General features: G+C 38.7%; 1 protein-coding gene and 2 pseudogenes across 2 annotated transcripts; 1 reads left to right on the plus strand and 2 right to left on the minus strand.

Annotated features, from left to right (window-relative positions):
• Positions 1-6,208: 6,208 nt before the first annotated feature.
• DR1 (down-regulator of transcription 1) lies at positions 6,209-24,233 on the plus strand. Of its 2 annotated transcripts, none has more exons than XM_045064879.1 (3): positions 6,209-7,157; positions 15,878-16,041; positions 16,534-17,112. In XM_045064879.1, the coding sequence occupies exons 1-3, from the start codon at positions 6,938-6,940 to the stop codon at positions 16,588-16,590; spliced, it is 441 nt and encodes a 146-aa protein (XP_044920814.1). In that variant the 5' UTR covers positions 6,209-6,937; the 3' UTR covers positions 16,591-17,112. The 2 variants fall into 2 exon arrangements, with proteins under 2 accessions (XP_044920814.1, XP_004752637.1); XM_004752580.2 differs by lacking the exon at positions 16,534-17,112 and adding an exon at positions 22,195-24,233 and having other exon boundaries at positions 6,216-7,157.
• Positions 24,234-25,256: 1,023 nt separating this feature from the next.
• Positions 25,257-42,430, minus strand: LOC101672014 (annotated as a pseudogene).
• Positions 42,431-42,948: 518 nt separating this feature from the next.
• LOC101671727 lies at positions 42,949-45,363 on the minus strand (annotated as a pseudogene).
• Positions 45,364-69,183: the final 23,820 nt, after the last annotated feature.

Here is a 69,183-nt window from a genome sequence, read left to right on the forward strand (position 1 = left end):
GTCTTCTAGCCTTTGCAATTCTTCCTTGACCTTGCTTCTCTCTCAATCATCCCATTGCCCTCTTTCAATTTACTTACGAATTTAGAAGGTGTGCTCTATGCTCCTTGGCTCCAGTTCTTCCCCAGTCCTCTCTTTTAATTGTTTACATGTTGACATCTGCTCTCTCCTATTGGCCATTTCTGTCGGTGACAGATCTCCTTCCAAAAACGCCTCTCTGTGGCATTTCACACTCTTGGAACTCTTCCATGGTTTCTTTAAAAAACATTTTTTTTTAAATTTATTAATTTATTTTTTAGAGAGAGAGAGAGAGTGAGGGGAGGGGCAGAGGGAGAGGAAGAGAAACAGAATCTTAAGCAGGCTCCATATCCAGCGCCCAGCCCAACGCTGGGCTCACAATCTAGGGATAATGATTTGAGATGAAATCAAGAGTCAGACACTTAACTGACTTAGCCATCCAGGCGCTCCCTTCATAGTTTCTTTTATACTATGCTTTTTTATTTCAATCAAGAATTTCCTGAGATATTGTCTTCTTTCTGCTTTTTATTTTTGGACTTCTATTTTACTCTACCATTGTTAAAAGTCTTTATTTACTTCTAGAGTTAACAAATATTTATTAAGTCTCTAACATGTACTGGGAACTATGCTGGCCCTGGGGATGCAGAAATGAACAAATCAGACACTCAATGACTGTACTATTTAATTCTCCTTCCTCACTGCAGATGCAATCCTATAAATTCTGTTTCCAAATCCCTCTGATCTATTTTCTCTCTCTTATTACCGCTGAATCTCTTGTTCAGGTCTACATGATTATTAGCTTGTTTTTGAAATAGGGTAGTAACTAGTGTCCTGTCTCTCTCCATTTCTAGTCCATCTGACATGATATCCCAAACTAATCTTTTTAAACATTTATGTTACTCCCCTTCTCAAAAATGCTCACTGGCTCTTCCCACTGTCTATAGAAGAAACTCCAGGCTCCTTAAAAGGATGTTGGAAAGACCTTAGGCTTTGGAGTCAGAAAACTTGGGTTGCATTCCCAATCTGCCTTTACTCATTCTGTGACCTTGAATAAACTTGCTGAGCTTGATTTTTCCCATCTGTAAGATGCGATTAATGAGTGGTGATGAAAAACAAATACATATGAAAGTGCTTTATATTTTTTAAGTGTTAGAGTGAATATAGGGTTTTTTTTTCCTTTTTAATTGGTAAGTTACCATACTGAAAATGGCCTAAGCTTCAGAGTTAAATAACAGCCTGTTTTTAAATTCCAGCTCCATTACTTATTATCTGTGAGATTTAGAACAAATTAGCAAATCTCTCTAAAACTATTTTGTATCTGTCAAAACACCTTGTTGTATGGATATCTGAAAATTACATGAAGCAGGGAATACGAAAACTTCTGGCAGTGCATTAATTCATAAAAGGCACTGATTTGTTATCTTTTGGGCCCAACCTCCTTTTCCTGCAGCATATTCCACTCTGCCTCCTTACAAACCCTATTAAACAGAGGCTACTTGAATTTTCCCAATTTAGATAGTGTACTGCATGATAAATGGATCAATGAATAGTTTCTGCTCCATCATGAGGACATGCTCATTTCTTCAAGGTTTAGTTAAAATGTTGAGACCACTCTTAAATCCTACCCTAATTCCTAATTTGTTTCTGAGGTTAAAAATCATACAATTGTATTTGACTAATTTGTTCTTTTGACTATCTAGGAATCAAATTATCAGGTTCTCCCAGCTCTTTCTGTGAAATAGTTCTTGGAATCACTTTTCTTTTCAATCCTGTTTTGCCATTCCTTCAGTGTAATGATTGTTTTTAACAACTGTGACTATTTATGAGCATTGTAGTTCTGGGATAAAGACTTTGTATACATTCTGCCATTTGATCTTTAAAACACCCTGTGAAGCAGCTATTCTTATCCTTATTTTATAGATCAGGAAAATCAAGATACAGCTTAGATACACTGCCTAAGTTACAGTTAGTTGAGTGGCAGAGTGGGCACCAAACCCAGATTTGAAGCCAAAGCCTTCAAATGAGTGGGGATTTTTCAGTTGAGTAGAACAAAAGTTAAGTAGAAAAAATAAGGTTTTTTAGAAGAATACTATAAATATATACAGAAAAATAAAGAACCACAGGAAACTGTTTCATGAAGGTCTACTGTCTATTTTGAAAGCAGACTACACTAACATTCTAGCAATCCAGTTATTTTGTTGGGCTCTCTGACATGAGTGTTTGAGGCCCTAAAGCTTTTCTCCTTATTTCTCTTGCACTTATTTCCTAACTACTTCTTCCTTATGTGTTTGGCTCTCTCACTTCTCTCTTACTAATATATAACACAAATGCTTTACTCCAATTAAGGCGATCCCCTCACTGTTCCAAAACAATTTGTCTCTACAACTTTGTTGAACACACATACTTCCTCCCTTTCTCTCTATCTTTCAAGACTTCTTCTCAATAGCTCCAGTGGATCCTTGAGTGATTACTATGTGTTAAAACCTTTTGCTGACTCATGATGAACCCACAACATGAGTAAGAAATAAATCTTTTGAGATTTATCAAAAAATCTTATCTGAAAAATGGAGATTAAAATAGTATCTAGCAAATAAAGTATATCTGAGGATTAAATGAGATAATACAAATAAAAGTACTTAAGGGATACCTGCCTTCAGCTCTGGTCAGTTGTTCCTGGGACTCTGCCAGCAACAGGCTACCTGCTCAGCCAGAAGCCTTCTCCTTCTCCCACTCCCCCTGCTTGTGTTCCTTCTCTCACTATGTTTCTGTCTCTGTCAAATAAATAAATAAAATCTTAAAAAAAAAAAGTACTTAGGTTAAATACAGATAAAAGCCCTCAGCACAGTGCTGAGGAAGAAGTATATAATAGACGTTAGTTATTTTTTTAAATTTGCATTATCACCAATTAGCAATTAGTCTGTTAGCAATGACAAATGAACATAATGAAGAGTGTAACTGCTTTTTTAAATGTTAACCTTCAAATTCCAAATGTTGTAGATTATTGTCAGTAATTTTAGCTGAAAACCTGGGCAGCTATGAATGAACACATTTTAAGATAACTACTATAGAGTTAGCCTACCTCATTATAAGAATAGCTCTTATTTATATATATATATATTTATATATCATATATTTATATATTTCATATTTTTATATTTTTACATATATTTTTAAAAAAATAAATGTTGGAGTACCATGAAAAATAATAATGTTTCATATATATGCACTCTAAAACTCTCAAGCTTATTATGGAAAAATTATCCTTGTTTTCAAAACCCTATTTACACTAGGGATATATTGTACTATAAATAACAATTTAAAGATTTTATTTATTTATTTGACAGACAGAGATCACAAGTAGGCAGAGAGGCAGGCAGAGAGAGAAGAGGAGGCAGGCTCCCTGCTGAACAGAGAGCCAGATGTGGGGCTCCATCCCAGGACCCTGAGATTATGACCTGAGCAGAAGGCAGAGGCTTTAACCCACTGAGCCACCCAGGCACCCCTATAAATAACAATTTAAATATGGGATCTAGGTTGACATATTTTATGACATCTCACGCTATTTTTAAAAAGATTCTATTCATTTATTTATTTGAGAGAGAGGGAGGGAAGGAGAGTAAAGGGGGTAAAGGGAGGAGGAGAAGGAGAGGGAAAAGCAGATTCCATGCTGAGTGTAGAGCCTGAGGAAGGGGCTTGATCCCACAGCCCCGAGATCATGACCTAAACTGAAATCAAGGTAGAGATTCAACCAACTGAGCCACCCAGGCACCCTGACATCTTGCACTATTAAATTTAATTAAATTTTCTCTCTAGCCATATTATGTATGGTTTACTATTGGTTGAAGACTGCCCAGACCTGATAAAGATAATAATGAGCACTAACATCTATCTTAATTCATCATAATGTTAAAAGTGCTTTTACATACAGTCTCATTTGACTTTGAATCCTGCGAGTTACATAATATTTCCATTTCTAGTTGAAGAAATTGACACTCAGACAGTTACCTGTCTAAAGTAACAAAAAACTGGGACTGCAACCTAGGTCTCTTTACTACATATTTCATGCTTGTGCCATCACAGAACTCTGTGGTAATAAACTATTACTGGAGTAAGAACTTCACATGTGCTCTATGGATCCATGTATCATTAGCCTATAAGTCTATGCAGCATGAGTGTTATATAAAAAAGCAAGATTGGGGGCACCTGGGTGGCTCAGTGGGTTAAAGCCTCCGCCTTCGGCTCAGGTCATGATCCCAGGGCCCTGGGATCGAGCCCCACATCGGGCTCTCTGCTCCGAAGGGAGCCTGCTTCCTCCTCTCTCTCACTCTCTGCCTGCCTCTCTGCCTACTTGTGATCTCTGTCAAATAAATAAATAAAATCTTCAAAAAAAAAAAAAAAGCAAAATTGTGATTATGACATTTTTTTTTCAGAAATGAGATTTGGGTCAGCAACAACGTTGGTAACTCTGGGGAATTTTTTGCTAGCTAGGTTTTTCAGACTAATACACTTGGTAAGGCCAAGATAAATTTAGACAATATGAGTGTTTAAATGGAAAGTAAACTGACTTAACAAAAACACTTCATGAAGTGCCAACATCTGAGCCAAAAGTTTCACATTCCTATTTTGAAAACATTTAAAAATACGGTTTTATCAAGGAAATTTTGTTTTGCCTAAACATAGTATCACCGAAAAACAAGCATCAGTACTTTACAAATTACAGAAACCACAAGTGTACTGGAAAAATCGCTAAATAAAAAAAGTGTAGTTAACTAAGATCTCCAGGTGCCACATCTAGCTCTTAGAAGGAAATAAAACGTTTTAAGGCAACATTTCAAACAAACCAGTTGCTGTCTAATATATCAAGAACGTATCTAAAAGTTCCAAAGTAATATAAATAAATAAATAAATAAAGATAATAATGAGCACTAACATCTATCTTAATTCATCATAATGTTAAAAGTGCTTTTACATACAGTCTCATTTGACTTTGAATCCTGCGAGTTACATAATATTTCCATTTCTAGTTGAAGAAATTGACACTCAGACAGTTACCTGTTTAAAGTAACAAAAAACTGGGACTGCAACCTTAAATGGGATCTTTTAACTTTTAGAAATTGCAACGCCCCACTATTTACAACATAGCCTCTCCTTCCAAATGACAGTATGGCAAATTCTTCGAAGACCTTGACATATACTACAAGCCACCCCGGAGAGAAGCAAAGAGAAGAGCTGCTTGATACTTTTTTTTTTTTTTTAAAGATTTTTATTTATTTATTTGATAGAGAGAGATCACAAGTAGGCAGAGACGCAGGCAGAGAGAGAGAGGGAGAAGCAGGCTCCCCGCTGAGCAGAGAGCCCGATGTGGGGCTCGATCCCAGGACCCTGAGATCATGACCTGAGCCGAAGGCAGAGGCTTAACCCACTGAGCCACCCAGGTGCCCCAGAACTGCTTGATACTTTAAACTACTTTTTCAGAAACAGCCTTTCCAGAAGCCAACGTGCACTACATCATGAAAAACGGTTGGGTTGGAACCTCTTAAACGTGGCTCATTGCATGCCACTCATTTCCACTGCGTTAGATCTTACTTCTAGTTTCTCCCTTAGTTATTAGCAGGTCACTTCTCTGTTTCATTTCACATAACACAAGGAAACGGGTAAAGGACCATAAAGAGCTTTGATCCGAACAACGTCAATCAGATATCCAAAGCCTTTCTTCCGGACGATGGGGTTAAGCACACAACGTTCTGCTTTCCCCCATCTCATTCCTGAACCCAGGCCTCTTTCTTTCAATCCCAATCCCTCCTTAAGAGATAGCAAACAGAGTTCCTCCGACGAAATTCAGTGCTCCCGTGTCCTCAAACAAGGCTGGGAGGAGGTTTTGAGGCCTCAGCTGGCAGAGATGGTAGAGGTGACCCACCCACGCCCCATCCCGTCTGGCGCCGCAGCCGGAGAGCAAGCGCGTGCTAAGCGAATCTCCGGTACCACGAGGCGCGCGCTCGCCGGGCTGCGGTCCCAGTAAAAAGGTTGGGATTCTGAGGCGCGTGCCGAGACAGCAGCAAGCGGAAGCTGCTGGCAGCGAAGACCGACCGATCTCGCCGGGGCTGGTGGGGGAAGGGCTGCAGCCACACCCGGAAGTCGGTCTGCAAGGGGCGGGGAGGGGGAATAAGGGGGGGGGGTGAGGCTTCCGGTAGCGCAAAGGGTGTCGGGAGAGGCTTCCAGCAAACCTTCTTCCTTGGCCTCTGGAGGGACCACCGTTGCCGCGGCTTCGACTTCCACGATCTGCGTTCGGGCAAACGGCCACGGCGGCCGCTACTGTCGCTCCCGTTGTGCCCGGCTCTGTCAGTATTCGTTCCCAGGAGGCCGTCTCGGTTCCAGCAGCGGCCGCGGCCGACATGTTGTGAGGCGGCGGCGCGGGTGTCTGAAGGATGGTTTGGCAGAGGCGGCGGCAGCGGCTGCTGGCGGCGGCGGCAGCGAGGGCTCCGGCTCTTTAGAGCCAAGCCCGCTGAGTGTCCGCCCGGTACCGCGGTGAGGCCAGTGCCCCTGGACCTTGCCTCTGCTCCAGCGCGGTTGGGGACCGGTTAGGCGACAGCGCCCGCTCCTCTGAGGAGACACGAAGGTGGTTCCCCAGTGCTCAAATTTCCGGACCACCTTTGCTTTCTCCTCTCCGACCTGGGCAGTGCTGTCCCCGCAATCCCCAGCCCCCCGACCTCCTTCCCAATTTCGCCTAAATCTCTCACACGGGTGTTTCCCACCCTCGCGAACCGGCTCCTCCCCACCCCCCAACCCCCTTCATTTTCTGCACCCTCTTTTCGCGCTCCTGGGATCACACTTTTGAGGGCTGCCTTGGAAAAATCTTCGCGGAACAGTGGACCAGAGCTGGGGAGTTTTTTAAAAGTCGGGGCGCGCGCGAGAGGGAGATACGATGGCTTCCTCCTCTGGCAACGATGATGATCTCACTATACCTAGAGCTGCTATCAATAAGATGATCAAAGAGACTCTGCCCAACGTCCGGGTGGCCAACGATGCCCGGGAGCTGGTGGTGAACTGCTGCACTGAATTCATTCACCTTATATCTTCTGAAGCCAATGAGATTTGCAACAAATCAGAAAAGAAGACCATTTCACCCGAGCACGTCATACAAGGTAAGTGGTAGGTGTGGGGTTTTGTTTAAATGAGAACTGGGGACAGCCTGCTGGTCGCGTGACCCGTTCATGTCAAAGCCTTCATTCCTCTCCCCGGATAAGTACTGGCAGACGAAAAAGCCACGCGGGCATGGAAGCAGCGGGTCCCTTGAGAAACTCCTGTGTCGTATTATCGTGGTGGTGCTTTCCATCCAGCGACTACCAGTAAGGATGGCAAGCGCTTAGGTCCGCTCACTTCCTCCAAAGATAAAGTATTAGCTGCCGTCTCAGTTTACGGCCAGGTAAGCTGAAGCAACAAGAATTTTGCCTGCCTAAAGTTGAACCGAGGCATGACAACTGAGAAGTTGTCTGCCCAGGGAACCTCGATCATGGCATCTGGAAGAGGAACCCAGACTTCTCCCTTGGAAAGTGAAAATTCAGACAGGAACTTCAAGCATGAGTGGAGGCAGCACCCTTTCCCCACCTGACCTTTTTACCAGTGTAGAGGAAGAGAGAAATTTTCACACATGAGTAAAACAATTTGGAACATGAATGTGTTCAACGTTGGAAAGTTTGGTGATGTTGAATAGAGATAGTTTATTTTCTGCTTTAAAAATGATCAATGGTTCTGCCATTCATCAAGTTAATAAAACTCTCCAGTTCTCTTCTGTAAGAAAAGGAAGAATTATCTTTATCGTTTCTTCTTCCTTCTTTCCTTCTTTTTTTCCTCTCTTTCTTTCTTTGTTTTTCTTTTGCTTTGCTCTATGGAGATAAATTTTTAATACTTGGATTGGAAGGTTGTAAGAGATTGTTTTTTCATGGAACATTTCCCTGTCCTTTCCTGCTGCCATTGCTATTTAGATGTATATGCTTAAGCTTTTATTGAACAGCATTTCTGAAAGTTTCAACTGTTTCTGATCTTGAAAGGAATTAGTCCACTGGTAGGGATTTGGGGGACCACATTCTTATGGTTTGTTTCAGGCACAGGGAGACATATTTACTAGTCCTAATGTTTTGAAACCACTTGCAAATACTCTTTATGAAAAAGTTGTATTCAATTTGAGGGGATAATTTGCCTTTTATAAAATTCTAACAATTCCTTGATTGCTTTTGAAGCCAAAAAATCATGATTAATTTTAATTATTTTAGTAGGCAGGCTACTATTTTATTTTTTATAATTTAACTTTTTAGAGGTGACTTAACTGTTATTCTGAAGTGAGAACACATCTGCTCGTATTTGCCATGTCCAGTAGTTCACTGTCAATATTGACAAGAATGAAATGATTCATTTTTTGGTCCTTAATGATGTGTGCAAGATAGACTTAAGTACACTCTGCTATTTCCATTTCAGTATATGAGGAAGGAAAAAAGTCTCTAGGAAAAGCCATATTTGATTTTAAAGCTAGTATTTTTTTCTTCCTGTTTGGTATGCTGTATACTCTGGGAAGTACAATGAAAGTCAAGTTCTTTATTTTTTCCTCTAGTGTTCTATTTTTACCTTGTATGTACAATTGTCATAAGGCTTTCATAAGATTATCCAACACAGATAGCTACAATTTCCCTTTACAACTCATTAAAAAGAAAAAGAATTTTTTATCAACACTGCCTTTCTAATGAAAATTCCGTAAGATTTCCTAAGTACTTGCCTAACATTTGTTTACAACATAGAAGTGGGGATCATTCCAAAAATCTGATAACACATTACACTCTGTCTTCTTGGGGAGTTTGTTCTTTTCTAGGGGTATATTTAGATTTCTGATTGACATGGTGGAATAAAAAATGCAACAGCTGTAGCATGTAGTATGCTAAATAGCTCAACTTTGGAATATGCTAAATTCAGTTTAAGGTGTGAGTCAGAAAGTTCCAGTGAAAGCATTTTCCTTTGTGTACTGAGGATGATTGAATAATTTTTAAAAAGTCATTCATTGGGGGAAAAATAAATCATCCATTGACCTGTTACACTGTTATAAATTAAAGTTTTCTTGGTAACATTGCTGTTGCCCCAATTCTCTCCAGTTAGGGGAATAAAATTTATACATTATAATCTTTCATTAATCTCACATTGCTTAATCATTTTAAAGAATTTTTGTCTTGAGTGGTTACATTTTTTAAAAATCCTTAAGGAGTGTACTTTTTTAGGTATTTAAAATGTGTTTTTAGGGGTACATGGGTGGCTCAGTGGGTTAAAGCCTCTGTCTTCGGCTCAGGTCATGATCCCAGGGTCCTGGGATGGAGCCCTGCATCCCTGCATTGTGCTGTCTGCTCAGCAGGGAGTCTGCTTCCCCATCTCTCTCTTTCTGCCTGCCTCTCTGCCTACTTGTGTTCTCTGTCAAATAAATAAATACAATAAAATAAATAAAAATAAAAAATAGAATGTGTTTTTACAGAATAATTCTGGAAAGTTTGTGAAATCATGGTAACTATGACATTTTTATGCTTTTCTGTAAGCATTGATTATTTTAGTTTGTAGGGTAGATCCAAGTGGAATAATAATATATATTTAAAGTTGTATGATCTCACATGTTGACGTTCAGATTTTCTAGTAATAAATTTAATGAACTAGATTTTGCTTCAGGACATGTCACTTTTTCACTTGCTACTTTACCTTGTCAGAGCAAATTAAGCATTTGAGGCAGTTCTGTAGAATACAAGTTACTAAAGTAGAAATAATTTTATTGCCAGAAAATCTTTGAAATACTTAAATTTTTAAAAAAACTTATGAATGTTAAACAGCTTATTTTAAGAAAGTGGACTCGGTATTGAAGATCACAGATACACAGAGGGGTTCTAAGCTACAAAAGGTGTTCCTTTTATTTCATTGCTGGTTTCTGTGAACACATATTCTTTTTTTTTTTTTAAGTGTATTTATTTTAGAGAGAGAGAGTGCAGGGGAGGGGACAGGCCCCATTGTGGGGCTTGATATCATGACCTGAGCCAAAATGGAGAGTCAGATGCTTAACCAACTGAGCCACTCAGGCACCCCTGTGAAAACATATTTTTAAATGAATTTTAGCATAGTTTGTTGTATTATGGAAAAAACTGACATTGAGAGTTAAGAATGGCAAGTTCTACACTGGGAAGTCTTTGGGCTTCTGCAAATATGTTAAAAGGTTCCCCATTTATTTATGAATAATACCTAATTGTTTCAGGTATTACTTGCAGTTATTGAGAATCAGTTGAGGTTGAGAATCTTACATGATATGCTGTAATAAATAATTTTTTAAATGTATAGTGGTACTGATTGAAACATAAAGCTGGAAGTCTGTTACATTTAACCTTACAGCATGATGCCATTTGTTAAGCCAAAGGATAAGTAAGGATATTTTAAGTGATACTATTTTTTTGCATTTTTAATCTCCTGCTAAATTCTACCCCCCCACCACCATTTATAACAATAGTAATTGAAAGTAGTGGAAGTTTGAAAAAGTCTCTGAAGATCTGCGTTTTCAGCAATTGAGTTGCTCCAAGCTATCTATGTTGAAGGATTTTTAAAAATTCCAATCCCTCTCACACTGGTACTTTCGAAAACACAATAAAAATGGATCACTAGAAAACAAAATTTAAAAAAGACATAAGTAAAAGTTCAATTTTTGTTGTTAGATTCAATAGACATAAAATTACTGTCAATTTAGTATGAAGGTTCTTTTTTTATTGAGATATAATTGACATAATATTGTGTAAGGTTAAGGTACACAACATAATGATTTGATATATGTATAAATTGTGAAATGATGCCACACTAAGGTTGGCTAACACATTTATCACCCCACATAGTTAGTTTTGCTGTGAATGTTCCAAAATGCTTACTTTGGTTTTCATATTTAACCCATTGCAGATCATTATAAGCAATTCTAGCACAAGTGTGTGGACCACAGTTTGAGTGGATTTGCTCTAAAGCCTAAACCACAATCTATTTTAGAAAGTGGGTGTGAAGTAGTTTTTAAATCAGAGAATCTGAGTGATTGCAGAGAAGTTGTAATAATAATGGGAATGAGAATAATACAGTATTACCTAAATAATCATGCATACTCATATTTTTTCCAAAGGGACACATTGTATGTGGCATTGTACCATTTATCACATAATTAAGTTCTTTTCAAGTTAGGATTTTATTATTTTCCATAAAACTGATAAATCTTTGTTTTTATTTTCCTTCTGCCACCCAACAATTACTTTTTTTTTTTAAATTACTTTTTATTTATTTGATGCAGAGATCACAAGAAGGCAGGGAGGCAGACAGATAGAGAGGTGGAAACAGGCTCCCTGCTGAGCGGAGAGCCCGATGCGGGGCTCGATCCCAGGACCCTGGGATCATGACCTGAGCTGAAAGTGGAGGCTTTAACCCACTGAGCCACCCAAGTGCCCCCCAACAATTACTTCTGAATGCTACTAAGTACTTGGCACTGTATCAGGTACTGCTAAGGATAGAAAGATGAGGGGCACCTGGGTAGCTCGGTGGGTTAAGCCTATGTCTTCGGCTCAGGTCATGATCTCAGGGTCCTGGGATCGAGCCCCCCATCGGGTTCCCTGCTTAGCGGGGAGGCTGCTTCCCCTGCCCCCCCGCCCCCCCCACCGCCGCCTGCCTCTCTGCCTACTTGTAATCTCTTTCTCTGTCAAATAAATAAATAAAATCTTAAAAAAAAAAAAAAGATGGATGATATTTGGTTCCTGCTCTGCCATCAGTCTCATTATTATCCCAGATTCCCAGGAATAGTGATCCATAGAGGACGTAGTTAAGGGTCTTCAGAAAACTTTGCCAGGCTAATGAGCCAAGAAGTCACTTTGACCTATATTATCCTCTTAATATATTTGAATGAACTACATCACCCCCCCTTCCTTTAACATATAAACAAAAGAAAATAGAGAAATTTGAGAATGCTATTTTGTGTATTTTAATTTTTTAATGAAAAACTTGCATTATACATGTGAAGTACAAAGTAAGTCACACAAAGTCTTATAATAAAATTTTATAAGATTTTATCACTTTTTTATAAAATAAGAAGACTGTTAGAATTACTGTTGCTGGGTGGAAGTTTTACCTTTTTTTTTTTTTAACGTGGTTATCTTGTTAACATCTGTCTTTCAGATTGGAAATGTACCAAGTATTTTTTCCCCTAATATACCATACTCTTTTCTGGGTGTAGTTTTAAAATACATGGCAGAGGATAGCAGACAGACCTCTAAGGAGCAAGCGATGTATGTGTTTTAACCACTTTTTTTTTTTTTAATTTTTCTTTTCTGGGTTTTACTCTGATATCCCTAGAGCTAGGGCCATAACAGTCCATTAAGTCTCTTTATACAAACTAGAAAAAGGCACTTTTTCCTTAAAAACCTTTATTACAATGTGCCAGAAAACTGCCATAATAAACATACAAATCCATGTTTACAGTAGGAATGGCCCTCCTTAGATATGGTACTATAGTTCACTGAATAACCTGCACCACTGCAGATAATGGCCCTGCTTATGAGTCATTTCCCTTATCCTTTAAGATTCTCTTTTGTTTAAAATAGGAATGATTATTACTACGTGGTAACAAATGATGTAAAATATCTCCTTGTTTAGAAGATACTATAACCACTTATGGCTATCTGTTAGCCAAAATGTATTTAAAATTTGGATTAAAGTCAATGTAGTTTTTGAAATTAAAGTTCTGGCTCTTCCTTTTGAGCCATTTTGTTGAGAGTATAGATTTGTATATGGAAGCTCTTTGAATAATATTAATATTAACCTTGGATTCACTCGAAAATTTTTTGAAGGCAGTGCTCTCAACCTTAGATGTTTTTAAAGGTGAGTTCTTTGTTTTCTTTTTAATTTTTAACTCAAGCCATCCATGGCTAAACATAGTTTGGATTGGATTTTTTTGATGTCTAGTATAGTAATTTATGATATTTTGAAGAGTTATCTTCATTATATTTATTAATTTTATAAATTTAATATTTTATATTATGAATATATTCATTCAACTTGAATTTAGTGTAATAATGCATATCTCTAAATATAATTGTGTCTTGTACACTTATCAGGGCACTCTTATTTTTTTAATTAATTTTTTTTTTGGTAGAGCACTCTTTTAAATGTAAGAAAAAAAAAAGATGAATAATATATAGTCCAAGTGGTTAAGCGAATCTTATGTGCTATAAACTGTTAAATGCCTTAGATTACTTGTTGATCTCACAATCCAAAAATAATAAAAATATAATAATATGAGCCATCCTTTGTTCTAGGCTCTTTTTTTATATTAATTCATTTATTCTTCACAGTAACCTGATCTGATGAGATATGGGTACTGTTCTTGTTTTAGAGGCACAGGTGAAGGAACTTATCTAGGGTCACACAGCTGGTAAGAGGCAGAGCTGGGATCAGTCTCTGGTAGCCTTAGGGCCTAGAGCCTGCATGTATAACCACTGTAATACATATGTTTTAGGAAGGTATTAAATAGATGCTACTCTCAAAGAAGGAAAACTGAAACTTAGAGATACATATCCAAGATTATATGAATATATTGACAACCAAATTTCTAATTCTAAGATAATCTGTCTGATTTTACAGCAAGATTAATTCTGTTTAGGAGGATCAGGCAAACTTGATTTGAGCCATGAATGCATTACCATCAGTATGAAAGTGGGAAACTGAGGTCTGCTGGGAAACACTGAGCTGTCAGATTTAGCATAAGTATGTAGGGACTTAATGGTAGAAATAAAGATGGGGCTACTTAGGATATAAGCCTTTCTTCAGAATATGAGAGGAAATCATAAGCCATTTTTGGTTTCTTTTGGTATTGTCTCCAGCCAGTATTACTGAAAATATACTATTACGTTCATGCCTTTAAAAAAGAGAATAGGGTGCCTGGGTGGCTCAGTGGGTTAAGGCCTCTGCCTTCCGCTCAGGTCATGAATCCCAGGATCCTGGGTACAAGCCCCGCATCTGGCTCTCTGCTCAGTAGGGAGCCTGCTTCCTTTCCTCTCAATCTCTCTGCCTGCCTCTCTGCCTACTTGTGATCTCTCTCTGTCAAATAAATTAATTAATTAATTTTTAAAAAGAGAATAAAGAAAAAACTTTGGCTTCTATCACTGACAATAATCCGTCTGTCAATTCAGGTGAAAAATGCAAGTTGCCTAATCCCTCACTTAATTTTTTGCTATACCCCAAGCTCTTTGAGGTCAAGAATTATGTGGTGGTGACTTTGATATACAGAACTCAGAGTAATGCATTACTGAAGTTTTTTTTGGGGGGGGGCGGCAAAGAGGTTCAATAAGTTAATATAATTAAAATTCAAATAATAGTACTATGCTATTTGGCATCAGATTATTTCTAAAGAAGATTGATACAAACAGCTTAATATCTGAAGTAATTAAAGTTATTTATCATTTCAAAATGTCATTAAAACCACAGCTTACACAGGAGGGAATGTGTGTTCATAGAGTTGTATTTGGTATCCTCCCTGAAAAGCAAATCCCTGATGTTAGAATTCAGGGTATCTTTACTGAGGTCACTCTGGTTTACAACATCATAATTGTTGAAAAACTACAAGAACTGATGAACTAATTTAAGTTCATGTGCTATGTTTTTCACTACCTATATTTCATCATTGGGTCAGAGAACGGAAGTGCCTTTGGGCCACTTATCAACAGATAGAAAACTATAAAATATAACTTTAATTACTCTAAACCAAAAGGAAACTTAATGCTTTGTTGTGATTACAGAAGGCATTTAGAAAGTGCATTATTGTAAAATTTTCTTTCTAAATGTGAAAAAATGAGAATTTTTTGTTAATGCTTCTATCTTTATAGTTTTCCTTTATCCTGATTTTCTACCACATCACTTGAAATGTTTTTATAGTGCTTCCTGTTAAGTTTTATTTTCAAGGGAAACTTGTTGGCTGAATATAAATACTGAATTTCATAAGTTATTTCCACCAGGATTTCTTAAACTTGGCAGTTTGAGTGTTTTTGCTAAAAATAGTTTTCTGTTGATATATTGTACAAAAGAACTTATCTATTCTTTCATCCTATCCTACTAAAACTTAGTACATGTGTTACCAGCCTACTTTTTCTAAGCCAAATGGCACAAAATATGTTATTAACAAATAGATTCCAATTATTTCCCTTTTTTGTATTCTTTGACAAAGTGACTGAGTTAATAATGTTTGATTTACTGTGAGTGGTGTAGGAAAAAGGTTTTCTTACTAAAAGCACATGTTCTTACGTTGGACTTTTTTTTCATAGAAAGTGTTTTGGTTTTTAAAAAATTAGAAAGAGGGGCACCTGGGTGGCTCAGTGGGTTAAAGCTTCTGCCTTCGGCTCAGGTCATGATCCCAGGGTCCTGGGATCGAGCCCCGCATCGGGCTCTCTGCTCAGTGGGGAACCTGCTTCCTCTTCTTTCTTTCTGCCTGCCTCTCTGCCTACTTGTGATCTGTCAAATAAATAAAAATCTTTTAATAAATAAATAAATTAGAAAGAAAAGAAAAAGTAAATGGCCTATGCTGATAAATGTTCCTCAAATTTTGTCTAATTTGCAGTTTAATATTAAAGTTGATAAAATAGATTTAGCCATTTAGCTAGTTGCTGTGCAACTATAAAATAGGTAAAATTATTAAGAGAAAGCTACCCGCTCCCCCCCACCAAAAAAAACCCACAAAAAGTTAATGTTACATTAACATTAACAAAAATTAATGTTCTGTAGATGGGAAAAAGACTAAATTTCATCACTCTTTCATGTTTTCCTATTTTCATTTCCCTAGCACTAGAAAGTTTGGGCTTTGGCTCTTATATCAGTGAAGTAAAGGAAGTCTTACAAGAGTGCAAGACTGTAGCATTGAAAAGAAGAAAGGCCAGTTCTCGTTTGGAAAACCTTGGCATTCCTGAAGAAGAATTATTAAGACAGCAACAAGAGTTATTTGCAAAAGTAAGTAATGCATTTTAAATTATTTTCTCCTGAGTCCTACCCTATTTGCTAACAGAAATCTTACTGGTTTCTGAAATCATTTCCTAAAATCAACATACATACCAGAGGCTTAAATTTACACATTTACACATTAAGAAACAGATTCAGAGATGGAGAAACTTGCATGAAGTTGTACATTCATTTGTTCTACGTATAATTACTGAAGTCCTCACTACTTACCAAACCTCGTGCTAAATGCTAGGCTTATAATAGTATACAAAAGGGACATGGTTCTTGCTATTCTGAAACGTAGTTTACTGGAAAGGATTGAGTTAAATAAATAAAATAAGTAAGTTCATATAGTTAGGAAGTGTTGGAGTCTAAATTCAAAACTCATGTCTTCTGACTCCAAAACTTGCTCTTTCTTCATTAACATGCTAATGTTGTAGCCACCATTTTGTCTGCTTAACTTTATTTTGGAACTTTTCAGTGAAATATGCTTATTCTTTCCAGGTCAAAAAGAAGAATAAAAGAAATCTGCCAAATCTGTCTTTACTTTTCTATCCTTGACTTCTGTTTTTTCCTCTTCCTTATTTCCCTTCTTTCTTGCCCTCATCTATGGAGTCATGATCCCTTAGTATTTCTTTGCTCTTGTGAGAAGATCATCAGAGAGAGAAAATTATAGCACCTGTCTAGTACTTCTTCCCCAAAGCACAAAACAATTCAGTCCAAAATATGGAAGGAACTGTTAAGTAAATATAGTACCTTTTTCATCAGTTTCATTTCATTTCATTTTTTAGACTTTATTTTAAATACTAAAACAATAGCAACCTCATTTGAAGCTGTCTTCCACCTGCTGGCAACAAGTATTTGGAAAGGGGGAACCATTAGTATACTGAAATTAAGGTTAACTGTAAAGTATAAATGAATCATTTTAGTATTTGGGAGTGAGATTCTTTAAACATAGTGAAACTCTCCAAAGGAAGAAGTGAATTAGGAAGTAGACACCTACTCTCTTTCACACTCCTGTTTTAGAAAAAAAAAAAAACTTGGGGTACATTGAATAAGAGGCAAGAGGGAAAAAAAATTAGAAAAAGTACCACTGAAAATTTTAATTTGTGAAAATGAATATAAATAAAATTTATCAGTCAACAAAGATTTTAAAGGCATGGAAATGTTTTAATTTACAGACAGCAAAGTACGGTTGCTAATATGGGGCCTTGGTACTTAAAAGTCAGTTAAATTTTAATTGTAACCAGTACATGTCTTTGCAGATCACTGAATAAACTATGAGATCAGCGCCTTTTGCAATTAAACCTGTGTAGAGACCTGAGATTATTTGTGTGTTTTTTTTCCTGTGCTATGAAATTATACCTATTTATAGTTGATTGAGGCACAGAGTAGGTATTCCTAAGTTTATTAAATTCAAATATTTGGTTTACCCTATAATTTTCTTATGAACTCTTTTTTTTTAAGGTTTTATTTATTTGTTGATTTATTTGAGAGAGAGTGTGCATGAGAAAGAAAGAATGCAAGTGGGGGAAGGGGCAGAGGGAGAGGGAGAAGCAGACTTCCTGCTGAGCACGGAGCCTAATGTGGAACTCCATCCCAGGACCCTGGGATCATGACCTGAGCCAAAAAGGCAAATGCTTAACTGGCTGGCCAAGCCATCAAGGTGCCCCATTATGAACTCTTAAAATGTTTTTCATGAAGCACTCTTAGTCTGTTTTACCCTCCAGGTACTCCTGCTGTAAAAATAAATATGCCTGGGTGTTAGAATAACTATTTTCCATACTTATTAAATAAAAATGGATGAAAGTGGTAATGAGAATATCTGATTTTCTAAACAAAGAAAGTTTTTGTCTTGTAGGACAGGTATATAGGTACACTAACAACTATAATATGAGGCTGACTGTTTCATGAAGAAGGTATAAAAAGATCCCAAGTACAGAGACCTCACATTAGATTTTGGCGGTGTAAGAGTGTGCCAGTTATTTTGTATGTGAATGCTAATACAAATTTAAACCCAAGCCGATTTCATCACAAGTCTCCTTATGAATGTTGACAATGGAAGGAATACCTTACCTGTAGTATAATAACAGTTCTGGACTGAAAAGCTGGGCCAGAAAATTTTCTTTTTTGCATAACTCGGAAAAACAGCTAGTGTGGTTTTCTTGTTGACCTCAGCAGATGAACTGAGCTAATAGTGTTAATTCACATTCAAGAAATTATCTGAATCTTGATTTATGTAGATTCGTGATCCACATGCAATATTAACTAAATTAGATAGCTTTTGGGACTCCAGGGTGGCTCAGTCGGTTAAGTGTCTGCCTTTGTCTTAGGTTGTCCTGGGATCAACCCACATCGGGCTCCCTGCTCAGCAGAAAGCCTGCTTCTCCCACTGCCTGTCACTCCCTCTGCTTATAGTCTCTCTCTCTGAAAAATAAGTAAATAAAATCTTAAAAAATTTGGATAGCTTTTACATCTTCACATGTGTACATAGGCTCTCCCCACCCTTTTCAATATCCATTAGTGATTGAACTTCGTAAACTGGCATTGAAACATTACAGTGTTTTGTTGTAGCATTTGATGTAGAATCTTTTATATACACTTGTAGTAGGTGAGAAATAAACCAAATTGCAAATCCTTTTATTAATCCTTGAATCCCAAACTATAATACTAAGGTTTTGGGGTGCCTGGGTGCCTCAGTCAAATAAGCATTTGTCTTCAGCTCTGGTCATGATCCCAGGGTTCCTGGGATTGAGTCTTGCATCAGGCTCCCTGCCTAGTGGAGAGTCGGCTTCCCCTCTGCCCCTCTCCCCTGCCCATGCTCTCTCGTGCTCTCTCTCTCTCAAATAAATAAGATTTGATAAATAAGATTTTTAAGATTTCAAATAAAATCTTAAAAAAAAAACCCTAAGGTTTTGGTCCAAATTAATTAGAGTAAGTTATATTTATTGCATTCTGTTACCCAATATGAGTGTATTTTTATAAACATAATTATGTTTAAAGTTTTAAAAAGAGGGCGCCTGGGTGGCTCAGTGGGTTAAGCCACTGCCTTCGGCTCAGGTCATGATCTCAGGGTCCTGGGATCGAGTCCCGCATCGGGCTCTCTGCTCAGCAGGGAGCCTGCTTCCTCCTCTCTCTCTCTCTGCCTGCCTCTCTGCCTACTTGTAATCTCTGTCAAATAAATAAATAAATCTTTAAAAAAAAAAAAAAAGTTTTAAAAAGAAAAAACATGTGCCAGTTGCTAAACAGTTTTCTTGGGCTGAAACCCACCTTTCTATGATTTGATTTGTGACCAGGCCTAGTACTTTGCAAACCGAATTTCTGCTTTTCTTGCAGACTTCATTACGTACTCTGCTGCCAGTAGGGGGTTCTGGAGGGAGATTGCCAGGCTGAAGGAGAAGGCAGCACTTAAACTCCTTTCTTTTACTTCCTGTTGGCTTCAAACTGAATAACTTACTAGTGCTTCTTCATTCTGGCTGCATCATTTTTGGGGTTTTTTTTTTCCCCTGTAGCAGGAACTGGATCCAGTTCTTTAATTGTTACAGAGCCAGCCTAAACATTCATTCTCTTCTTCAGGGATGTGGGTCTCAAACCTTGAGGCACTCTGCGAAGCTCAGAGATGCTTTTAGCAGTCAATCTATTCCCCTTCGTCAAAGGTCTAAGTTTCAGTTCCATGGATTGTTCCTTTAAGCTTCTGAGTTTTAAAAATTCCAGCCTCTTCCTTTGTTGCCCCAGTGTTAGGGATGGTGGCTGGTTTTGGTAGTTACCAGTTGCATGATGTCTTAGTGTTCCTTTCTTGCCTTTTCAATGATGTAGTTAACAGCTTTATACTTAGTTAACAGTCCTTTATATTTCCTTCTCTCTATTCCCCTAACTAGTGTGACTTCTATCTTGATTAGATTCTGAATGATACAGTTAGGAATCAGGAAAATACTGAATGAATAAAATAGTATTTCAGTTTGAGTTGAAGGAAGAGTGAAATTTTGGTAGGTGAAAATTATGAAATTTCAAATAGAATGAATATCAGCATGAGTTAAGGTAGTGAAAATGGGAGGGTATGGTATATCTGGGAAATATTTTATGTTCTAAGTTTTCTTGGAGTACCAAGTATATATTACAAAAGTTGATTTTGAAGATAGGTTGGGGCAGGCAGTAATTTTGAGGACCTTGAACTCTAGGTTGAGAAATTGGACTTAATTGGTATAACAAATGATTTTTTTTAAAGTATAATAATGGCCTGATTAGAATTCTCCTTTAGAAATGTTTAGATTATAAATTCATGACAGATTATTAAGAAAAGTTAGGAATGTACACGGTAAAATCTTAATGTTAGAGTTATCCTGAGTATTAGCATTTCCCCACCAAATATTCATTCAAAAAATAGTGGAGACCTATATGTTGGTAATGCAACAAAGAGTATGAAAATAGTGTCTACTCTCAAGTCTAGTGTAGAAAAAGGATAATGTGCTCAGATAATTAAAGAATAGAGTAGATAGGTATAGGAATGCGTAGAGAATTATAGCATATGAAATAGAATATACAATATTACCTAGATGGATCAAGAAAGACCAATTTCTATTTGAACTGATAACTAGGAATTGGCCATGCATAAAGGAAGGTGGAAGATATGAGCCAGGCTTAAGGAACAATTTTGAGAAAAGGCAGAGAAGGAGAAACAGCATTGTTTTGGTAGAAACCAATGGGAAATTATATGATCCTTTCAAGAACACATTCATTTTTTTCCTCTTGTGGGATTTTTCTGTGAGTGGATGAAATTAAGTTGGGAAAGAGCTTTAGCTGTTGCCAACAGTGTGTGTAATGTGTATGTTTGTATCTTAGTTTCTAAGATTATTAAGAATAGGGGCACCTGGGTGGCTCAGTCAGTTAAGTGTCTGCCTTTGGCTCAGGTCATGATCCCAGGGTTCTAGGATTGAGCCCCACATCGGGTTCCCTGCTCAGCAGGAAGCCTGCTGCTCCCTCTCCCACTCCCCCTGCTTGTGTTCCCTCTCTCACTGTGTGTCTCTCTCTCAAATAAATAAATAAAATCTTAAAAAATAAAATAAAATTACTAAGAATAAAGCTTTAGAATATAAAGCTTTATTTATTTATTTTTTATCTCTCTCTCTATCTATCTCTCTATTTATTTATTCAAAGTAGTCTCCATGCCCAGTGTGGGGCTTGAACTCCCGATCCCAAGATAAAGAGTTGCATGCTGTACTGATTGAGCCAGCCAGGTGCCCTGGTTTCTAAAAATTCTGTCATGGTTGTTGGGGGGATATATATCAGATGAATGGATTTTAACTTTCTCACGTAAATTCAGTCCTGGATAAGTGCCTTTTCTCTAGTGTGTGTGAGAAGGGTGTACGTGTGTGTATATTTATGGAGATGGGGACAGAAGATAAATGTATGTATTGAGTAGGGAACTGTGAGAGAAACAAACATCAGCTTGCCTGAGTGGCTCAATCGGTTAAGTATCCAGCTCTTGATTTTGGCTCAGGTCATGATCTCAGGGTTGTTAGAGACCCTGGTCAGCTCTGTGCTCTGGACAGAGTCTACTTATCCCTCTCCCTCTGCTCTTCCCCCAGCTTGAGTGCCTCAAATAAATAAATACTTAAAAAAACAAAACCAAACAAACCCCTTAAACATCAAGTTAGCTATTGCATTCATGTATAGTACTCCTTAAGAGTTAGAGATACTATACTAGACACTTTTAAGCCACAGAAATAATTTTTAGATTGAAAAGTTGTTTACATGTTATTTGTAAGTTGAGAGGATAGAAGAATCAAGTGAAACAAAATGAATGAGAAGCAGAGAAAGGAACCAAAGAGAGGACATTGTGATTTTTCTACCAGCATTTTCCACTTCAGTTGAGCCAAAGGTCATAAAATTATGTGGCATAAAGGGGACTGTCTATGAAAGAACCAAGTATTGCAAAATGTCCTTGTTTGACAGAGAGGCAGTCATCTATATTTTCTTATGTAGTTCATGTTTTCCAGATGTATAACAATTACAGAGTGTTTGGAAAATAATCCAAATTTGATGATTATGTTTGTAATTGGCTTACTTTATATTTACTTTATATTTAATACAATATATATATTTATATATATATGTTGTGAGTTTTAAAAAATATATATTACTTGTTTTTATGTTTTTGGTGTTTAGGCTAGACAGCAGCAAGCAGAATTGGCCCAGCAGGAATGGCTTCAGATGCAGCAAGCTGCTCAACAAGCACAGCTTGCTGCCACAGCTAGTGCGTCTAACCAGGCAGGATCTTCTCAGGATGAAGAAGATGATGATGATATCTGAAATTTACCAGCTGAGTTTCTATTTCCTCTATAAATGTTTCTCCCTGCACAAGAAAACAGTGAAAGAAATGCTTCTCTGTAATTTTGTATGCATTTTGGTGGACTTGCCATTGGTATTCTAGGGATGTCTGTTGTTAAGTTTCATCTATTGTGTGCTATTCATGTAAAAACTGTCTCTTTGAACTATTGAAAATTTAAGGTTCAGTATAATATCAATTTTGAATTTTTAATGGTGTTTATGAAATTTTAGATAGCAGTGAGTCCTTCATTTGATCAATAAACAGTGTTACAGAAAACGTCAGGTTTATAAAATGCAGTGAAATTTATACATACAGAAACTCTAAATCTGCATTTGCATTTCCTCTGCCCTTTTAACTAAACTAAAAATTGGGAATTTTAAATTATTGGGGGGAGGGAGTTGTGTGATGCAGTAGATGTTAGATCAGGTTGGTGAAAAAACAAAGAGTTCAGTTTTGTAGTATCTGAATTTTTTGTCTTTTAAAATGAGTATATATATATATATATATATATAGGCAGTAAATATATATGCTCAGATAAATATACTTGTTTAAAAAAATCTCAAAACATTCAAAAACTAGGAAGGAGTATGTTCAATAGTTGTATAAATTCAGTGGGTTATGTTTTTGATTTTGTTTTTGTTTTATGTAGAGGTAAAAACTACAGTTTTATTATGGCATAATTCATCTTGAGCTATGCTATTTACATTTCAGAGACTGCCCAATTTTGAGGATTCTCATGATTCTTACTATTTCACTCCAATAATTGTTAATAGTATTACTTGCTTAGTCCATCCATGTTTATTGGACCTTGTAAAACAATTGCTTAATGGAGATTCATGAATATTCCAACCTTTGCTGTGGGAAGAAATGAAAGTTAATAAGCATGCTTACTGTAAAAGAGGGATTTTTTTTGTAATTTAACTTGTAGTTATAGTTTACTTATTGTTTGTAGCGTTACTTTTACATTTTCTTGACTAGATGGCCTAGAGTGTCCAATGCTTCCTTTTGAAATGGCATCATTGTCTCCATCATAATTGAGTGATAGCTTTAAAAATGATTGGCTTTATTTTGTTTAAGAAAGCATGTCATAACTGATCAGCCCTATATGAAACACAAGTAATTTCAACCTACTCATTAAAAGGGAGAAGCTTTACTTTGGTTCCAATAAATAAAGTATGGTAGTGATTTTTATAGGAATCCAGTGAGTTGAAGAAATGGCATATTATTTGTATTTTGGAAACAGAATGGAAAAGCCACTTAAGATAGTATAAAGTAATCTAAATTCCTATGTCATTTACCAAATCATTTAAATTTTATATATTCAACAGGCCCAAGGATAAATTGTGGCTGCTGGGATTCAAATTTTAATTGAAGAGCTAAATAAGTAAAGTTTATAAGTATTAGATTTCTTAATGACCTTATTTTGCAGTTTTGGAAAAAATGAAATATTAGCATACATTTATTAAATACACTTCCTCCATGCCATGAAAAGGTTGATTTTGCTGGATGTTTTAAGTTGAAGTTGCTACTGTATTCATGAAGTGCTTTGGACAAGATAGAAGGGGTTGTTTTTTTAAAAGTTTAAGTACCAAAGGTAGTCTAGTCTAAGAAATAATAAGTTAATAAGTGTTGGCTTTTCTAATTTGTACTGTAACATCCTTATACTTTGTATTTTAAGATTATCCTTTTCTTAAGTAAACAACTTAGATATTTTTCCACACTTTTTTTTCCCTGATGCAGAGTTCAGGTTAATTAATATTTTACTGCATCTGATAATGTATTATATGTTTGAAGCCCAGTGACTTTTCATTTTGACATTCTTGTGATTTCATATGCTGTATTCTTCAAGCAATAAAATTCTGATGTGTTTTATAAATTGTTTTTACATTTAATAGTCTACACAGATTAGCAGCAGATGTCTATTATTAACATTTTTACTAGTTTCAAGAATCTTAGGCCCAGAAAATATTTTGATCATTTGATATATAGTACCTGACTTTCTCCTTTGTTTATTGTTATTTCAGAAAATGTGGTTTTACTTGTACTTCTGTAATTTACAGTTCTAGGATCTAGGCATAACAAAGCTAATTAAGCAGCGTTTTATTTTTAGCTTATTTTTTAACATTTTAAAAGTCATTATACTGTCCGTTGAGATTTTTAAAATCTTGTGGAGAGAAAAATCTTTAGGGTTCTTGAGAAATAAAGTTATTGTTTAGTAAATATTTTCCCCATTTCCTTGAATACATATCTGTCTTTTTCAGTAGACTGTCAGACTGATAAATGTTGAAAAGTTACCAATTTTTCTTAAAAATGCATATACCATACATACAGAAGAGTATATAAGTGAGTGTTTTGACAAATTAAACATAATCCTATCACTGGCCCTCAGATCAGATCTGGGGTATGAACACCCCAGAAGCCCCTCTTGCTCCTGTTTTAACACTGCCTTCTTTCTCCCCAGAAGTAACTCCTGTTCTGTTTTCTAAAACCATTGATTGGTTTTGTCTTTTATTTTGTATAAATGCAATCATAAATAATATACTTTTTTAAAAAAACTTTTACATCTTCACTTTAAGTCTTGTACGGGCTTACTAAAGAAAAGTGTTGAGGTGCCTGGGTGGCTCAGTCATTAAGCCTTTGCCTTTGGCTCAGGTCATGATCCTGGCATCCTAAGATCAAGCCCCATAGCTCTTTGCTCAGCAGGGAGCTGCTTCTCCCTCTTCAGCTCCCCATGCTTGTGTTCCCTCTCTTGCTATCTCTCTCTGTCATAAATAAATAAAATCTTTTTTAAAAAAAGTGTTATACTCTGTATACCCTAATAAAAATTGAAAATTTACATTCCAGTTGACTAGCTTAAAGAGTTTAAGACCACTTTCACATTTATAGAGCCTAATTAAGGCTAGACAGGCTCATTCCCATCTTCCATGTCATCTTTAACCCTTTTGTCCTGAGAAAGGAGTCTTAGCTGTTTCTTCAGTTCTTCAATTTCTTTTTCTTGTTCTAGTATCTTTGTAGGGTGAGATTAACATTTCCAGAATTTACAAAATTCTGAATTTACATCAGCTGAACAGAGCAGTCTGAGTTGCATTCTTTCTGGTTAAGTGCTGGATACACTTGACTTTTGTTTTACTGAGGGATTCAAGTATCTGACCAGTTCTTAAACCTGTTAAAACTTGTACTTGGTCTGTTTTTGTTCCAAGCGGCTTAAATAGCTCTAATAGGATCACACCAAAGCTATACATATCTGACATGGTGTCACACTCAGTTCCTTCTAACTTCAGGTTAAGGGGTACAGACTAGTACCTGCTCTGGAAGTATGCATGGGTTTTCTCTTGCCATGTCTGTTGATCCAGTCTGGTGTTCTGTGTGATGTCTCTGCAGGCCAAATCAGTCTATTTTTATTTGCTGATCAGGGCCATGAGAAAAATATTTCTGGGCTTTGGATAACTGCGTACTATTCTCATGTTATGAATATAAAATATACCTTCCTCCAATTCTTGAAAGATTTTTATTGCAACACTGGTCATAACGTAAGGACATGCAGATTGGTCCCCACACTCCTGGCCCTGCTAGTTTCTCTCAGCTATCCAGTCCCACAGAGTGTCCCACAACTGGATCTGGATGCGCAACATCAGGCAACACACCATCAGGTGCATGTCTGCCCCAACTAAGTTTTAAGTTTTCTTGAGAAGATTCCTCGATGGATGTGAAATTCTCTTCTAAGTCGCAGTCATGCCTAAGTGGCAGCCGATGTTCAACAATCTGGAAGACAAATCACCCAATCCATTTTCTTGGAATAAAATGAATGGTTCAAATTCACTGACATCTTTGTGACTAAATTGTTGATATAGTTCATCAATCTGTCAGTCTGATTTTCGATGCCAGGTTTTCCTAAGGATTTTTCTTTTTCTAAGGTAAATTTGGTGAGGATAATGGATGAGCAGTTACTTTAATCATTTTTAACAGTATATTGATTTTTGTCATCCTGGTTGGGGCTCAATTCCAGAGATGGCAGCTGAACAGAAATTCTTGCATTCACGCCACACGTGCATGTTCTATTCAAGCATTATGATAGCCCTACGATATTAGGATATCAAAGACCTGCCAACACCTTCACTCTCTGTAGTACCTTCATGCAATCTGTTTAGTTGCACCCTTAATCAGGATTTTTAAAATTTCAAAATACCATCTAATTTATTCCTGATCTTGTATACTCTTTTATAGCCTCCTTTTTCTAAGGTGGCAAGCTGTTGTGATTCATTTAAGTATCGTGAAGTTTGTTCTTCAAAGCTACTTCCCTTGATCTGATGTTCTAGATGTGTGAATTATCCTCACAAGGATCCTCACAAGTGAGCAATAGCTTGGGGCACCTGGCTGGCTGAGTCAGTAGAGCATGTGACTCTTGATCTTAGAGTTGTGAGTTTAGGCCTCATTTTGGGTGTAGAGATTACTTTGAAATATTTTTTTTTAAGATTTATTTATTTATTTTAGAAAACGAGAGAGAGCACACAAGTGGGAGTAGGGGGAGAGAGAGGGGGAGAGAAGCAGAGTCCCTGCTGAGCATAGACCTCAACACCATGGGGCGCCATCTGATGAGCAGAGAACACTACCTGTGGGGACATCAAGAGTGATACTCAACTGAGCTATGCAGGTGCTCAAAAACTAAAATCTTAAAAAAAAAGAATAGTTCTTTTGTGAGCTAAACTCATCACTACAAGTGAAAGAAAACAGCAGCTTGATTTTTTTTTTTAAGATTTTATTTATTTGACAGAGAAATAGCACAAGTAGAGAGGCAGACAGAGGGAGAGGGAAAACTAGGGTCTCCGCCCAGCAGGGAGCCCAGTGCAGGACTCAATCCCAGAACCCTGGGATCGTGACCTGAGCCGAAGACAGCCACTTAATGGACTGAGCTACCCAGGCGCCCCAGCAGCTCCATTTTTTAAAAAAAAATTTATTTTTTATTAACATATAATGTATTATTAGCCCCAGCGGTACAGGTCTGTGAATCACCAGGTTTACGAACTTCACAGCACTCACCATAGCACATACCCTCCCCAATGTCCATAACCCAACCAACCCTCTCCCCAACCCCTACCCCCAGCAACCCTCAGTTTGTTTTGTGAGATTAAGAGTTCTTATGGTTTGTCTCCCTCCCGATCCCATCTTGTTTCATTTTTTCCTTCCCTACCCCCCAAACCCCCCATGTTGCCTCCCAAATTCTTCATATCAGGAAGATCATATGATAATTTTTTTTCTTTGATTGACTTACTTCGCTCAGCATAATACCCTCTAGTTCCATCCATGTCACAAATGGCAAGATTTCATTTCTTCTGATGGCTGCATAGTATTCCATTGTATATATACCACATCTTCTTTATCCGTTCATGGATGTTGTTGGACATCTAGGTTCTTTCCGTAGTTTAGCTATTGTGGATATTGCCAGCAGCTCCATTTTGATAAAGGTCTGAAAAAGCAATTTAAACATCTACCTTGAACAAAGTAGATTCATGCACATGGCTCAAGTGTTTCAGCAAAGCACAAGCAGTAATTGGTTTGCAACTGCAAAAGGCAAAGTCAACTGTCATAGGGTCATTTTTTTTTTTTAAGATTTTATTTATTTATTTGTCAGAGAGCGAGCGAGCGAGAGCGAGCATAGGCAGACAGAGTGGAAGGCAGAGTCAGAGGGAGAAGCAGGCTCCCTGCGGAGCAAGGAGCCCGATGTGGGACTCAATCCCAGGACGCTGGGATCATGACCTGAGCTGAAGGCAGCTGCTTAACCAACTGAGCCACCCAGGCATCCCTGTCATAGGGTCATTTTAACACCTGGAGTTCTGCTGGAACATCAGATTCCAGACAGCCCTCCTGCTGCCCCTTTCCCATCTCAGCACTGAACCCAGATCCAGCCCAATTCACTCAGAGGATGAACCTTGCTGCTGCCCAGTCTCCTCAGGAATTAAGGTAGATGGGGGCAAGGAAAGGGCTGCCAGCATTCTGGGTGCCTCTCTGTCATACATGAAGTCCCAGCCCTGGGCCAGGAAGTCCATGATGGGTGCCACAGGCAGACCCTGCTCTTTCACCCTCTGCCTCACGCTCCTGGGCCCTGGAGCTGCCCGCCCAGCATCACAGACTGCAGCCCTGCCTGCACGTCAATCCATGCCACCTCACTCAGCACCCCAGTGTCCTTTTTTTTTTTTTTTTAAGATTTTATTTATTAGAGAACAAAAGCAGGGGGAGTGGGAGAGGGAGAACTAGGCACCCCGCTGAGCAGGGAGTCTGATGTGGGGCTCGATCCCAGGACCCTGGGATCATGACCTGAGCCCAAGGCAGACGCTTAACTGATTGAGCCACCCAGGCACCCCCCCCCGCCTCCCGCAGTGTACTCTTCTATTTGATCATTGTTATATTTGTGAGTGTACTGGTTTTCTGATGCCACTGTAACAGATTACCACAAACTTAGTGACTTAACACAAATTCATTCTCTTATAGTCTCGGAGAGCAGAAGTCCCAAACTATTTTTATTAGACCAAAGTCAAGCTATCAGCAGAGTTTGTTCCTGAATCTGAATCTGAAGGTTGTGAGGGGAACATCTGTTTCCTTGCCTTTTTTCAGCTTCCAGTGGTGGCCTGTAGTTTTTGTGGCCCTTACTTGGTGTTAAATCCTCTGCTCGTCACCTTCTCTTCTTCTGTAGTCTAATCCTCCTCTGCCTCTCTCTTTAGGGCCCACCTGGATGATCCAGGATAATCTCGTTTCAAGACCCTTAATTTAATCACACCAGCAAAGCCTCTTTTGCCGTATAAGGTAACATTCACAGGTTCCCTTAGTTAGATCCTAGATATCTTTGGAGGCCATTATTCAATTTGCTAGAGTGAGAATTACTCAGAGTGTATCTGTTTGTAGTCATTTATTCTCATTACTGAATAGTATTTCATTAATTCAACCATTTTTTATTATATCCAAATGTTTTCCATTCTTCCATTGATGAATTTGATATTTGATGAATTTCTAGTTCCTGGCTATCATGAATAATGCTGTAGAGAACATTCCTTTACATGTCTTTTGGTGACTGTATATATGCACTTCTGTTGAATATATAGCTGGGAATGGAATTGCTAGGTCATGGGTTATACATATATTTGGTTTTAGTATGTATGTCAATTTTCCAAAGGCTTATAAAAGGGCACTATTTTAATATGTAACATTATAATGAATTACTCTAAAGGTCTAGAGGCCTGACATTGTTAGTGAATTTCTCAAAATACCTAAATGTTACCAAATGAGTTATGTTTGGTACAGCAGGTCTGTTGTTATTTAATATCACACAAGTTGAAAATAAAAGCAAAAGCATTTGTTCTTGTTACAGACACAGTAGTATTGTGTACTCAGATTATTGCTCCTCAGAAGAAATGCAAATTTTAGGTAATCATAAATAGTATGTGGAGTTTATAAATTGAATGTTTAGTTATGGAAATGTATGACTTACATTTTTAATTGAATTAAAATGTTTTTATTAGAATCTTTTTTGGAAATACAGATATCTCCCCATACACAAATGGCCACCAAGAACTATCTAATCCAGATAGCATAGACACTGCCTTCCACTGGCTTCACTTGGGTTGTGTTTGTTTCTTTTCTTCTCCTCTGTTCCCAACACCTTGGCCCCTTCTACTTTTTGCTTTGCCCCCTGGCATAGAATATCATGGGTAGGACTGGCCAGGATGAAGAGAATGGCTGCATAAATAGCATCCCTTCTCCTACTCCCCCACCCCAGCATTACTACTGATCCTTCTCCTATTTCCTCAAAATAAAAGATGTACTCTTACATATATACTTAAATTTGGTTTTTCCCTATACAAGATATAAGTGAAAAGAGAAAGTAGGGAAGCAAAGAAAGCAACTTTTAACTTATAATCAATTTCTACCAGAAATCAAGCAACTTAGTAAAACCTTAGAATTTCTTAGAACTCCTTAGGATTTCTCAACCCCATGTTATTGGCATTTGAGGTCAGTTATTCTTTGTTGTGAGAGGCTTTCCTGTGTGTTGTGAGGAGTTTAGTAGTATCCCTGGCTTCTGTGTACTAGGGTCTAGTAGCACCACTTGTGACAACCCAAAAATGCCTCCAGACACTCCTAGATGTCTTGAGAGGTGGTGCAAAATCACCCCTTGTAGAGAACCACCGCCTTACAACATCTAGGGTTTTACTTTTAGGATAGGGTACTGAGGAAAGAGGGAAATTGAACCTCTGTTTGGAACCAACACGTGGTATACTTTGAAAAAGACAAAAAGAAGCAACGTGATTTGGAGAGAATAGGCCCAGGGTTAAAATATATTCTGAGGAAAGTAAAATCTTAAAGGTGGCTCTTGACTTCACATCTGCAGATCCCTTTAGCCCCTAGAAAGCCGGTCCAGTTCTTAAAAATCTACCTGCTCTTTGCTTTTCACCCAGAGATCCTAGCCAAACCCAGTTTAAGATAGACCAAGTATACTGTCTCATTACAGTATATATCTTTTAACAGGTATTTTTAATTGCTTTTATTGTGCTTAAATATACATATAAAATGTACCATTTTAATCATTTTAAGTGGCCAGTTCAGTGACATTAAGTACATGGATATTGTTGTACAACCATCAGTATTTCCAGTACATTTTCATTATTGCACACTAAAATACTGTACTTAAACAATAATTCTCCGTTCTTCTCTCCCTGCAGCCATTAGTAACCATTGTTTTGCTTTCTATTTCTAATGAATTCAATGATTCTAGGGATCTCATATAAGTGGGATCAAACAACATTTGCCCTTTTGTGACTGACTTATTTCACTTAGCCTCATGCTTTGAAGGTTCATAACATGTATCAGAACTTCATTCCTTCTTACAGCTAAATAATATTCCATGGTGTGTATATGCCACATTCTGTTTATTCATCTGTTGATGAATGGAGCACTTCCACTTTTTGACTATTGTTGTGAATAATGCTGCTGGGGACATAGGTGTACAAATATCTGGTCCCTATTTTTTTGAGCATATAGATCTGTATTTTGAGAATTGAAACAAGAAGTATAGTACAAATGCACATATAAATATAGTTTATAATATATGATAAGTACGACATGAATGAAGGGGACATTTTTTTTTTAAAGATTTTATTTATTTATCAGAGAGAGAGAGGGGGAGAGAGCGAGCACAGGCAGACAGAATGGCAGGCAGAGGCAGAGGGAGAAGCAGGCTCCCTGCTGAGCAAGGAGCCCGATGTGGGACTCGATCCCAGGACGCTGGGATCATGACCTGAGCCGAAGGCAGCTGCTTAACCAACTGAGCCACCCAGGCGTCCCGAAGGGGACATTTTTGTACTAGATCTTTACCTATGTTATTTCATTTTCTCATCACCTCTGAGAGTTAGGTCTTGATAGTCCCGGGTGGCAGACTAGTAACACAGGTGTACCATCAAAAGATACATACAGATATTTATAGAGACATATAGAATTTTACTTTACTTACAAAACTTTATATCTTGTGCATAATATAATAGATGTCAAGAACAATATTATAGTCCATGGCTATTTCCTTTCAATTTCATGTGATCTAGTAGTTTCCTACTTTTGTATACTTCTTATGAATAGTATTTATTTGTCGCTAACATGAAATACAGTAGTGGAGCTAGAAGGAGATTTTGGGAGTGGCGGGGAAGTGATAGTATTAGGAAGAATGTATCTGGTGATGGAAGAAGAAACTTTGTGCTTGCTGTTAAGGCAGCTTAAGATCCTCTGACTACTGAAGGAAAATGTGGCAGGCTCAGAGTTGCTTGGTGATGCAAGATGCTTTTCGTAAGCTTTTTCCTTTATTGTGCCTATACACATTAACATCATATTTACGTCATTAATAAACTTCCAAGATCTATGTAGTAGGGTGTAGTAGTATACTTAAGAGACAACAGTGTTACTTATTTCAGAAACATTTATTTGGTGTGTTACACTGAATGTGGTCTGTTTTATAAGCCTAAGGTTTGCATATACAGTTGAATCATACATGTAATAGTAGCCAAATTTTGGTCTGTCTTCAGTATAAACATTTCATAAATAAGGGAACTAAGTTTAAAAGAAATTAAGTAATACAATAATATGTACCAAGTGGAGGCATCAGAATTTGAACACCGATCTAAGGAGTTCTAAGGACTATGTTTCTTCTACTAGATCATTCTGCTTTCCCTCCAGAAGTACTCTGGGATACTGGGGATATGAATCTTTATATCTTTATTTGAAGTCATTTAAAAAATTATAACCCTTCCTGAAGATCGCAAATTGTGTGCCATTGCAGTATAATTACAGAGCATATAGTATGGAAGCAGTGGTAATGTCTGGTAATGTTTTTGTCTCCCTTTCCCTGCGTACTGTTGCCCAAATGATTCAATGTTATGCAGAATACAAAATATTGTTAGAGAAAGTATTTCAGAATGTTGATGTACTATATAGGTTTTTGGGTTTTTTGTTTGTTTGTTTTTTGTGGGTTTTTTTTTTTTTTAGGAGAGAAAGAGAGAGTGTGTGTGCATGAGCTGCGGGAGGGGCAAAGGGAAAGGGAGAGAATTTTAACTCTCTGGGCATGGGGCTCAGGTTCATGACCCTGAGATCTTGACCTGCGCTAAAATCAAGAGTCAGAAGTTTAAGCTACTGAGCCACCCAGATGCTTGCTTTTTTGCCGCTTTTTTTTTTAAATTTTAAAGATTTTATTTATTTATTTGAGAGAGAGAGCATGATAGGGAAGGTCAAAGGGAGAAGCAGACTCCCCTTGGAGCTGGGAACCTGATGTGGGACTTAATCCCAGGACCCTGGGATCATGACCTGAGCCAAAGACAGTTGCTTAACCAACTGAGCCACCCAGGCGCCCATGCTTTTTTTTTTTTAAGTAGGCTGCACACCCAGCGTGGGGCCCAGTGCAGGGTCAACTCACAACCTTGAGATTAAGATCTGAGGTCAGATCAAGGTTGGATGTTATCCAACAGAGCCAGCCAGTCTCTGCTATTGTATAGGTTTTATATAAGACTTCTCTTCTGATCAAAATACTTCAAAGATTATAGGAAAATGTGACCTGGAATCAAGTTTCTAGAATTTCATCTTATCCAAATGTAGTAGAACTTTGGAATTCTTTGGAGTAAGCTCTCAATCAAGGCCAAATTAAAAAATTTAATTGCAAGGCCCCTATTTGTTTATAGCCCAATAAAAAACTTACTATTATACAAATAGGAGATAAGATCTGGTAATAGTGGCCCAATATTTAGAATTTTGAAATTAAGGATTGTGTTCTTAATGTTGCTGATTAATCAACAGCTATTAATGTATGCAGATAAGCCTTAGAGAAGGTGTTGCCTCTACCTTTAGTGTAGGAATTATTTCATAGTATTCCAGTCACGCTGTTTTAGAGATTGAGCCGCTATCAATCCTACTTCACATCCTCTTGATGTTCTCCGCTGAATCTTGCTGTAGCCTCCTAACTGGCCTCGCTGCCAGTCCCTCCTTGTTCTGATCTCTCTGTTACATTGCTAACAGTGTTATTTCTGAAAATACAAATATGAATATGAGACTCCTCTGCTCCTCAGTGATTGTAGTATTAAGTTCAACCTCCTAAGCATTGCATAAGGTATGTTTCATAACATGATTCAACCTTTTCTATACTTTCTCAGTTGCCCTGGAATATGGGCTAAATAATGTCATCTCTTTTATGCTTTACCACCTTTTCATGTGCTTCTTCCCTACTCTAGATTGAGCTTTTCTTCACCTGACAAATGTCTAACCATTCCATAAGATCCAGCTTATGGATGTTATGGAATCCATATGTAAAGTTTGGATCCTATGTAAAGTCTTCCCTAACGCCTCAGTGCCTAGATACTCTTTCTCTGCCTATTTGTGCCTGTGATACATATTTCTATTTTCAAACCCATGATACCATACTATATTTATTTGTCTACAAATTATTTGTATTACAGTGGGAGGTGCTAGAGAACAGGGACTGTATCATCATTATTTCAGTATCCCTAGAAACTGATATAGTAAAGTTTTTTGCAATTGAACTTATAAATATCTGCTTGTGGTCAGCCCTCCTTTCTCCTGATGCTCCAAACCATTTGCTCCTAGAGCTATAATACAATATACAGGTCACTCAGTAAATATTTGATGGTGATAATAATGGAAAAGAAGAAAGGTCCTTTTATTTAAGAAAAACTCTGGAAAGGATGCCTGGGTGGTTCAGTCAGTTAAGTGTCAGGCTCCTGATTTCAGCTCAGGTCACAATCTTGGGGTTGTGAGTTGGACCCTTGAGTTGGGCTTGAGATTCTCTCCTGCTCCCTCGGCCCCTCCCTCTCTGCTTGTGTGCTCTCTCTCTCTCTCAATCAATCTTTATATGTTGTTTTGTGGGTTTTTTTTTTTAAGATTTTGTTTCTTTATTTGACAGAAAGAGGGAGAGCACAAGGAGGGGTAGCAGCCGAGGGAGAGGAAGATGCAGACTTCCCACTGAGCAGGGAGCCCAACACAGGGCTTGATCCCAGGACCCTGGGATCATGACCTGAGCCAAAGGCAGATGCTTAATCAACTGTACCACCCAGGCACCCCTAAATAAATAAATCTTTTTTAAAAAGTAGGAGAAGAAGAAGAAAGAAAAACTGTCAGGAATATGATATTTCAGTACCGAAAGTGCTGAAATTATCAGGAACCCCCCCCCCAATACCTGCCCCAGGTATAGCACATTCTCTGGTCCTAGGAATACAAGATAACAAAATGTTATACCACGTAATTAACCAGAAAAACAGAAGACATTCAAGGTATTTTAAGCAAAGAGTGATATAACACAAGATATTAGGTAATAAATTATTGGAGACTAGAACAGCAGCAAAGAAAGGCAGACCATATTGCTCATTGATGAGGAACTATGAGAACTCACCAGAACCTCTGCTCATCTACCAAATTTCACTCAAGCAGGAGCCCTATTACTGTGTAAGAAATCACTTAAAACTCAGCAGCTTAAAACAACAGTCATTATTTATCACAGTTCTGTGAATTGGCTGGACTCAGCTGAGTGGTTCTGCTTCACATGCTGTTTGAGGCTGCAATCATCTGAGGGCTCAACTGGAATGAAATGTCCAAGATAACTAACTCACTTAAATGGCTGGTAGTTGGCCTTGTCGGGTGGGATCTCAGCTGGAGGGGTCATTTGCAGCTCCTTGATTCTCCATATGGCTTGAAGTTCTTAGAGCATGGTGGGACTCTAAGAAGGAGTGTCTCACGAGTGTTCCCAAGAGAAGAAAATAGAAACTGCCAGTCCTCTCAAGCCCTGGGCTCAGAACTCCCAGAACATTTCTTCTACCACATTATATTGGTCAGAGCAATTTCAGGGCCAATTCAGATTCAAAGAGAGAAGATACAGGTATCGCTCACTTTTCAAAGTTCCAAGTTACACCAATCACTTTAGAGAAAGACCTACACTGAGGCATTTGGGTGGCTCAGTTAGTTAAGCACCTGCCTTCAGCTCAGGTCATGATCTCAGGGTCCTGGGACTGAGCCGCACACTGGGCTCTCTGCTCAGCGGCGATACTGCTTCTCCCTCTCTCTCTGATCACTCTCGTTCTCTCTCTCAAATAAATAAAATTTTAAAAAGACCTATATTAGTGCTTGTTTTCCATAACCAAAAGAAATCTGATGGGGCTTTTTGCTTTTACAAAAAAAGGTGAAAAGGGAAAATAGCATTCAGGTTTGTTTGGCAGAGTCCTTATACGGGCAGTGGGCACGCTGAGCAGAGAGTAGCATCACTAACTCCTTCCCAGGAAACTACACTTAGCTTCTCAGCATCAAGCAGCCATAGCTTTGAACTGAGTCTGTGAGCACCTCTGCTTTACTGTGATTTATTTTGTGCATCTGTTGGCAAGATGTGTCCCAAGGTGTTAGAAAAGCCTAAGAGAGATTATTTTTTCAGTCTGGGAATGCTCAAAATTTTTTTCTCCTAAATTAATAGTAATTGCTCCTTTGCCTCATGCATTTTAGTTTACAAAAGTTTTCATGGGAACACTCTATTTTCAGATAGCAGAGGAGACCTGTATAAGCATATGGGAAGAGGATGAAGTGTTGGGAGCTGTCTTTAGAGACCAGCTGCCATACTTGTCTTTGCACATGCTTCTTCTTTGCTCTGAAATGCCTTTTTTTTTCTTTTCCTCCCCTTCAACTACAAGACCCAGCTTATATTTCAGCCCACATCTAGAGCCTTCCCTGATACCTTCAATGAACAGTCAGTAGCCACTTTTTCTATATGGTCTGTGCCTGTGGTACATACTTCTATTTTTATGTCTATCATTCCTTGTTATAATTTGTTTGCTTACATGTTTTTCTGTGCAAATGTCTAGGGGACATTCGTGTCATCATGTCATCTTCATCTCCATATCTCTAGTAACTGTCACAGTGAAGGTTTTTGCAATTGAACTTATACATATCTGCTTGTGGTCAGTACTAATTTAATCTGGTGTCCCACACCATCTGTTCTTGATGCTTCAGTGTGGGGCCTAAAGAGAGATACTCAGTGAATATTCAATGTAATAATAATGGAAAAGGACAAAAAATGCCTTTTAAATATTCTGTTTAGGAAGAAAGGACCATGTATGAATCATTTAATAATAAAGATTTTCAAGAAAATCGGTGTTTTAGTCCTGAAAGTTTTAAACTTTTCTGGACAAATAATTTTCCTAGCATAGCACATTCTCTGGTTCTAGAAACACTAAATTTAATGTTATACTACATAATCAGAAAATGGAAACTAATCCATCAAAATCCCAGAAGAGGGGTGCCTGGGTGGTTCAGTGGGTAAAGCCTCTGCCTTCAGCTGGGGTCATGATCTCAGGGATCAAGCCCCGCATCAGGCTCTCTGCTTAGCAGGGAGCCTGCTTCCCCCTCTCTCTCTCTGCCTGCTGCTCTGCCTACTTGTGATCTCTGTCTGTCAAATAAATAAATGAAATCTTAAAAAAAAAATCCTAGAAGAGAACACAAGCAACAATCTCTTTGACTTTGGCCATAGCAACTTCTTGCTAGACATGTCTCCAGAGGCAAAGGAAACAAAAGCAAAAATGAACCATTGGGACTTCATCAAGATAAGCTTTTGTACAGTAAGGGAAACAATCAATAAAACTAAAAGGCAACCTACAGAATGGGAGAAGATATTCACAAATGTTGTATCAGATAAAGGGCTAGTAGCCAAAATCTATAAAGAACTTATCAGACTTAGCAACCAAGAAACAAAAAATTCAGTCAAGAAATGGGCAGAAGACATGAACAGACATTTCTCCAAAGAAGACATTCAAATGGCCAACAGACACATGAAAAAATGCTCAACATCACCCTGCATCTGCGAAATGCAAATCAAAACCACAATGAGATACCACCTCACAGTGGTCAGAATGGCTAAAATGACTAACTCAGGAAACAACAAATGTTGACAAGGATGTGTAGAAAGGGGAATCATCTTACACTGTTCCAGCAATGCAAACTGTGCAGCCACTCTGGAAAACAGTATGGAGTTTCCTCAGAAAGTTAAAAATAGGATTATCCCATAATCTAGCAAGTATACTGCTATCTATTTATCCAAAAGATACGAACATAGTGATTCAAAGGGGCACATGCACCCCAATGTTTATAGTAGCAATGTCCACAATAGCCAAAATATGGAAAGAGTCCAGAAAAGAAGATGTGGTATTTATATACACTGGAATATTATTCAGCCATCAAAAAGAATGAAATCTTGCCATTTGCAACGACATGGATGAAACTAGATTGTATTATGCTAAGCGACATTAAGTCAGAGAAAGAGAAATACCATTTTATTTCACTCATGTGAAATAAACAGGTGAACAAGGGGAAGGGAAAGAAAATAAGATAAAAACAGAGAGGGAGCAAGATGGGATCGTGAGGGAGACAAACCATAAGAGACTCTTAATCTCATGAAACAAACTGAGGGTTGCTGGGAGGTGGGGTATTAGGGATAGGGTGGTTGGGTTATGGACATTGGGGAGGGTATGGGCTGTGGTGAGTGCTGTGAAACGTGTAAGCTTGATGATTTGCATACAGGTATCCCTGGGGCAAATAATACATTATATGTCAATAAAAATAATTTAAAATAAAATAAAATAACAGAGGGGAGGAAACCATGAAAAACTCTTAACTATAGGAAAGAAACTGAGGGTTGCTGAAGGAGAGGTGCTGGGGGTATGGGGTAATTGGTTGATGGGCATTAAGGAGAGCATTTGATGTAGTGAGCACTGGGTGTTGTATGCAACTGATGAATCACTTATTTCTACCTTTGAAACTAATAACACACTATATGTTAACTAAATTGAATTTAAATAAAAATTTTAAGAAGTGGGAGCTACTTGGGGTGCCTGGGTGGCTCAGTGGGTTAAAGCCTCTGCCTTCGGCTCAGGTCATGATCCCAGGGTCCTGGGATCGAGCCCCACATCGGGCTCTCTGCTCAGCAGAGACCCTGCTTCCTCCTATCTCTCTCTCTGCCTGCCTCTCTGCCTACTTGTGATCTCTGTCTGTCAAATAAATAAATAAAATCTTTAAAAATATATATATATATTTTAAAAAAAAAAAGAAGTGGGAGCTACTTGAGGTATTTTAGGCAGGAGAGATTTAATATGGAAATTAGGTAATGAAGTTGTTGGAAAGGCTGGAGGAGCCAAAGGAGGTCCATGTTGCTCAGTGATGAAGAACTATAAGAAGCTGCTTCTTTCCCTGAAGTCCACAGTTGTTGGCAGAATTCAACTCATCCACGAAAAGTTATTAATTACTTTTATTAACATATAATGCACCACTTGCCCAAGGGGTACAGGTCTGCAAATCATCAGGTTTACACACTTCATAGCACACACTATATCACACACACCCCAAATGTCCATAAGCCAACCACCCTCTCCCTACCCTCTCTTCCCCCAGGAACCCTCAATTTGTTTCATGAGATTAAGAGTCTCTTATGGTTTGTCTCCCTCCCAATCCCATCTTGTTTCATTTTTTCCTTCCCTACCCCCCAAACCCTCCACCCTGCCTCTCAACTTCCTCATATCAGGGAGATCATATGATAATTGTCTTTCTCTGATTGGCTTATTTCGCTCAGCATAATACCCTCTAGTTCCAACCACGTCATTGTAAATGGCAAGATCTCATTTCTTTTCATGGCTGCATAGTATTCCATTGTGTGTGTGTATATATATATCACCTCTTCTTTATCCATTCATCTGTTGATGGACATCTATGTTCTTTCCATAGTTTGGCTATTGTGGACATTGCTGCTATAAACATTCAGGTGCACGTGCCCTTTCAGATCATTACATTTGTATCTTTAGGGTAAATACCCAGTAGTGCAATTGCTGGGTCGTAAGATGGCTCTATTTTCAAGTTTTTGAGGACCCTCCATGCCATTTTCCAGAGTGGCTGCACCAGCTTGCATTCCCACCAACAGTGTAGGAGGGTTCCCTTTTCTTTGCATCCTCATCAGCATCTGTCATTTCCTGGCTTAATTTTAGCCATTCTGACTGGTGTCAGGTGGTATCTCATTGTGGTTTTTATTTGTATTTCCCTGATGCCGAGTGACGTGGAGCACTTTTTCATGTGTCTGTTGGCCATCTGGATATCTTCTTTGCAGAAATGTCTGTTCATGTTCTCTGCCCATTTCTTGATTGTATTATTTGTTCTTTGGGTGTTGAGTTTGATAAGTTCTTTATAGATTTTGGATATTAGCCCTTTTATCTGATAGTCATTTGCAAATATCTTCCCCCATTTTGTCAGTTGTCTTTTCGTTTTGACTGTTTCCTTTGCTGTGCAAAAGCTTTTGATCTTGTTAAAGTCCCAATAGTTCATTTTTGCCCTTGCTTCCCTTGCCTTTGGCGATGTTTCTGGGAAGAAGTTGCTGTCACTAAGGTTGAAGAGGTTGCTGCCTGTGTTCTTAAGGATTTTGATGGATTCCTGTGTCATATTGAGGTCTTTCATCCATTTTGAGTCTATTTTTGTGTGTGGTGTTAGGAAATGGTCCAGTTTCGTTCTTCTGCATGTGGCTGTCCAATTTTCCCAACACCATTTGTTGAAGAGACTGTCTTTTCTCCTTTGGACATTCTTTCCTGCTTTGTTGAAGATTAGTTGACCATAGAGTTGAGGGTCTGTTTCTGGGCTCTCTATTCTGTTCCATTGATCTATGTGCAAGACCCCATGACTTAAAGGAATTGTGCTCCTCTGTTCCATGCTGCTGATGCAAACTACTAGGAACCCATGTTTAGCTGCTATCCAGATGCTAGAGGAGCTGACTGTTAGTGACAACAGGGTGCAATTTGACTGATGTCACTACTGCCCGAGCTAGAAGATTGTTTCTATCTTCCTTTAGTTTTCCAATCTCTTTGCATATGCCTGCTATTGACTGAATCCTGACTAGGATTCCTGCCGGCTAGGGAGTCCAAGGAAATTTCTAACATGCAATACAATAAAATTGTGTGGATGATGCTGTCACATCACAGGATCTGGAACATGGCCTTATAACCCTAGCTTCCAAAAGGAATATAGTAATTACAGCTCTTACTATAGTTGTGCCCAGACTAGAATTTTAGGATGGAGAAGCTTCTATTTTAAGCTTTTACATAGTTGATACAATATATAAGAGCTTTTTTTTGAACCAATGTCTAAAACTAGAGTACTAGTGATCTTAGGTAACTTTCAGCCTGTTTTCTTAATGGCAAACTGGAAAAATTTCCTGACTTGGCAGTCTTTCAAAGGTACAGAGGTCAAAGGATCTTTAAGCTTATTAGATGAGAAAATTATGTATGTGTACATATAAATATGTGTATGTAAATGTATTGATATACATATAAGATACAAAGACAAAAAAGATACTGTTTGAGAAAAGGGAATTTTATTTTTGCCAACCTGTGACAGTATGACTTTGGTGGAATATTGCCCAAAAGTTGAAATATAGTTTCATTAATGTCTATTGGACATTGGCACTGTGCTTGGCACTAGGAACACAAAGATGATATTATACATTCCAATTCAGCAAATATTTATTAAATATCTATTCACTGAATATTTAGGTCTTGGGTCTACCAAGATGAACAAGGCCAGATTTTTTTTTTCCCTAGGAGGTATTCCTAATCCATGGGGAAAGACTGATGATAAGCAAATGATTGCAAAATTGTGGTGTGTTGCTAAGATTTTGGAAGTTTACCAAAAATAAGCAAATGGTGAAATTTTAAAATTTAATTGACAATAAGAAACTCAGCATTAACATTTACTTAAAGTTACTCAAGAAAATGCCATGTCTCAGGGAAAAAATACTGGCTCTGGAATGAATACGTCTCAGGCAATTAAAATCGAAGGTTTCTTGGTCTTTAAATGTGTGTAAAGTGCTCACTTGGGGAAACACCAAAAAGTATTTTCTTGAAGTCATGTAATCTCACCACAGGGACAGCCACTGGTAATATTTTGGTGTATTCCTTTCTAATCCAAGGGCATATTTTTTAAAACAAGGAAAATAAGACCAAAAAATGAGGCCTATAAGTCCTCAAGACATGATAGATTGCATGTAAATTAGAAGGCAAGAGAAAGAGAGTGAGAGAGAGAGAGTGAAAGAGAGAAGGATCCTTTGGGCCAGGTATTTCAAACTTCAAAACACACACCTCAACTCAGTGTCTTTTTCCCAATTCTTATTTCTCCATTTGTACTTGCCATTTTTAGGAAGGGCATCACCATCTATCTGGTAATGCAGTCAGATACATCCATCTACTGTCAGGGTAGTCCTAAAACAGTCTAATTTGATTATTCCTTTGATTGAAACCCTTCAGTAACTCCCCATCGATTTTGGTATCAAGTGTCATCTTATTTTAGCATCCTCTTCATCTAGCTCCCACCCATCTTACTGACTTGACCTGCCTTCCTGCTACCTACACAGTTCTCCACTCCAGCCATAGTAAAACTTTTGTAGTTCCACAAAGGTATAGCAGGGTTCTCCAATCATCTTTGTCTTTCAGACATGCTCTTTTCTCTCTCTAGAGTATCATTACTCACCTCCATCTTTTATCGGTTTAACTGCTTCTCAAAAACTCAAGGGTTGTCTTTCCTGATGCTACAACCTATTCTGTTCCCCCACTGTATCATGCACATATCGCGAACATAGAATTTGTCATGCTGTCCTGGAATGATTGGTGTTCATATCTCTTGTTCAGCTCAACCAAGGGCTCCTTGATGATCTCGAGACTCCTGCTTCTATCACAGTACCCAACATATAGTAGATGTTATAAGGTTGAAAGAATTTACGTAAATTGGTAGATAAGAGGATTGGTGACTTTTTTTATTAGTAATATTCAGGAAACATTTAGAAATTGTAGCAAATGTTAGTTGCTTATGCAACAAATGCCTCCCCTTTTTCATTATCAAAACTCAAGTTTCAATGCGGCAGTGTACCCCAAGGCATGTATCTTGATAGGTCTAAGGCAGTCATGGCATCCCCATTCCCCTTTGACAATAATACATTTCAGTTGAGCGTGAGGGGGCATAGAGGGAAGCTGCAGAGGCTTCGGGGAGAGGTCTTCCTACTTTCTCGTCTTTTCTTGCTTCCAGCTATATTTACTTACATCTGTAAGGGATGTGAAGCCAGGAATTGGGGCAGCTGTCCCCTGTAATCATAAAGCCAAAGGTCTGAGAACAAAAAATAACATGCTGAGAATTATGGAGGGGGAAAGACAGAGAGTCTGCGTCTTTGATGAGATCATTGAGACTTACCAATTCTAAATTACCTGTCACATACAGACTTCCTCTTATGAAAGAGAGTTGAAATATCTTCATTGTTTAATCTACTGTGTGGTTCAATAGTGACCCCAAAAAGATATGCCTATATCCTAACCCCCAGAACCTATGAATGTGACCTTATCTGGAGAAAGATCTTTGCAGATAGAATCAAATTAAGGAGCTTAGGATAAGATTAACCTGGATTATCCAGGTGAGCCCTTAATCCAGTGACAAGTGTCCTCATAAAGGACACACCAAAGTGGGGTGTCTGGGTGACTCAGTGGGTTAAGCGTCTGACTTTTGGTTTCCGCTTAGGTCATGATCTCAGGTCATGATCTCAGGTTTGTGGGATCAAGCTCCATGCTTAGGGGTGTCTGCTTCTCTCCCTCTCCCTCTGCCCCCCCCCCTGCTCACATGTTCACTCTTTTTCTAAAGTAAATAATTTTTTTAAAAGATTTTATTTATTTGAGAGAAAGAGAGCATGTGTGCACATGCATGAGTTGGGGGAGGGGCACAGGAAAATGCAAAGGAATAAGCAGACTCCCCGCTGAGCATGGATCCCAATGATGTGAGGCTCTATCACAGTACTCCCAAATTATGACCTGAGCCAAAATCAGACACTTGACCAACTGAGCCACCCAGGGACCCCAGTAAATAAATAAAGCTTTTAAAAAAAAAAAAACACGCACACACAGAGGAGAGATGCACAGAGGAGAAAAATAGAAGCACTGGAGAAGGCAATGTGAACCTGGAGGCAGAGATTGGAATTATGCAGTGACAATCCGAGGAATGCCTGGAGCCACTGGAAGCTGGAAGAGGTAAGGAAGGGTTCTCTTCAAAAGCTTCTGGAGGTAGCTTTCTGGAGGAAGAATGACCATGCTGACACTTTGATTTTGGGTTTTTGACCTCCAGAACTGTGAGAAAATTAATTTCTCTTGTTTTAAGACATCTAGTTTGTGGCACTTTATTACGGCAGCCTTGGGAAATAATACAAACTGTGAGTCAAATCTCTGTTGGTGTGCAGCCAAATATATCTTAATTAATATAATGATTATTTTTATGTTCAAGCTAAACATATGAAAAAAAGGTATTGGTTATAATTCAGGAAAAGATCCTGGAGTCCCTGGAAATTATTTCCATAGGATTTCAAACTAAGATTGATACCAATGTTGTCAGATCTGGGATTTAAGCATATCTCTGACACCACTTCACCTTCCCCTACATCACTCTCCCTCAGGGACTAATGGGTGGTAGCAGAGATGAAAGTTAGACCCTCTTAAGACCTTTTTTTTTTTTTTTTAGAAACTTTATTTTCCATCAACCTTCTTTCCATTTTGTTTGCCTTTGTGGGAGAGGAAGACCACTCAGTGGTCGTTCCTACCCATTCCGTGGCCTGAGCAGTGGGAGCTGCAGACCAGTCTTCCGAGGCAGGGTGGGCGCTCCTGTCTTCAGCAGGGAACTGCTGACTAGGCACCAAGGGTACCTTCAAACCAGTCTGCAACCTCGGGTTGAGTAGCAGTGAGCTCAGGGGCTAGAACAGTCCATCCACCCTGAAATCCCTCCTTGGTCACAGAGTTCTCAGCAGCAACCTGCCCTTCTTTTTCAATCTCTTCAGGATCTTTTAGAAGTAGAGATCAGACATGACCTCCCAGGGGTGCTCATGAGAAATGGTGCTACACATGCACCGAACTTCCCAGGCCAGCATACACATTAGACTCACTGAGTGAGCTCCCTTGTGTAGCAAGAGATGGCGATGTCCACGTAGTGAAGTGGAGAGTCTGTGTTACACAGAGTGATGATAGGCAGGTTAACATAAGGCCTCTGTATGAGGCTGGTGGTCAGCCCTGGGATCAGTAGCCACCAGCAGTCTCGGCTCTCCAAAGACTGCCTGGATCCGGTTAGTGAAGCTTCCAGGAGTGAAGGCTCCAGCAATGGGAGCGGTTCCTGTAGCAGCAGCAAAATTCAGCACAGCTCGCTGGCCAGTATTCCTGGAGGACAGGACACTGACATCTGCTGGGTCTTCAATGGCCACAAGCTGCCGGCAGAAGCTTCTCCCAGGTTCTCTTCAGACGTATGATGTAGATGCCATCACTTTCCCTTTTGTAGCTGTACCGTTCCATTTGGAAGTCAAGGTTGGTGCCACCCAAGTGAGTCCCTGCTGCAGGGAATTTGAGGACATTCTACTCCTTCATTTGCAGGACATCAAGGGCTCTGGACATTGTGAAAGTTTCCCTTTAAGCTGTGATGGGAATACAGACCAATGCCATATGGACCCCTCCATGTGTAAAGTGGAAAAGCTCCTTAAGACCATTTTTGATGAAGTTAGAGCCATCCCTGATCCAGCTCAATATGGGACTCTTTTTTTGTTCCTGTTTTCAAATATAAGCAAAAGAGACTGCTATCTGAGTTAGCTTCAGAAACATGTATAATTTGGAACAGAAAAATAATCTTTAAAAATCAGGAAAAGGACAGAAAGAAAAGCAAAACCAGGAGAGATACGCAATCTATCAGGTCCTACATAATTAGAGTTAAGTTGCAAAATTGAAATTATTAGGGTTCAAAGCAAAAAGAGTTAACAATTATACAATTCATGTTTTCCTTAAGAAAAAAATATATTAGTTTCAAGTAATGGAAAGCTTTTTGCTTTTCCTGGTGTTTATTCTTTAAGAAATAGCCATGTAGGTTTCAATTTAGATATCGCTTCCCCCAAGAAGAGTTCCCTAATGACATCCTCCCTCCAGATTAAGTAGTACTACTATGTGCTTACCACTGTGTATTGCTAGTAAGATCCCTACAAGACTGTAAGTTCTTTGAGCACAAAGACTGATTATGTATAAGGATACTTATGTATCCTTCTTTCCTATTCCATTGTCTGGCACATCGCAATATTCAGTACTTGTTGAGTCAGTGTGTTAATGAGACTTCACGCGGGGTGGGTCTAGTTTCCATTTTAACGATGTATTGAGTTATGATTCAAGCTGTAAGTGAGACTAGAATTTTCCTTAGAAAATAGCTTGCAGTATGTTCCAAGACATGAAGCAGTTAATAGTTTAAAGCCTGTTTAAAATTATTTTACCCTACAAAAAGTTCACTGTGAACTTAGCAGCTGTCCTCTGAAGTCATAGAACAGTGTTAGTAATGTCACATGGAACAGGGTTTTTAAGCAGCACAGCTTCCTGTTAAATCCTCTGAGATAAACGAATTGAACCAACTTATCAATTTTAGTGTTACTTCAAGCGGGACAACCAGGCTGTTTGTGTCTCCTAAAAGGATTTTTTTTAAGATTTTATTTATTTATTTTACAGAGAGAGATCACAAGTAGACAGAGAGGCAGGCAGAGAGAGAGAGAGGGAAGCAGGCTCCCCGCTGAGCAGAGAGCTCGATGTGGGGCTCGATCCCAGGACCCTGAGATCATGATCTGAGCCAAAGGCAGTGGCTTAAGCCACTGAGCCACCCAGGCACCCAATCTCCTAAAAGGATTGATATCACGCTAACACTACCTGTGAAGTATTCTTGCTCCCTAAAAAAGTTAAACCTGCAAGTTTCTTTCTTTCTTTCTTTTTTAAGATTTATTTATTCATTTGAGAGAAAGAGAGCATGGGGGAAGGGGCAGAGAGGTAGAGAGAGGATCTCAAGCAGACTCCCCACTCAGCGTGGACCCTGAGGTCATGACAGGCGAAACCAAGAGTCAGACACTCAACTGAATGAGCCACTCAGGTCCCCCTGAATCTGCAAGTTTCTAAAAGCTAACTTTCATTATAAGAAATAGAGGAGATAAAGGAACAACAAGGAAGCAAATAAACAAATCCAAAACATGGTAAATTGAATAGGACAACTGATCTGGTCCCTGCAATCAAGTCAATGTCATCAAAAAGAGGTTAGGAATAAGAGACTGCTCTAGATTAAAGAGGCTTAAGAAACAACCAAATGCAATTAGTTTAAAAATCTGATTTTAAGAAACCAATTATAAAAAGGTAATTTTGATATAATTAGGAAAATCTCAAATAAGATCTGGTTATTAGATGATACTAAAGAATTATTGTAAGTCTGGTTAGGTGAGTTTCATAGTTTGGGTTCTCTCAGACCTAGAGATAAAGATTCAAATACAAGTAGTATATTTGAGGAAAGATCCCAGAAAACACTGGGAAGAGGAAGAGGAAGTGAGATGAGGAAGGACTAGAAGCCAATAAAAGCTGCACTCTTAAGCAACTTAACCACTGTGGGCAGGTGGAACTTGATCTCACTGATGTACTTGGGGAAGTAGTGTGGACTACCTCGGAGCCAATCCCCACCTCCAGGTCAAGAGACCCGGGTTACTTTTATACCAGCTCCCATCAGGCATTGGTTCAGCTGCGCCCTTGGGAGCGAGGCAGAGTGGACTCTTCAGTGGCCAGAGAAAGCCCGCAAGCCAAGAACATCCACTGAAATGGTAAGGGCCAACATGGTGTGGGAAAAAGCACCAACACCACTTGCTACAGTGTGATAATAGCATGGTGGTAGTGTAAAAACATGCCATTTCATTAAAAATGAGTACTGAAATATGTGAGGGTGAAGTGATGTCTGAATTTGCCTTAAACTACTTTAAATCTTCTTTTTTAAGATTTCATTTATTTATTTCAGAGAGCATGCACGAGTGGGGAGGGCCAGAAGGAGAGGGTCTAGGCTACTCCTTGCTCAGCGGGACTCCATGCCAGGATGCCAAGAGATCATAACCTGAGCTGAAGTCAGATACTTACCTGACTGTGCCACCCAGGTGCCCCCTTAAAATACTTTAATAAGAAGAAAATAAAAGGGACAGATGAGGAGCACCTGACTGGCTCAATCAGGGAGCATGCGACTCTTGATCTCTGGATTGTGAGTTCGAGCCCCATGCTGGGTGTAGAGATTCTTTAAAAATAAAGTCTTTTAAAAATAAAACTAATTTAAAAACATAAAAGAGAGATAAAACAAATATGGCAAAATGTGATCATTGAATCAGTCATGGGTATGTGGAAGTTAATTATGCTAACCTCTCTACTTTCTACTCTCTACCGTATATGAGAATATTTTGCAATAAAAGTATTTTTAATGTACATTTAAGTGATGAAAATATGTCTGTTGGGCTGCCTGCAGGAACTGGATATAAATCATTTCATTTAGAGAACATCTGTCAAAAATAATGTTTTTAGTTTTAAAGATTTTATTTATTTGAGAATGAGAAAGGGAGCACAAGCAGGGAATGGGGGGTGCAGAGAAACAGATTCTCCTCTGAGGAGGAAGCCTAAAGCCGGGCTCAGTCCTAGGGCTCCAGGATCATGACCTAAGCTGAAGGTAGCTGCTTAACTGACTGAGCCACCCAGGCGCCCCAATAATGTTTTTAGTTTTAAATTGTTTACCTTAAGCTATTCTTTCTAGTCATAGGTATGCTCTAAAAAATACTTTTTTTCCCAGAGCGAGAGAATGAGAGCACAAGCAGGGAGAGTGGCAGGCAGAGGGAGAAGCAGACTCCCCTCTGAGCAGGGAGCCCGATGCCCACATCGATCCCAGGACCTTGGGATCACAACCCAAGGGCAGACACTTAACCAACTGAGCCACCCAGGCACCCCTAAAATGTTTCCACAATAGTACAAGCTGGCTGGGATCTGGGAGCTACCTTTTAATTGCTCTTTTGGGATTGAACCAATTAGTCAGTGAATCAGGCCAAACACATTTTACAGGTGGTCCAGCAGCCTAGGGCTGCTGTGGCCTCACTATGGCTGGTGTGTCAGGAGTCCCCCACCTTCCGTAACTGGGTTATCTAGCATCTGTGAGTCGCTCCGTTTTCTCAGCTGCAAACACAAAACTGCTTGCTGACACAAAAAAGGAAACCCAATACCAGCCCCAAAGCGGAAGCCTTTAGCTCTCCTCGCCTTCCTCGACACTCTTGGATTTAGACTCTTCTTGTCCTTCTGGACTTCTTTCACTAATGTTCATAGATCTGATGAAAGAATATTCAAACATGCTTCCCTGGGTCAACAAGTCACTGAGCCTCAAAGTTTGCTTGCCTACATCTGTCTACCCACTATGCCCAACGACTTTGTTAGACTTTTTACATGCTCCACAATACCACTTGGTACTGTTTTTAATTATTTGTTCATATCTGTTATGTCAATCCCTTGAGAAGGGATTATAGTAGATGGCATTTTTTTGTAGGTGACAAAACTCTGACATGACTACCTTAGACAAAAAGAAGAATCTATTGACTCATGAAACTAAATGGCAGAGGAATCATTAGCAATATGAATAGAGGGGACCAGGATTTTTTATTTGTTATTCTTGGAACAAAGATCTGGGGATTAACAACCTCGCTTGCCTTTTACCATGATACCAGAATTACTTCCCCCAGTACCTCTACACTACCCTCACTGGCAACACTCATCAGGGATAGCCCAGCTCCACAGACTGATTTTGGGAAGTAAATTTTCTTTCTTTTTGAAGAGTTATTTGTTTATTTATGTATTTATAAAGGTTTTATTTATTTGTCAGAGAGAGAGAGAGCAAGCAGGGGGAGTGGAAGGCAGAGGGAGAAGCAGGCTCTCCGTTAAGCAAGGAGCTCGATGTGGGACTCAACTGCAGGACCCAGGGACTATGATCTGAGCTGAAGGCAGACACTTAACTGATGGAGCCACCAAGTGTGCCTATTTTAATATTTATTATTTATTTTAGCAAGAAAAGAGAAAGAGTGCAAACAAGGGGAGGGGCAGAAGGAGAGGGCTCTGAATGCCGAGCCCAACCCCACAACCCCAAGATCCTAACCTGAGCTGAACTCAAGAGTTGGCCACTTAACCAACAGAGCCACCCAGATGCCCCCTGCTTTTCTCAATTAAATTTTTAAAAATATTTATTTTTTAAAATATTTATTTTTTCTTTAAAAATATTTATTTTTTTTTTAGAGAGAGAACAGGAGAGGGTTAGGGGGAGAGGGAGAGAATGAATCTCAAGCAGACTCCATGCTGAGCATAGAGCCTGACATGGGGCTCAATCTCATAATCCAGAGGTCATGATCTGATCCAAAATCAAGAGTTGGGCATTTAACCAATTGAGACTAGATTTTTAAGTGAGCAACTGGGTTTAGCTGTAGCCAATACTTCAAATACTTACCATGTGCCTCTTACATGTCAAGCACTGTTAGATTCTGTAGTGAACACATAGAGGATGTGGAAACCTCAATGTTATTATCACCTCAGCTACCATTTTAAAGAGTCATTCATCTGTTGGCAACAATCCCGCTCCACCCTGGCTCTTTGCAAACTGGGGATCACAGATTTTTTTTTAAGATTTTATTTTTATTTATTTGTCAGAGAGCACACAGGCCGGCAGAATAGCAGACAGAGGCAGAGGAAGAAGCAGGCTCCCCGCCATGCAGGGAGCCCAATGTGGGACTGGATCCCAGTACACTGGGACCATGACCTGAGCCAAAGTTAGCCACTTAACTGACTGAGCCACCCAGGTGTCCCGGTTTTTTTAAAAAGACTATTTACGTATTTGAGAGAGAGAGAGAGAGCACAAGCAGGGGGAGCAGCAGGCAGAGGGAGAGGGAGAAGCAGCCTCCCCACTAAACAAGGAGCCCAGAGCAGGACTCGATTCCAGGATCCTAGGATCATGACCTGAGGCAAAGGCAGACACTTAACCAACTGAGCCACCCAGGTGCCCCCGGATCATAATTACTTTTAATGTGTTTTGTAGTACAGTACAATTTTAGCCAGGCTGTATTATGATTATGAAGTTTCTTTTAAACATTCATTGCAAATTCTAAGGGCTAAAATGAACAGAAGGTTTCCTTATTTTATGCTAGACACTGATGGTGTTTGCAGTCAAATTTTGAAAAGAAATTTATTTTAAAGACTATTTTTAGATTTTATTATTTTAAGATAATATGCTTTTCCTTCTTTTTTTTTTTTTTTAGTTAAGGCAAGCTGTTTTCTGTTTATCTTTTTGTGTTTGTTTCTGTGTTAGGCAAGATTTTGCTTCAGCAACATCCTCAAAATTTCAGCGACTTAAAATGGCAAGAGTATATTTCTTACTCATGCTCAGTGTCATCTTAGATTGGCAGGGGCTCTGCTCCATGTTGTTCTCACTAAAAGATGCAAAATCACAGAGGCTTCACTCTCTGAAACATCACTGGGAACCATGGCAAGGGGAGGGAGGAGGGCAAATGATGTAACATCTCTTCAAGTCTTCCTCTTGGAACTGATGCTCTTAACTTCTATTCAGTTTTATTGGCCAAAAGAAATCACGTGGCCACTTGTAGCTTCAAAGGGGCAAGGAAGTGTAGTCCTACCATGTGCCTAAAAGAAAAAAATCAGAAATGTTGGGGAGTAGCAATATTTTCTTGTGATCAACAAATATTCATTTAATACTCCCTCGTGCATGCAAAATACACTCCCCCTCTTCCCAAGGCAGACATCCTTGAAGCTCTATCTACTCAGGGCATCCAGATCAAAACCCAGAATCTCTGAGTGATGTGCAGTCCCCTCTACAATAGGTACAGATGTGGTTCCTTTTGACATAAAAACCTATGCCTGAAAAGTCAAGTTATCTGTCCCATGGAAAAGATAACCACTATAAAGATTCCTTTCAAGAAGGACACGTGTAGCTGAGGCAGGCACCGATCTGTGTCAGTTCTGAAATTCTGTTTGGCAGCTCTTTTGAGGATCTTATATCACTCTGGGGAATGAGGAATATTTCTTCTTGAAGCCCTGACTCTGCCTCCTGGCAGTGACCCCATAGTTCACTGCTCTCTGTTGCTCCTGATTCTTTCTGTGGATGACTTTTTCCATCATTATCCTTGGCCACATCTGGAGTGGGTGTTGGAGGGATATGCCCTCCTCCTTTCTTCCCAGAGATATTGGAGCCCTAAGGGTGAATGGTTATGATCTCTTTTATTTAGTCCAGTGTAGTAATTATTTTGAAACTGCAACTCTCTTGGAACTTAATGAAAAGGGAAAGAAACCAAAACTAGTCATTTTCATCAGCTTCACAAGTTAATAATCACCTCCATACTTTCTTCCAAGGTATAACTCTCATTTGGTAAAATTCTTTGTTTTTCTAATCCCTATCCATATTCATATTCTCTCTTTCTCTCTCTCTCTTTCTCCCTCTCCCTCCCTCCCTCCATTCCTCTCCCTTTGTCTCTCATAGTGACTACATAACTTTATCAGACTTGATGTGAGAGTCACTTCCCCTCTTAGCCTCTTTTCTCTGAGCCATTGTATCTGTATAACCTTGGTTGGTTGGGCTTTTGATCTGGGACCTATTAAACCATTCAGAGTTTTAAGAAGTTGATGAAACAGCCATTCTCTTAATTTGATGCATTGCCTTCAGGCTGAGTTCTAGTTATTCTTTGTCACTGCAAGCATAACTCAGTTTTATCTTTAACTATTTGAGGTTGAGATGTAGTTGTCTATTTCAACCCCATGAGTCCTCAAATTGGTGATTCTTTATTCTCTTCATTCTTGCTTGCAAACCAGTCAATTCTTTTTTCACCTCATTTCTTTTTTGTAATATCTTGTCAAATGCAAGCCAACAAGAATGAACATAAAACATTCCTGTTGGGGGGGTTCCTCAGTGGTTCAGCGGGTTAAGCCTTTGCCTTCGGCTCAGGTCATGATCTCAGGGTCCTGGAATTGAGCCCTGCATCAGGCTCTCTGCTCAGTGAGGAGTCTGCTTCCCCTGCCCCCTCTGCCTGCCTTTCTGCCTACTGGTGATCTCTCTCTGTCAAATAAATAAATAAAATCTTTTAAAAAATTCCTTTTTTTCCCAATCTGCTCCTTAAGCTACAAATTTATTATATGCTCTGTCAAATGAACTGTAGGAAACAGTTTTATGAAATGCTTTATCACCTCATACCATGGATTGCTATCTTTCCATCCTCTGAAAATTGTTTTCTTGCTACCTGTCATCTGTCTCTCAAATATTTTAGGTTCTTGTGATAGCACCTCACTTTAGATTTGTCGCTTCTATCTGTGATCTAGATTTTGCTGTTATAAAGATTTATTTATCACTCATGTTACCTGTTGTTACAGGATGGAGCAGAGCTGCTCAAATAGACATGTAGCCTACCTCTCAGTGTTCCCAAAGATATGATGCTTAGCCTGCGAGATACCTAAGACTTTCCCAAGGTTCACAGGAGGATAAATTTTAAGGAGTCAATTTCTACATCCTCAACTAATATACAGACTCTTTTTAAAGACTGATCTGCCTGATCAAGGAAATACAAATCAAAACCACAATGAGATAACACCTCATACCAGTCAGAATGGCTAAAATTAACAAGTCAGAAAATGACAGATGCTGGCGAGGATGCGGAGAAAGGGGTACCCTCCTGCACAGTTGGTGGGAATGCAAGCTGGTGCAGCCACTCTGGAAGACAGCATGGAGGTTCCTCAAAAACTTGAAAATAGAGCTACCCTACAATCCAGCAATTGTGCTACTGGGCATTTACCCTAAAGATACAAATGTAGTGATCTGAAGGGGCACGTGCAGGCAAATGTTTATAGCAGCAATGTCCACAAAAGCCAAACTATGGAAAGAACCTAGATGTCCATCAACAGATGAATGGATAAAGAAGATGTGGTATATATATACAATGGAATACTATGCAGCCATCAAAAGAAATGAAACCTTGCCATTTGCAATGATGTGGATGGAACTAGAGGGTATTATGCTGAGCGAAATAAGCCAATCGGAAAAAGACAATTATCATATGATCTCCCTGATATGAAGAAGTTGAGAGGCAGGGTGGAGGGTTTGGGGGTAGGCAAGGAAAAAGATGAAACGAGATGGGATCGGGAGGGAGACAAACCGTAAGAGACTCTTAATCTCATGAAACAAACTGAGGGTTCCTGGGGGAAGAGAGGGTAGGGAGAGAGTGGTGGTGGTTATGAACATTGGGGAAGGAATGTGCTATGGTGAGTGCCTTGAAGTGTGTAAGTCTGATGATTCACAGACCTGTACCCTTGGGGCTAATAATACATTATATGTTAAGAAAAAATAAAAGAAAAAATTGGCTTGAATATGAGCTTGTGATGGAAGTGTAGATTCTTCTTTTACAATTTTTTTTCTTATTCCATAACAATAAATCTTCCTCACATCTCAAATTCTTCTAGATGTACTTCCCAAGGTATTAAAAACTTCCATACCATAGGGGCGCCTGAGTGGCATAGTAGGTTAAGCATCTGACTCCTGATTTCAGGTCAGGTTGTGATCTCAGGGTTGTAATCTCAAGGTTGTGAGATAAAACCCTTCTTCAGGCTCCCCGCTCAGCCCAGAGTATGCTTAAGACTGTTTCTCCCTCCCCTTCTGTCCTTTCTCTTCAAGTTCTTGCTCTAAAATAAATAAATAAATCTTAAAAACAAACAAAAAACTTACAGGCCATAGAAAGTGAAAACTTGAATATGGTTGTTGATATGAAGAAAGTGAATGACGGGGAAGCAAATCCTTCAAAAGTCAGGTTGTTTCAATTTTTTTTTTAAGATTTTATTTATTTATTTGACAGAAAGAGATCACAAGTAGGCAGAGAGACAGGCAGAGAGAGAGGGGGAAGCAGACTCCCCGCAGAGCAGAGAGCCCGACGCAGGGCTTGATCCCAGCACCCCGGGATCATGACCCGAGCCAAAGGCAGAGGCTTCAATCCACTGAGCCACCCAGGCACCCCAGGTTGTTTCAATTTTTTTTTCTTTCCAGAAATTTAAAGGAGAACTTAATTGAGTTGTCAGTGGAAAAGCCAGCAAAAATTAGTAGTAGTAGTAGTAGTAAAGATTTTATTTATTTATTTTGAGGGAGAGTGTGTGTGTGTGTGAGGGGAGATGAGGGGCAGAAGCAGAGGGAGAGAGGGAATCTCAAGAAGACCCTGCACCCAGCATGAAGCTGGACAGGGGTTGGATCTCATAACCCTGAGATTGTAATCTGAGCTGAAATCAAAACTCAGATACTTAACCTGGCATCAGCCAGGCACCCCATGTAAAAATTATTCTTTTTTAGAATATTTTTCTCTTTTAGTGGGGGTGGGGCTGGAGAGGAGTGAAAAAAGAGAGAGAATCCCATCTAGGTTCCATGCCCAGCATGGGCATGAACATAGCGACCCTGAGATTATGACCTGAGGTGAAATCAAGAGTTGGAATCTTAACTGACTAAGCCACCCAAGCACCTCTAAAAATTATTTTTGATGATATATTATTATATGATTTTTTTTTGCCTGTAATTCAAGTTCAAAGAATTGAGTGGCATTACTCTGAAAAAACTCCTTCCATTCCCAGCTACTTATTTATGTAAACTGGTTTCTCAGTGCTTACATGTATTAAAACAGAAAACTAGGAATAAAACTGATGCTGAGGGGCTCCTACATGGCTCACTCAGTTAAGCATCTGTCTTTGGCTCAGGTCATGACCCCAGGGTCCTGGGATGGAGTCCCACATTGGGCTCTCTGCTCAGGGGGGAGGCTGCTTCTCCTTCTCCCTCTGCCTGCTGCTCCCCCTACTTGTGCTCTCTCTCTCAAATAAGTAAGTAAAATAAAAATCTTAAACAAACAAATAAACAAAAAACTGATGCCAAATCCTCTCTCATTATAGTAATGTTATATTCATCCATATAAAAAATTAAAATGGCCCGTTCAACTTATTAAGAAATGCATTTCCAATAAAATTGGATTTATATGTTTAATAATTACTTATAAAAATATGCAATATATTTTCATTGTCTTCATAAGTTTTATACTTATGATCACTGGAATGATAAATAAATACAAAAGAATTTTTTTCAAAATTTAGAGCCTTATAATCAGAGGAAAGAAATGCTTTTGGTAATGAAAATTTACGTGCTTATTTTTGTTGCAAAGAAGTGTGGTAAGACAAGCAATCAAAGGGGCACCTGGCCTGCTCAGTTGCTGGAGCATGAGACTCTTAATCTCGGGGTTATGAGTTCAAGCCCCATATTGGGTGTAGAGATTATGTAAAAACAGATAAACAAATCAACTTAAACAACAACAAAGAGAACATCCTTACTCTTAGAACATGCTTGCTGAACAATTTAGGAGTAAAGTATCATGATTCTTGCAACCTATTTCCATTTATTTATTCATTTTTAAAGATTTTATTTATTTATTTATTTGATGGACTGAGAGAGAGGGCATAAGCAGGGGGAACAGCAGAGGGAGAAGGGGAAGCAGGCTCTCTGCTGAGCAGGGAGACAGACTGGGAGATGGATCCCAGGACCCTGAGATCATGACCAGAGTCAAAGGCAGACACTTAACCCACTGAGCCACCCAGGTGCCCCTGCAACCTAATTTTAAATGGTTCAGAAAAAAGTAAGCTATGCCCAAGCAAAGAAAGTATGACAAAATGTTGGCAAATGTTAAGTCTATTCTAGGTAGATGTTAATGGAAGGTATATGGTGTTGAATTGTTGTTGTTATTGTTGTTTTCATTTTTCTGTATATGGGGAGTTTTTCCTAATAAGGTTTTAATAAAAATGATAAATACCTATGGTTTTAACTTTCAGATTGGAGGCAGTATAGACCTATGTAATAGATTTCTGCAGGGTAAAACAAACCATAGTTTATGCAGGTGGCATTTATTGCCACTGTATGCCATTTCAATGGTAGATAGTTCAACTATACTTACTGAAATAGCTAGATATTATAAATACAGAGAACAAGCTGATGGTTCCCAGAGTGGGGGAGAAAAAGGAAGTAGAGAAAATGGAAAAAGGGAGAGAGCGATATAGGCTTCCCCTTATGGAATGAATAAGTCACAGGAATAAAAATCATAATGTAAGGAATATACTAATAGTATATAGTGACATATTAGGACAGAGGGTAGCTACACTTGTGGTAAACATCATAATGTATAAACTTGTTGAATCACTATGCTGTACAGCTGGAAATAATATAACATTGAATGTCAACTACACTCAAATTTTTTTAAAAAATGGAAAAAAGAGAAAAAAGAAAATATAACAAAATAATTATTGAAATATATGAGAAAAATTTAAATAATACTTAAAATGGCAATATGAAGCTTATTTTGCACTTAAAATGAATAAGTTGTTACCTAGAAAAATTATAGAAATTTATAATTCTACTATGTTATTGAACAAATGAGATTCCTTTCCATTTTCTCATGTATTAGACTGTCAAATTGGACATGACAAAGTTATGCATTAGAGGCATGTTTATTTTTTGTGAAAATTATGAATAAAAATATGTTTTTACTTTTTTTACATTTTTACATTAAAAATAAGCTAAACATTACATGTCTGGAATACAGTAAATGCCCAGTCTGTTTGTTGAGCTGGTACTAAAATGGAAAGAAACCTAGGTTTGGGGTAAGGAGTGCAGGATTTTCTAATCCTGCACCTGTCCCTATTTAGCAATAAGACCTAGAGAAAATCACTTATCTTTCCTAGATCCCACTTTCCTTATTATAAAAGGAGAGATTTGATAAGATGATCTCTATGGTGTCTTTAAATCTCCAGGCATGTGAAAATAAGCTTCCTCAAAACTTGAGAAAGTTTTCATTTTTATAAGATATTAGGAAATTGAAATTTTTTATCCTAAAACGAAAGCTGAACTTAATGAAAAAGCTGGAGCAATATAATAATACCTTATTATTAACTGACACATAGTACTTCCCAGCTTACAAATTGCTTTCACACATATGGTCTCAGAATCTATCTGACAACTCAGACACTGATAATAAATGTCTTGGTACTACATGTAATTTATGAATTTATAATTGAAAATTATCTGATCAAATTTTCTCCAGAATAGGATAAAGATCTGTAGTCAACTAGAGAAAAAGGGGGGAATGTGTCATATATGATAGAAATAACAGCCTGGCTCTCACTCCAGGATGTGTAGGAAAGCGATTATGGGTTTATCTATTATTTAACAGAATGGCAGCCTGCAAATGGACACTTAAGTGGAAATAACTATTATAAACCTAAAACCTCTGATTCAGGAGGAAAATCTAGGTCAAAATAGCATTTGATGGAAAGGCTTGCTAGGAGACAGCACAAAGCAATAGTAAAGAACTTGGATTCTGAAACGAAGCCTACCTGTGTCTAAATCTCAGCCTGTCCTTTTTTGGCCAAGTGACTTTTTGAAACTTGCTTGACTTCCATGTGACTCACTTTCCTCATCTATAAAATGGTGATAAAAATAAGAACTACTTCTTGTTATGCAGATTAAAATACTTAATATTTGTAAAATATTGTTGTTATGCAGACTAAAATACTTAATATTTGTAAAATATCTAGAAGAGTGATTACATAAAATATGACTTGTGTTTGTTAAATAAAAATTTTAAATGTAAGTACCTTCTCATTCAGCAGCATATTAATAGGAGTACATGACATTATCAAGAGGGATATATTCCCGGAATGTAAGGATCCTTCAAAAAAATGAAAAATGATCAATGTAATATGCTACTGATGTAGAAAAAACATCCATCAGCACCGTTTCACAATAAAACTAGGCATAGGAGAAAATTATCTCAACATAATGAAGGCCAAATATGAAAAACTCACAGCAAATATACTCAATAGTGAAGGACTGAAAGTTTTCTTCTAAGATTAGGAACAAGATAAGGATGCCCCATCCAACACTTCCACTCAAAATAGTACCGGAGGTTTTATCCAAGAAAAAGAAATAGCAGGCATCCAAATTAAAAGGGAAGAAATAAATTTATCTCTGTATAAAGATGATATGATTTTCTATGTGGAAACCCCTAAAGATTCCCCCAAAAAACTATGAGAAATAATAAACAAATTCAGCAAAGTAGCAGGATACAGAGTCAACACATAAAAATCTGTTGCATTTCTATATGGTAACAACAATCTGAAATGGAGATTAAGAAAGCAATTCCATCTACAATGACATAAAAAATACTTAGGAATTCACTTAACCAAGGAGGTGAAAGATTTGTATAATGAAAATTGCAAATCATTGCTGAAAGAATTTTAAGAAAACATAAATAAGCCAAAGATACCTGTGTTGATGGATTGGAAGACTTAATATTGTTAAGTCATCAATACTACCCAAAGTGATTTACAGATTTAGTGCAATCCCTACCAAAATTTCAATAACATTTTTTTTTTTTTTGTAGAATTAGAAAAACCTGGGGCACCTGAGTGGCTCAGTCAGTTAAGCGGGTCATTTCAGCTCAGGTCATGATCCTGGGGTCCTGGGATCCAGCCCCCTGTAGAGCTCTCCATTGAGCAAGGACTCTGCTTCTCCATCTCCCTCTGTCCCTCCCCTATTCATTCTCTCTCTCTTAAATCTTAAAAAAAAAAAAAAAAAAGTTAAGAAAAAAAGGAAATAGAAAAACCTATCTTAAATCCATATGGAATCTCAATGGATTCTAAATAGCAAAAGCAATCCTGAAAAAGAATAATGCTGGATGACTTACACTTCCTAGTTTCAAAACTTACTACAGGGGCACCTGGGGGGCTCAGTGGGTTAAGCCTCTGTCTTCAGCTCAGGTCATGATCTCAGGGTCCTGGGATTGAGCCCCATGTCAGGCTCTCTGCTCAGGGGGAAGCCTGCTTCTCCCTCTCTCTCTGCCTGCTGCTCTGCCTACTTGTGATCTCTCTCTCTGTGTCAAATAAATAAATAAAATCTTTTTTAAAAAAAACTTACTACAAAGCTACAGTAATCAAAACAGTGTGGTGATGGTATAAAAATGACATCTAGACTAATGGAATAGAATAGAGAGTCAAGAAATAAGCCCTAGTACATATGGGCAAATGATTTTTGACAAAGGTGCCAAGACTGTTCAATGGTGGAAGAACGGTCTTTTCAAAAGTGGTGCTGAGAATACTGGATATGCATACACAAAAGAATGAAAGGGGGCTCTTACCTAACATCATATACAAAAATTAAGTCAAAATGGAGGAAAGACAGAGGTATCTGGGTGGGTCAGTCTTTTAAATGTCTGACTCCTGGTTTCAGCTCAGGTTATGATCTCAGGATTGAGAGATCCAGGCTCTGCGCTCAGCATGGAGTCTGCCTGGGATTCTATCTCTCCCTCTCACTCTGCCCCTCCCACGTCTTGCACTCTCTCTCTCAGATAAATAGATAAACCCTTTTGAAAAATGGAGGAAAGACTTAAATGTAAGACCTGAAACTGTAAAACTCTTAGGAGAAAATATAGGGTAAAAACTTCACAACACTGGATTTGGCACTGATTTCTTGGTTATGATACCAAAGTCAGAGGCAACAAAAGAAAAAACAGACAGATTACATTTCATGAAAATTAAGACATTTTGCAAATCAAAAGACACTATAAACAGAATGAAAAAGCAACCCACAGAATAGGAGAAAGTATTTGCAAAATAAATATACAATAAGGATTAACATCCAGAATATACAGAGAACTCCTGAAACTCAACAATAAAAAACCAAACATTTATTAGAAAATGGGCAAAAAACTTGAATAGACATTTCTCCAAAGATGTATAAAAGGCCAATAAGCACATGAAAAGATGTTCAAACAACACTAATCATTAAGAAAATGCTAATCAAGTAAGTATAATAGGAAACAAATTTACACCCATTAGGATGTCTGTCACCAAAAAAATCAGAAAATAACAAGTGTTGGAGAGAATGAAGAGAAATTGAAACCCTTGTGCACTGTTGATAGGAATGGTATGACTGCTATGGAAAGCAGTATAGTGATTCTCCTATCACTATACTGCATGGAATTACCACATGATGCAGCGATTTCACTTCTGTCTATATACTCAAAAGAATTGAAAGCAGAGACTTGATCAGCTATTTGTATACCCACATTCATAGCAGCATTATTCACAATAGTTAAAATGTGGACACAATCGGGATACCTGGCTGGCTCAGTTGGTTAAGCGGCTGCCTTCAGCTCAGGTCATGATCCCAGCATCCTGGGATCGAGTCCCACATCGGGCTCCTTGCTCGGCAGGGAGCCTGCTTCTCCCTCTGCCTCTGCCTGCCATTCTGTCTGCCTGTGCTCACTCTCTCTCCCTCTCTCTGACAAATAAATAAATAAAATCTTTTTAAAAAGATGTGGACACAACCTAGGTGCACATCTACAGATAAATGGAAAAGTAAAATATGTTATATACACAAAATGGAATACTATTCAGCCTTAAAAAGGAAGGAAATTCTGACATATGCTATAACATGGGTGAACCTTAAGGACATTATGCTAAGTGAAATAAGCCAGTCACAAAAAGACAAACACTATAAGATTCCACTTACATGAGGTACTTGGAGTAATCAAAATCATAAAGACAAAAAGCAGAACGTGGTTCCCAGGGGAGCCCGAGAGGAGTTGTTTAATGGGTATATTACCAAAGTGGCAGGGTTTTTTCCTATTCAATACAGTTCACCAAATAACCAAACTGTAGGAACTCATGTTCTAAAGGTGCCTTCTCCCCGATTACATCTCATGGTCAGTGTTTTAAGGGGTTAGGATAACTAAGGGGTGGGCAAGCAAATTGACCTTGGGATTTTTTTTTTTTTTTTAGATCTTACTTATTTGTCAGAGAGAGAGGAAACACAAGCAGGGAGAGTGGGAGAGGAAGAAGCAGGCTTCCCACTGCACAGGAAGCCCAATGCAGGGCTCGATTCCAGGACTCTGGGATCATGACATGAGCTGAAGGCAGACACTTAATGACTGAGCCACGCAGGTGCCCCAACATTGGGATTTTTTTGGTGAACAGACTTCTCTGAATCATAGTGCCACCTCTTTTCTTTCCTTAAACACGTAAGTCAGATCTATTATGAGGCTATAGGTGTGTTTTCTTATTATTAAATTAGAGAGTAATGATCCCAAGGTTATCTGGAGTTTTAGCACAATATCTAACCTGGGTCAAATCAGTTGGAAACTGGATCATGGGGACTTGTTGGTAGCTTGCAGCCCCCGACATTTGGGTGGTAAGCAGCACCTGTAAACAGGGCTACAAAACTGGGTTATTGTGGAGTGCTTGGAGCTTGTTAGTGAGTCCCCGGTGACAGGTACAGTGTCTCTTTCACAGAATGAAGAGTTCTAGAAATGGATAATGGTAATGGTTGCACAACATTAGTAAATGTATTTAATACCACTGAAATGTACACATAAAAATGGTTAAGATGGTAAATTTTGTGTTATGTGTATTTTACCACAATAAAAACAAATTGAGGAGGAAAAAATCTTCCAGGGATGCCTGGGTGACTCACTCAGTTAAACACCTGCCTTCTGCTCAGGTCATAATCCCAGGGTCCTGGGATTGAGTCTCACACTGGGCTCCTTGCTCAGTGGGGAGTCTTCTGCTCTCCCTGTTGTGCTCTTTTGTGCTCTCTCTCTGAGAGACAAATAAATAAAATCTTTTTAAAAAGAAAATAAAAAGCTGTACCTTTAAAAAATATCTTCCATAAAGTAACTCCAAGCCAAGGGAATATTTTCACATATTGACTGTGACCTGTTCTATATAGGATGAGAGAAGATTGCTTAAAGTGTGGGTCCAGAAGACAATCCTCAACTCAAGAACCAATATAAATGTTTTACTTATTCTCCTTGTTTGTTTTCTTTAAAGTAATACCCTAGAAATCCCACAGAAATAGCTACTTCAAAGATTTAGGAATAGGAATGTCTTGACTACATATTTGCTTTATACATTACAGTTCAGTCTGTTCATCATATGTGTATTTTAATAGTACATGGTAAAGGTAAATAAAGAAGACACAGCCATCAATATTAAGAGGGAGAGGAACAGGGGCACCTGGGTGGCTCAGTGGGTCGGGTCTCTGCCTTCGGCCCAGGTCTTGGGTCATGGTCTTGGGGTCCTGGGTCGAGCCCCACATCAAGCTCCTTGCTCAGTGAGGAGCCTGCTTCCCCCTCTCTCTGCCTGCCTCTCTGACTACTTGTGATCTCTGTCAAATAAATAAATAAAATCTTAAAAAAAAAAAAAGAAGAAGAAGAGGAACAGGGTGCCTGGGTGAGTAGGTCAGTTAAGCATTTGCCTTCAGCTCAGGTCATAATCCCAGGGTCCTGGGATTGAGTTCCACATTGGGCTCCCTACTCAGTGGGCAGTCTTTGTCTCCCTCTACTTTTCCCTCTGCCCTTCCCCTGTGCTTGTGCTCTCTCTCTTGTTCTTGCTCCCCCTCAAATAACTGAAGTCTTTATTTTTAAAAAAGGAGAGTCATTATAGAGTCTATAAATGTTGAAAATATAATAAAGAAGTATTAGGAATAACCTTATAAAAATAATTTAACAACTTAGCAGTTTACAGTCTACCAAAGCTTACTCAAAAAGATAATACTAAAATTTCATAGCTAATAAATCAAATTTTTAGTTAAAAACTTTCCCAGAGGGGCACCTGGGTGGTTCAGTCAGTTAAGCATCTGCCTTCGGTTCAGGTCATGATCTCAGGGTCCCGGGAGTAAGCCCTGCATCGGGAGCCTGCTTCTCCCTCAACCTCTCCCCTCAGTTCCCCCTTCTTGTGCTCACTCTGTCTCTGCCTGTCAAATAAATAAATAAAATCTTTTAAAAAAAACTTTCCCATAGAGAAAATTCTATGCCCAGGTCTCTTAATGGTTGAAGTCTTATCAAAACATAAAAGTGGGGAGCAGTCAAGATGGCGGAGAAGTAGCAGGCTGAGACAACATCAGGTAGCAGGAGATCAGCTAGATAGCTTATTTAACCATTGCAAACACCTACAAATCCAATGGGAAATCGAAGAGAAGAAGAGCAACAATTCTAGAAACAAGAAATTGATCACTTTCTGAAAGGTAGAACATGCAGAGATGTGAATCCAAAGTGACGGGAAGATAGACTGCGGGGGGAGGGACCAGATCCCGCAAGCTGCGGAGCAACGAAGCACAAAATCTGGACTTTTAAAAGTCTGCTCCACTGAGGGACATTGCTCCAGGGGCTAAACCAGGGGGGAAACCCATGCAGGGTCAGTGTAACCCCAGGTCCCGCGGGGTCACAGAAGGGCCGGAGGTGTCTGAGTGTCGCAGAGCTCGCAGGTATTAGAGCAGGGAAGCCGGCTACAGCGACAAAGCTGAGGAGTGAGTTCTCAACCTTGAACCAGACACAGGCTGGGTGAGCTCGGAGCATGGCCAGAGGCCAGGGAGATGGAGTGACTGAGCACTTTTCTCCAAACGCGGCTGGAGGCCAGGGAGATGGAAACAACCGAGCGCTTTTCTCCAAGCGCGAGTGATTGAGCGCTTTTCTCCAAGGGCAGTCAGAGGCCAGGGAGACGGGGACGGTTGGGTGCTTTTCTCTGAGGGTGCACTGAGGAGCAGGACCCCGAGCTCTCAGCTCCTCCGGGGGAGATTAGGAGGCCGCCATTTTCATTTCTGTCCTCCGGAACTCTACAGAAAGCACTCAGGGAACAAAAGCTCCCGAAAGCAAACCCGAGTGGATTACTTAGCCTGGCCCCTGGTAAGGGCAGTGCAATTCCGCCTCCGGCAAAGACACTTGAGAATCACTACAACAGGCCCCTTCCCCAGAAGATCAACAAGAAACCCAGCCAAGACCAACTTTAATCACCAAGGAGAACAGCAGAATTCCAGAGGAGGAGAAAGCAAATCTTATCTGGACAAAATGACAAGGCAGAAAAACTCACCACAAAAAAAAAAAAAGAACAAGAGGCAGTACCAAAGGCTGGGGACCTAATCAATACGGACATTTGTAATATGACAGATCTAGAGTTCAGAATGACGATTCTCAAGGTTCTAGCCGGGCTTGAAAAAGGCATAGAAGATATTAGAGAAACCCTCTCAGGAGAGATAAAAGCCCTTTCTGGAGAAATGAAAGAACTAAAATCTAACCAAGTTGAAATAAAAAAAGCTATTAGTGAAGTGCAATAAAAAATGGAAGCTCTTACTGCTAGGATAAATGAGACAGAAGAAAGAATTTGTGACATAGAAGATCAAATGACAGAGAATAAAGAAGCTGAGCAAAAAAGGGACAAAAACTGGACCATGAGGAGAGAATTCGAGAGATAAGTGACACCATAAGACGACACAACATTGGAATAATTGGGATTCCAGAAGAAGAAGAAAGAGAGAGGCTAGCAGAAGGTATATTGGACAGAATTATTGTAGAGAATTTCCCTAATATGGCAAAGGGAACAAACATCAAAATCCAGGAGATGCAAAGAACGTCCCTCAAAATAAATAAAAATAGGTCCACACCCGTCAACTGATAGTAAAATTTACTAAGTCTTAACGACAAAGGGAAAATCCTGAAAGCAGCCCGGGAAAAGAAGTTTGTAACATACAATGATAAAAATATTAGATTGGCAGCAGACTTATCCACAGAGACCTGGCAGGCCAGAAAGAGCTGGCATGATATATTCAGAGCACTAAATGAGAAAAACATGTAGCCAAGAATACTATATCCAGCTAGGCTATCATTGAAAATAGAAGGAGAGATTAAAATCTTCCAGGACAAACAAAAACTGAAAGAATTTGCAAACACCAAACCAGCTCTACAGGAAATATTGAAAGGGGTCCTCTAAGCAAAAAGCGACCCTAAAAGTAGTAGATCAGAAAGGAGCAGAGACAATATATAGTAACAGTCACCTTACAGGCAATACAATGGCACTAAATTCATATCTCCCAATAGCTACCTTGAATGTAAATGGGCTAAATGCCCCCAATCAAAATACACAGGGTATCAGAATGGATAAAAAAACAAAACCCATCAATACGCTGTCTACAAGAAACTCATTTTAGATCCGAAGACCCCTCCAGATTTAAAGTGAGGGGGTGGAAAACAATGTACCATGCTAATGGACATCAGAAGAAAGCTGGGGTGGCAATCCTTATATCAGATCAATTAGATTTTAAGCAAAAGACTATAATAAGAGATGAGGAAGGACACTATATTATACTCAAAGGGTCTGTCCAACAAGAAGACCTAACAATTTTAAATATCTATGCCCCTAACATGGGATCAGCCAACTATATAAACCAATTAATAACAAAATCAAAGAAATACATCTATAATAATACAATAATAGTAGGGGACTTTAACACTCCCCTCACTGAAAAGGACAGATCATCTAAGCAAAAAGTCAACAAGGAAATAAAGGCCTTAAATGACACACTGGACCAGATGGACATCACAGATATATTCAGAACATTCCATCCCCAAATAACAGAATACACATTCTTCTCTAGTGCACATGGAACATTCTCCAGAATAGATCACATCCTGGGTCATAAATCAGGTCTCAACTGGTATCAAAAGATTGGGATCATTCCTCACATATGTTCAGACCACAATGCTCTGAAGCTAGAACTCAATCACAAGAGGAAAGTTGGAAAGAACCCAAATACATGGAGACTAAACAGCATCCTTCTAAAGAATGAATGGGTCAACCAGGAAATTAAAGAAAAATTGAAAAAATTCATGGAAACAAATGATAATGAAAACACAACAGTTCAAAATCTGCGGGACACAACAAAGGCAGTCCTGAGAGGAAAATATATAGTGGTACAAGCCTTTCTCAAGAAATAAGAAAGGTCTCAAGTACACAACCTAACCCTACACCTAAAGGAGCTGGAGAAAGAACAAGAAAGAAAGCCTAAACCCAACAGGAGAAGAGAAATCATAAAGATCAGAGCAGAAATCAATGAAATAGAAACCAAAAAAACAATAGAACAAATCAACGAAACTAGGAGCTGGTTCTTTGAAAGAATTAATAAGATTGACAACCCCCTGGCCAGACTTATCACAAAGAAAAGAGAAAGGACCCAAATAAATAAAATCATGAAAGAAAGAGGAGAGATCACAACTAATACCAAAGAAATACAAACTATTATAAGAACATACTATGAGCAACTCTATGCCAACAAATTCAACAATCGGGAAGAAATGGATACATTCCTAGACATATAAACTACCACAACTGAACCAGGAAGAAATAGAAAACCTGAACAGACCCATAACCAGTAAGGAGATTGAAACAGTCATCAACAATCTCCAAACAAACAAAAGTCCAGGGCCAGACGGCCTCCCAGGGGAATTCTACCAAACATTTAAAGAAGAATTAATTCCTATTCTCCTGAAACTGTTCCAAAAAATAGAAATGGAAGGAAAACTTCTAAACTCATTTTATGAGGCCAGCATCACCTTGATCCCAAAACCAGACAATCCCATCAAAAAAGAGAAATACAGACCAATATCCTTGATGAACACAGATGCAAAAATTCTCACCAAAATATTGGCCAATAGGATCCAATAGTACATTAAAAGGATTATTCACCACGACCAAGTGGGATTTATTCCAGGGCTGCAAGGTTGGTTCAATATCCACAAATCAATCAATGTGATACAATACATTAATAAAAGAAAGAACAAGAACCATATGATACTCTCAATAGATGCTAAAAACGCATTTGACAAAGTGCAGCATCCCCTCCTGATTAAAACTCTTCAAAGTGTAAGGATAGAGGGCACATACCTCAATATTATCAAAGCCATCTATGAAAAACCCACCACAAATACCATTCTCAATGGAGAAAAACTGAAAGCTTTTGCACTAAGGTCAGGAACACAGCAGGGATGTCCATTATCACCACTGCTGTTCAACGTAGTACTAGAAGTCCTAGCCTCAGCAATCAGACAACAAAAAGAAATTAAAGGCATCCAAATCAGCAAAGAAGAAGTCAAACTCTCACTCTTCGCAGATGATATGATACTATATGTGGAAAACCCAAAAGACTCCACTCCAAAACTACTAGAACTTGTACAGGAATTCAGTAAAGTGTCAGGATATAAAGTCAATGCACTGAAATCAGTTGCATTTCTTTACACTAACAACAAGACAGAAGAAAGAGAAATTAAGGATTCAATCCCATTTACAATTCACCCAAAACCATAAGATACCTAGGAATAAACCTACCCAAAAAGGCAAAGAATCTATACTCAGAAAACTATAAAGTACTCATGAAAGAAATTGAGGACGACACAAAGAAATGGAAAAATGTTCCATGCTCCTGGATTGGAAGAACAAATATTGTGAAAATGTCTATTCTACCTAAAGCAATCTACACATTTAATGCAATCCCTATCAAAATCCCATCCATTTTCTTCAAAGAAATAGAACAAATAATCCTAAAATTTATATGGAACCAGAAAAGACCTTGAATAGCCAAAGGAATATTGAAAAAGAAAGCCAAAGTTGGTGGCATTACAATTCCAGACTTCAAGCTCAATTACAAAGCTATCATCATCAAGACAGCATGGTACTGGCACAAAAACAGACACATAGATCAATGAAACAGAATAGAGAGCCGAGAAATAGACCCTCAACTCTATGGTCAACTAACCTTCGACAAAGCAGGAAGAATGTCCAGTGGAAAAAAGACAGCCTCTTCAACAAATGGTGCTGGGAAAATTGGACAGCCACATGCAGAAAAATGAAATTGAGCTATTTCCTTACACCACACACGAAAATAGACTCAAAATGGATAAAGGACCTCAATGTGAGAAAGGAATCCATCAAAATCCTTGAGGAGAACACAGGCAGCAACCTCTTCGACCTCAGCCGCAGCAACGTCTTCCTAGGAACATCGCCAAAGGCAAGGGAAGCAAGGGCAAAAATGAACTATTGGGATTTCATCAAGATCAAAAGCTTTTGCACAGCAAAGGAAACAGTTAACAAAACCAAAAGACAACTGACAGAATGGGAGAATATATTTGCAAATGACATATCAGATAAAGGGCCTAGTGTCCAAAATCTATAAAGAACTTAGCAAACTCAACACCCAAAGAACAAATAATACAATCAAGAAATGGGCAGAGGACATGAACAGACATTTCTGCAAAGATGGCCAACAGATACATGAAAAAATGCTCCACATCACTTGGTATCAGGGAAATACAAATCAAAACCAGAATGAGATACCACCTCACACCAGTCAGAGTGGCTAAAATTAACAAGTCAAGAAATGACAGATGCTGGCGAGGATGCAGAGAGAGGGGAACCCTCCCACACTGTTGGTGGGAATGCAAGCTGGTGCAGCCACTCTGGAAAACAGTGTGGAGGCTC

Source organism: Mustela putorius, unplaced genomic scaffold (assembly GCF_011764305.1).
Source record: "Mustela putorius furo isolate JIRA1106 unplaced genomic scaffold, ASM1176430v1.1 tig00003853_pilon_pilon_pilon, whole genome shotgun sequence".
In the NCBI taxonomy this organism is placed as follows: domain Eukaryota; kingdom Metazoa; phylum Chordata; class Mammalia; order Carnivora; family Mustelidae; genus Mustela; species Mustela putorius.

Excerpts from the sequence above, each read along its gene's own strand:
- DR1 (XM_004752580.2), top strand. The coding sequence starts at position 6,938 with ATGGCTTCCTCCTCTGGCAACGATGATGATCTCACTATACCTAGAGCT. Across the intron at positions 7,158-15,877 it reads ACCCGAGCACGTCATACAAG|CACTAGAAAGTTTGGGCTTT; the intron begins GTAAGTGGTAGG and ends TCATTTCCCTAG. Across the intron at positions 16,042-22,194 it reads AACAAGAGTTATTTGCAAAA|GCTAGACAGCAGCAAGCAGA; the intron begins GTAAGTAATGCA and ends TTTGGTGTTTAG.